A 72,089-nucleotide genomic window follows, 5' to 3' on the forward strand; every position below is an offset into this window, starting at 1 on the left:
AGAATGGGTCTATGGGTTTTCCATTGCACACTAATGGAAGCAAAAGTGTTTTGTTCTGCTTCTGAAGCTATGATGACTTATGTCAAATCTAATTCATGATGATAAAATAGTGTGGGTACAATGTTGAATGAACTATTTTGGGCTCATAATCAGTAAAACATGCTTGAGATCTAACCTTGTAGGCATCAATTTGAGATTAAAGGGTAAAGTGTTCTTGGTTTTACTTCATCCTAGGAAATGTTGCTCAAAGAGGGGCTTTCCATCCCTAGGTAATGAAAATTTCCACCTTTTTGGATGCTTGAAAAAAAGTCAGTGGTGAAGATGTGACCCCAACATAATGGAAAAAAAGTGTTAAATGCTTAGGGTAGAAAGTGAAAGAATGAATTGTCCAAGTTATTAAAGGATCAGCCCTTGCACTGCGATTCCAAATCTAAATAAAGTTGGCTTATGGAAAAGTTGAGTTTCTCTCTCTCCCCCACATATGTTAAGTTATCAAATATATTTGTGATTCAAATTTTGAAGTGAAACAAGGCACTAACCATGGGACTAAAGTACTTGTTTCGGTAAGTGATTTTTTTACTAATGTCACTTTACTTTAAGTAAAGTAACAAGGTCTTTGGGGTTATGATTTTCTATGTGCAAGAAAAAATAAAGTTTAAATAGTTGTTGATTATGGTATTAAATGAAAATCCTACCATTATAATCATTGGCCAAACTTAATTTTGTTCGCATGGTGCCAACATTCAGATCCCTATACCTATTTCATCATATCTGCTTAAATTTTTTTTCCCCAAGTATTTTTAAATGACTATTTATTGAAAATAGCATCATGTGCCATCATAGAAAATGGAAATCAAAGTTGTGGGTTATGATAATTTAATAGGCTTGGAGAGTGAATTGAAAGACTTAACATATATGTTATTCAAATTTTATGATCTGGGTGATCTCCATAGAAGATCGAATTCTCAGCCTATTCACCCAATCAATCAAAGGCTAAAAGAGAGCAAATTGGTAGAAGCAGGGAGTTTTCCAATGGTAGTACTTGCACCAGAGCTTGTAAAGAAATGTATCAAGAGAGACAACCATGAGACAGAAGATTTTGTTCCTTGGTCAATCCATCCTCATTTCAAAAAAAAAATCTTTAAAGTAGTATACGTTTGGCATCCCCATAAAAGAGGAGTATTGTGATATCAACTTCGGCTCTTCCATGCCAATGTTTAATGAAAATAAGACCCTTAGAAGGGAAGACATGCAAAGGACATGGCTTTAGACTCCTCGTCGAAGAAGAGAAAAATGCCCAAGACCTTGTTTGGCACTAATTTGAAGAGGGAGATCATAGATATCCTTTCTCTACTACTCAGACTAAAGGGAAAAGAGGAGATTGTTGAGCCCATCAAGCACCATTTCTTCTTGGTGCAAGTATATGTGTTGAAGGTATGCAAATTAACTAGGCACATATTATCTATGATGAGCTCGCCTCATGGATGAATTTGGCCAAAGGATTTAAATACTTTTACATGTCCTCCTATCTAATTTATGCCTTGGCTACTCACCACTTGTGGTACAACCTTCCTAGAATCTAGAAAGAGTGTACAAAGGTACATGAGTTCTACCCCCATCTATAGTTGCAAAGACACTTTGAGGAGTATGTGGTAGTAAATGACGCCTTCACAATGAGGTTATGTTGGGAATTGCAAGGATTCCATAAGAGGAGATTTTCACTAGAGGCAATTTTGGCTATTAGTTAGTTTGGATGCTCATTCATCCAATTTCTAAGCTTCTTTTACCTGCAAATAGGTACCTTTGATGGTTTTCCCAAGAGACTTCCTAGGTACCCAGAGGACAAGGTGGTTCTAGTCAAATTATGTTAAGACATTCTTGAAGTGAACACCTTGTGTTCAAACATGCAAAAAATAGATGGGATTTCCTCCCCCATAGTGGTTGGACCCTATTCCTGTGCTTCAAGATCCAATGCTCAAAATCTAGTGAAGAGTTTCAAGAGAAAAATCAAATTGGTTGATTATGAGGTACTCAGGCCTCAATATGATCCAGTGAACTTTATAAGGGCTAGGATATGCCTATAGACATGTTTCAAATATTGAAGATTACTAGGTAGGGTGTCTTAATGAATATCAAACTCAGGAGAATCTTTGGTCCCAATTAACTATTAATGAAATTAAGCTATATAATGATTTTTTTGATGTTTATGATCTTGCAGATGATGGCATGTACATGTATCCCTCATCGTATGAGAAGATCAAAGCCACTCCTATTGTGTCTACCCCACCTGTAGGTCCTAGCATAGATACCATGGAGGTCCTCATGCATTGAATAACTAAGAGAACATAAATATGGGTAGAGTGCACCCAAGTGAGGAAGAAGAGGATAGGAAGCATTGGTTCAACTAGTGGAATATCTTATGGAGCTGCCCAATCAATTACTACAGCTACCACCATGGCTGCTACTTCAACATCTACAAGCCCATCATTATCTATTGGTCAAGGTGGAGACCAACCTCCAGAGAATAATGTGCCAATTACTTCTACTTGCAGAGGTGGCTCTCTTTTGGAAACTAGAAAAGTTGGGGAGAAGGAAGGAGACAAGGAGAAAGAGAAAGAGAAATTAGTGGCAAAGCCAGCCTCCCTTGTTCAAGTCATCAATATGAATGGTGATATAAACCCCACGGATAGACAAGAAACATCTTAGAAAGGGGATACATTGGCCCTCTTAGTGACTAAGGTCATTGCATTCCTTGCTACTTTCTAGAGCAAGCAAACTCCCCTAGTTCCTAGGAAGTTGTTTGATCCTATTGCCCTGCAGTCTGCTATCAATGTACTCTCTACTAAGTCATGGCTTGAGGAGACCATTGATAGAAAGAAGAGAAGATATGAAGAAGCCACTACATCAAAATATTTGGTCACACAAGCCACCTCTTCTCAACCACCCTTCAAGAAGATGAAGAAGCAGAAATCAATTACATCATTGGCCACTGATCCCTCTATTTGCCACATGTCGATAGAGATTGTAGAGCCACAAAAGGAGGGAAAATTTCATGATCTTTCCATGGATGACTTCCAAATTAGAACAATGGATCTTGGTATCCCTATTTATGATTCCATGGTGAAAATATGGAAGTCCACCAACGAAAAGATTAAGGATAGACTAGAGGAGCTGAGAGTGGAGAAGGAGGGCCCAAAGGCCTCAAATAGAGAGTTGATGGAATATAGAACATATCTTCACCCAGGAGCACCTCAACTAGCCAATTTGACCCAAATGTTGAGGAGAACAAAAATTTACTTCTAAAGTTGCAACAAGAGAGGCAATTCAAGTAGATTGGCCAAACATGGGTAGATCAAGTTAAGGCTCAAGGTCCCCCACTAATTGAAAACTTGGGTGGTCTTCTATTGGACGCTCATAAGTTGAGGGAAGCCACTTCCAACAATCAGTTGACCATGCAAAAGGCAACAGATACCTTCACAGAGCAGATGTTCCTATTGCAAGAGGTCATCGACATGAATACTAATGTTGCCATCTCTCATGCGATCCTCAAAATGGGAAAAGAGCCATTGTTTCATTGGAAACAATCTTTGGAACTTATAGTGGAAAGCTCTATGAGGTCCATGGGTGAGTTAAAGGACATGAATGAACCAGTGCAGAAGGTCATTGAAAAGATATCTGAATATCTGAAGGTGTTGCATACAAAGCCATATGTGGACCTACTAATGGAAAACTAGTGGATTTAGAGAGGATGAAGATGAAGTTTCTATCATTTGTTGATGAAGCGGCTGATCTACTCAATTTCTAAATGTCAAAGATTCAAGAGCTCTCATTAATAGATTTGATCATAAGAAGGGCTTCAGAGAAGTTCTACTCAAGGTTGCTAGAATAGATGAGCTCATAGAAATGCACGACTATTGGATGATTCAAGTTGACAATATCATCATCCTAGGTGTCGAGGAGTTGGAAAAAGTAACTGATGCAATGAAAGCTTATAGAGCTAAGGCTTTTACTTCTAAGAAGGCATGATGCTCTGACATTCTTCTAGACATTTGTCATTATTTCTATCTCCTTTATTTTGTAGACATTTATGGCATTCTATCAATCTCTATAATGGACAATGATTCAATCATGTCCTATTTTTAGTTTATTTTGTTCAGATGTGTTCTATGATATTATCATCTATTCTAGTTGGCCATTCTAAGAAGGTGTGTGTACATGTAATCTTTTGAGAAGTTAATAAGATTGACAAAATTATTTTTGGGTGAACCCCTGTAGCTGGGACTACTGTGTGTGACTCTGAGTCCATTTTTAATTCTTTTTTTCCTTTAATTTTATTATAGTATGTGGAATGAATGTGCTATTGTTGAAAATTGAATGAATGAAAATAAACTTGGTTTTATTTCCTTCATTCAGTAGATTGTATGCCTTACTTTCTTTAGTATAAGTATCTTTGTGTTCTTTTTTCTATACGTCGTAGTTCATGTGTGTAGTGTAGTACATTTCATGAGAGGGCTAGAAACTAACTATTGAAGTAGCTAAAAGATAGACAATCTGGGTATTGTCAAAATATCAATTAAGTTTGTAATATGGGAATTACCCATTCTGTCATCCTTCCTACTCTCTTGTTGTCATAGTTAGTCATGCATGTTTCCATATCTTTCATTTAAATCAGAATAGATTACATTTCGTGAGTAAGTCCCCATTTTTAATTGCCTAGGTTGTTTAAAGTGTTGTGCAATATGGTATTTACCTCTTCTTCTCTCTAGTTAAGAGCATACCCCCAAAATCCAAAAAACAAAATTCATTGCAATTCTTGCATTCAAAAGGGAGTTGTACCTTTCAATTGAGGGGTCTTTGATAGACCACTAAACTAACCCATTCTTTTGTTAATTTCTTTAACATCGAAAAGCCTTTGGGTAGTTTAAGAGTCAAGCTATAAACCAAAAAGATAAAGGAGACAAACTGTTAACAAACATAGTTCTCATATGAATTCTAGAAACTTTTTCCAACATATAGATATTGGAATCCCTCTATGTACAGAGAGACATTGTGATGAACTGATGCCAAAAAATAAATAAAATATATCCTCCTCTTCAATCTATTATTTATGTTGCTACCAAAAATTCATGTTTCTTTAGTTTAGGTTTTTCATCATGTTTCTTTAGTTTATAAACTATTCATATTTTTCAGAAAAACATAGCATATTGTTTGACATGAACTTCAAAAAATATATAGCTATATTTAGAATTTTGAAAAATACTTTGGTAAAGAGATAGTTAACAGCAAGTAAAAGTAGTGCATCTTTTTGTAATTTTTATTAAGGACCTTTTTAATAATTTTTCAAAATAGGCACATCTTGAAAATCATATACATGTTCATGTGCTTCAAATAACTTGCACCATACTAATAAAAATTTGTGTTTTTAAAAGATCTAAAATAATAAAATGTAGACAATGTTATATCTATTATTTTACAATTTGACAAGTCGATATTAAACAAATGGTACAAGTGTGTCTCTAAGAAGTCTAGAGACATTATTAAAATAAATTAAATGTTAATATTTTAATTTTATTCAAATCTAAAAACTCGTATGGTTCTAAAAAGGCCAAGAGATTGTGAAATTATGCTGATAATTTTAGAAACACCCACCTAATAATGTGTATTTATCCAATAATGATGAAGTTGAGAAAGTGTTTTCAAGATCACAATAAGCTTTAAACTTTATTTTCAAGATTCGACCAAGCCTTCCATTCAAGTGGTTTTGGATAATCACAAAATTTACACACATAGTTTCAGCTAGCATTGAGCCTCTCAACAAGTGGTTTTGGATGACCATAATTCCTCATAACAGGGAAGCCATTATCATTTTTGGATATTTCTTGTTCTATACTTTTGCCAAAATTAATTATTGAGTCCATATTAAAAGAAACCATCTACTAAAATACATAGGTAACTAACTAATGTAATGACTAGTGTTATAGAAATCCTTTACAGATACATGGTTCTATTGGAAATGCAAGGTAGCCTAGGTGACTGAGAGGGGTGGGGTTGGGGGGGTGAATCAGGAACTAGTTAATTTTTTTTTCTCTTAATCCACTTTGTTATGTTATCTAATCTACTTGCATGCATTAAACATAAAGTAGTAAAGTAAGAACACCATAACACAACATTTGGTAACCCAAAAACCCTCCAAGTAGAATGTAAAACTAGGGTGGGGATGACACCCACAATTCTTAACTACTATGGTAATAAAGTTGGTCTATTAAGGCTTAAAATTGATCACTTCTATTGATCTACTCAGTTTGGATTAATAAGGACTATTAGGTCCACCTTGTGAAAGGATTTATACAATACAATTAAGCATGTACTCTGTTAGAAGTTTCTTTAAAGAACTGTTGGATCCAACCTATTAAAGTATTTTAGACTAATGCACCTATTGGGATGAATTAATGGATTGATCTTTGAAATGAAACTTGAATTGTTGATGAAGATCCTTTGAAGTAAACTGATCACTTGATTGTTATAGATGAGTTTCTTCCTTACCTTATGCTTCTTGTAGCCTTCTAGATATTCTACTTTTCCATATTCACTTGTATTCAATGTTCTTCAACTCATGGTAAAATCATATAGTTGGATGAAAAAATACTGCATACTTCTATCCAACCAAATAATTTCATCATAGGTCGGCTGCAACATAAATAGTTCCAAAAACAATTACCAAATCAAATCAATGCTGTAACTAGGGTCCAATGACTTACTTGGGTGATATTGAAGACACTCGGGCAATACTGTCACCTTGGCTAACTTTGTCACTCGGTTATTACTAGATGCTTGGTTCATATTGATCACTCGGTAAACACTTTTGACTTAGTTCACATTGTTCTGCAAGATTGATCATCATCTTGGAACAAGAATACTCTGTTGACTTAGTTCTCATTAGAGTTTAGTAGAACTGTCAACTCAGTTGACACTATAGCTCGATAAGAACTGTCAACTCAATTGACACTATAGACTGGTAACTCAGTTACCACTATCTTTCCATTATGACTAAGTGTTTTAACACTAATTGACAATATATCTTACCACAAGATTAATAGGCTCATTTATATATTAAACACAAATACTTTACAGTGTCAGGTGTAGGAGTTGATGAAATCCAACTCCACAACTCACCAAGATCACCTGCATGAAAATAACCTATCAAAGGAAAATCGAGAAGGAAGAGGTGGAGCTTGGAAAATCCCTAAATGGACATGAGAGAGAAATAATGAAAAATAATGAAATTGTATTTACAATGAAAATGAGTCAAGAAAATACAATGAGAGAGCCCGAATATAACGGCCTCATGGAAGCTTGTAGAACAAGTTGGAAGGTGGTAGAAGATAAGGCTGACAACTAAGCACACTTCCAAAAAAAGGAGAAATGTGCTAGAAGCGAACAAACTCCCGTGTTGTCAACAACTCATCACTACATTCATTAAATACTACATATTAAATAAATGCATTAACCTACATAAGCTTAAGTAATAGAATAAATAATTAATAATTAATTAATTATTTACTCTAACACCCCCCCTTAAGTGCAACTTAGGGGAATGCCTTAAGCTCACAAAACTAAGATGAAAATGTAGAATGGGTCCTAGCAATGAGGCCATGTTAGGTACCCATGTACAATGTAAAAAAATGCAACCTCTAAAAATGGGGAAATAGAGAAAACCATGTGGAAAAAACCCTCCCCCAAAAAGAGGTAAGAACCTAGTGAAGAACTGAAGAAGCCTCCAACTAGGGGAATGTCCCCTAAAATAGGAACAAAGAGTGATCATGAAGAGCATCATTGAAGCATGAAGAAGCAAAAAATATGCCATAAAAAAGAAATTTCTGATCTAAAGAACCTCCATGGAAGAAGAAGGCACAAACTGAGTGTGTCTATATGGTAGATGATCCATCTCATAGAAATGCATAGGTAGCTAGCCACTGCAATTTCCTCGTATATAGGATCAACCACTAAATACATAGTTCACACTATCGAACCATCGAACCAAGGATGCATTAGAACAATAGCATAACCTCCCCTTAATGCAGACGGGGTGAGATGACAGGCAACTGAGAAGGTGGGCCAAAATCTCCTGTAGATAGAACCAAGAATGATGAGAGAGAGGAAGAGGTACAAACACCTATAAAGACACGATCACAATGACATTTTATGGGGCTAATGTCGTGGAAGGGACACTTACTTGACAAAGGGAGAAGGCATAAAACATCAAACAATTATCCCCCCATGGTGCTTTATAAAAAGAGTGTAAGTACAACTGACTCAAAAACAACGTTCATGAATCTGAAATGCAAAAGTGGCACTTTATCTCAGTGCATATAAAAAAGAGCTCACAAATGATGTCTACAATGATCAAAATAGGAAAAAAGCTGACACAAAAGGTAGTACAGACCAAAACAAAAGAAACCATGCCACGAAAATGATCCTTAGACTTGAAACACCCAAGATATCCTCCATAGAGCAAAAATGCCAAAAACATGATAGAAAGAGCATGGGCTAGAATCTAAGGAAAAAGACTACAATTATGAAAAGATGAAAAAAAAAATTTCAAAAATATAACATTTTCAAAAAATTGGCATAATACCTGACCAATATCTCTATCTTAGAACCAGCTTTCCGACACTTCTTTCGGATTTAAAAAAAAACCTCTGTATGCTCAAGTTATGGCCAAAAAATTGAAGGTAGGTCCAAAATGACCCTGGAGAGGTGCAAGGGGCTAATGATGCAATGATATCATGCTGACATTAGTAGTCACCTAGCTTAAATTTGATGGCTTGCAGCCCGTCCCAGCAAAAAAAGGGTGCCACATGGCATCCCATGTGGTAGTCCACATGGCAGCCACGTGGCACATACTGATGTGGCAGGGATGACATGGTAGTCCACGTAGCAAAGTGCCACATGGCACCTATGCCACATGTCATCCCTACACTCAGCCAAGTGGCAAGTGACCTGCACTGACTGTGTTGTAACTCGTTGAGTTGGTGCGGTTAGTCTAGAGCAGCAGGAGGAGAAACCACCAATGAGTCCATTGGTTCAGGTGGTAGGTCAAAGAGATAGACGCTGGCAAAGTGGCAGAATAGGGACGTGCCGCTACAGAGGCAACTGTTGGGCACGAAGGAGGCGGTGGAAAGGCTAAGGCAGAGTTGGGAGCAACATTGCCTACTGCAGCTGCTACGGGCCATGTGTGGGTGGCGTGGTGGCAACAGTGCTTGCCTTATATTATTTTTTATTTTTTTCGACCTTGCACGTCTGTATAGTCCATATAGAAAGCCCTCCAAGCAAATTTTTCTTGCATCCCAAAGCTCTGTCTCCAAAATTGACAAATTTTATATGAATCATAACTGCAAACGGCCTTTTGGATCCAATGGCAACATTTGTTTGGTCCCAAAATACTCCAAAAAAATCACTACTACATAGAAGTGGGGTTAAAGACGATTATAGAGACAATTGTTGAGTCAATTGTCTTTATTTGAGATGAAATAAAAGTTGTTTATTGTCGTAAATATCATCTTTAATTCAATGTCTTTAATTATTGTCGTTAATTATTGTCTCTTAAAGACGATATAAAACATTTACTTATTGTCTTTAATTATTCTCTTAAAGACGATATAAAACCTTTACTTATCGTCTTTAATCAGTCCCTTAAAGACGATATAAAACCAGGCTATTTATTGTCTTGTAGAGACAATTTCACTTGTGTCTTTATTTAGAAAGATTAGTTAGAGAGGTGATTTTTTTTTTAATATCACCTTTATGAATGAATGTAATAAAAAATAAACAATTTAATTATATATAATTTTTAACATTTAATATTTACTATAATTATTTCCAATGTTTAATTCTTGCAAAGCACTAAACAAAATAGTAAAAAACTAACTTGAATAAAAAAATTATATTTATTTTTCATTTATTATCAATGTTGTCTTACAAAATAATGTGGGAGCTAATCCACAAAAGGAACACAGCATTAAACACTAGCAGTTGCACGTTTATGTACACGCAACAAAGAGCTGATAGGAACATATTCTTTTCTCTAATGAGAAAAAATAGTTGACAAGTGATTAAAGGACCATAGAGCCCACCACATTTTTGACAAGTGATTGAAGAACCATAAGAGTTTGAGGGCGAGTGGTCTAAATGGCTTTTGTCCTTGATGAGAGTAGTGAAAATCCAGCTACAGAATCTACAATGCTCATTCTACATACATCCTCAATGGAAGCCTCCCTTGATAGCATTTAAACTGTCAGGCTCATTGATGGTCGGGAAGAACTCATTCCTTGAGTGTACAGAGGGCCACTTGAATAATTCTTAAAACCTTATACACAATAATTATCTCCAAATTTTGGATCCACAAGATCCAAAAGCTTGCCTTCACTAAGCAATTCAAACACCTGCATTGCATAAATTGCATGTCAGCTATTTGTCATAATAATTTTTCACAAACCCTTTCATGGAGATGTAAAAAAAGTCTTTTAAAAGAAACCCTCATACCTAACAAATTAGAAGTAGAAAGATACCATACCAAGTCCTAGATCTATACTTCTGATACTCACTACAAAAAATCTAGTTAGATTAGTTCAAGATTTGAAGTATATTTTAAGTATACCTTATCATGCCACTAGCAACAAGTCTTCCTTTAGAATCTTGGACAACCTCATAAAGGTCTTCAATCATCTCTTGATGATGTGATTGAGCAAAAGCGAGACCCATATACTTTGTGACTTCTGGCCAATCTTGGGAAGTCATGACCTGGTTTGACATCCAGCACATCTAATTTAAATAAGATGTGACAAAGATTAAATGCAAATTGTACTTAAAGTGAGTCATTAGAAATCATGAGGAAATCCATTGATATCTCCCCTTTTTTCATCTCTATGGGAAGAAGCATACATGCCAATTGTAACACTTAAAATAAATTAAGTGAAAGAAAATTAAAAGATACAAAACATCCATGAACTAAATTAAAGAGGGTAGCATTATTTGTTTACAGCTTCTATGGAAGGACTCGTGTCATCTCCAAGGTGAGGGCAAGCTACATCTACTCAAAATATTATAGTTGGAACATCAGTGACAAGAGATATCCTCCTCTATAGAGCATCTACAAGAACAGTGTTCCTTCCACCCACCTATAACCAATCCCACCATATAAAATTGATTATGAAAAAATTATAACTTCCATGGGAATGAGTTCATGCAATATGAAAACATAGAATTTATTTTGCGTATCTGCAGTTCAAACAAACATCCATCAAATTTTACAACATATCACACTGTTCACCTTAACATTAATCTTGAGAGATACATTAGCCATGTGCTATTTTCTCTTCTTCTTTACATGTTTGGATAAACAACATTGAGAAACTATGGTGGGTTCGGTCTTGCATATCCTTTTCAGTTCTCCTCGAGAAAGCATAAGGACAAAAATCAAAATTCAACTTTCCATGTCTTCACCCCATATATCATGACCGCCTACTTGGAGCAATAGTAAAAGAATACATAGTTGATGACATATACCATAGAAAGGACCATTGTTATCAGGAAAAATTGTAATCAGAAGCTCCAATTCCTTTTCCCTAAGTCTATTTTTTATTGCTGTGTACACACATTTCAATGCAGACTCAACTTGATTAGGAGGTGATGTATATAGTGGAACTGGTGGCTGTAAATTTAACTCTTGAAGAGAAACATCAGAGAAACATTGTGTTAAAGTAATGCAAGATAATCTTACTCATATAATGTAGTTTTCATAGTAAGATACCATGTTTAAAATTAGTATGTTAAAGGTTCAAGTCTATTCACCTGCCCTTTTTCACAAATTCCAAGCATTACAATGCAAATCTTAAAATTCAAGGTTTCTTAACGGCTACAAGTTGCTCACCTACAAAAGGTAGGCACATGGAAAGAATTTGAGTAGCATTAAGGAACACCAATCTAGTGATGGTGCTAACATTGAAAGAGAAGAAAAAGTTGGCTGAGAAAAGACAGTGTGAAAAAGAAAAGTAAACGTAAGCATAAGGAAGTGCACAAGAAAATGTGATAAGAAGCAACAGATTGGTCAATATTAACAATCATGAAGTTATGAAATTGAAAGAGCCACAAGCCATGTATAGACCTAGAAGGGACTATTTCTAACCAAATGGCACTATTTTTCATACCATTTCTTATAAGAAAAATGGAGTACAAATAAGTAAATTGTAAAACGAGTCTTGTTTTCTGGTCTGTAGTACAACACTAAAAGTTTCAAAGATAGATGATGGAACTTGCAATTTCTTAGATAAATCAAAGATGAATGAATAAATGGAAACCATCTCACCTGAAATTCTCATTTGAATGAACCGGTTACCTAAGACAAAAAAAAAAAAATTGAATAAACTTATCATTAGTTTATCTCCCCTCCCGGAGTTGGTTAAAACTGGCAGGAAAATATATAAACACAAGTTTAGAAGAGCTGGTAGTATTCAATTACATATAATTTCACAGTTGTCACAAACTAAGTTTTCAAAGACAACTGGAAACAACATAAAAATGCTTCCTTGATATATGTTTCCTCCATATTGGATACTCGAGAAAGAAAATCGTGATACATAAAACTAGTTCAACTTCCACTATCGAATATGTGAATTACACTGTGTTGTAAGTATATAAATAAAAAAGAATTCAACAACAATAGAAATTCTACCTACATATGTTACAATTGATAAAATGTATGTCAAACAAAACAAAACAAAACAAAACAACCAATCAAACCATTGACAGACATATGCAGGCTCCACCTTCATCTGCCTTTAAATCAGCAGAACCAAAATGTTTTGAAAACCCAATGCCAAACTCACCATGTGTTTCAGCTTCATATTTATTGAGGTCTTCCTATGCATTCATCCCTGTGCTGATTGTTTTGGCTGCCACAGCTGCTGTGAGGCATCCTTTCATCCATTATGCAAAACCTAGAAAAGTGTCAAACTAATCTTACAAAAAAAAATGATAGGTTAAAACATTGTAGAAAGATGTTGTCCATAAATTCCCTTTATCAGGGAAATATAGTTTCAATTAATCAGAAACTATCAATTAAATATCATCACCTAGAAATGCATTAAAGAGTGTTCACGACAAACTCTCAATTCCATGCAACCAAATGGTTATCTTGCACGATATAGTTCTATAATACTAAGGATGCTCTAATGAATTGGAATAAATCTAATAAAATCATTGTACATGATAAACAAGCTGAAGAACATCTCATAGTAGATGAAGAACATGTAGAAACATAATTTGCAAGCACACAACACTACAATTTGTTAAGCTTCGCATCTTCAAGGAAAATTCTGCCCTACACAACTTTTTCTCCATATTTAGCACTCACTGGGGATATTGCGACACTGTTAAGAAACATGCCTATATCACAAAACCTAGCATTTTGTGCCTACGAGAATTGAGTGATGAAATACATTGGTGGGCTTTTCCAGAGCATGCTTGATTTAAAAAAAAAAGAAATGGAATAGATGATCACATAAGATATCTCAATGAAAATGCTTTTATTTGTGAGAGAAATATTTTTAGTCACACCCCTCAATAGTCCAATCATACGTCAAAGAATCAGTGTTTCATTTTTGTTTCATCATACTACGCAATTCCTATGGATTCTTACCAAATATAGTCTCCACAATCTATTTTATCTGTCATGATCTGTGGAATAGTCTGTTCTCTCACATTGGTAGTTGTGGAGGGCTCTGCCACCGTTTGAAATGCTAATGAGAATCACCCAAAATCATGTCTACTCAAATGTCCGTAGACAATCAGCAACCTGTGCATTAAGAACATTAGGAAAACTTGAATTAAGACAAATTGTTTTTATGCTCCATCCAACATATGTTATCTGAAAATGCCACCTGTTCAACCCTTCATAAAAAATGTAAGCGAACTGTTACTGTTTTTTGCCAAAATGGTGAGCCCGAGAAATTTATACTCGAGCCCTCCCTCAATATATGTGCGTCCTCTTGCATTGAAATTTGAAAGCTCTTTAGTTTAGCTAACAGAAAACTGCCAGCATCATACAGACTAGAATTCAAAAACTAAACACCAGGCTGAAAAGCTTGTCTAAATTTGGTTTAACAGTAATGTTAGCTAAGAAAGGGATTCATAGTAGGAATAAAATAGGGCAATGACAATTGACTAAGGTGGCATTCAGAAGCCTGGCTACAGCTACCACATCATAGATCTAGTAAGAAAGAAAACATTAATGAGTATGAAAGCGAATACAGAAACCTACCACATATTTTCTTTTTCTTTTAATTTGTTGATGTTGCCTGTGCTGTATTTGATTAAAGTCTCTGAATATGAAAGAAATTGAAGAAAGGCATCCTAAATGTTTCTACTTATAGTTTCAAGACAGTCTACATATTTTTATTTGATTAAAGATGAAATTATTACTGAAATTCTGATCTCTTGGAAGCCTCCTTGAATCTTCATCCAATATTGTGGCCGTGATGAAACCAGGGTGTCTACAGGCATGAAATCTGAAAAAGAGTTTGACAGTAACTTAGAAAAATGAAATTTCCTAACCCTCTTAGCATTTTTCTCACTACCTTCGTTTTCAGCTCTGGATGTTGCCCTTTCATCAAGTAATCCTGCTTGTATATATTAAATAGTACTATTTGCAATATCTTCAAAAAATTCTTGAGACCTACATAACACCAATATTTGCATTTTAGATGTACCAGTCTAAATAATAATGTAATAGGAAAATTGATACGATGTACCTGAACACTAGTTAGTGGTAGCAGCAAGTTGAAATGATTTCTCATTAAGGCCACTTTGCTAATAATGTTATTGTGCACAATTACATCAATAGAACATTGTACTAAATATACCCAATTGTTGAATTCATGAGTTCAATAGAGTAGATTATCTTACCCAATTCACCCACAAGTGTCTCAAAATTATATAAGAGAATGACAAATTAGAATAAGATAGTTTACCCTCTGTTCCAAGTGCAAAGTGAGGTAGTATTGCTTGAGCAAAATAAAATAGAACACCTAAATTGTCATGTTCCATCCGAAGAAAAATTCTAAAAAAGTGTGGTGGACCCAAAGTTATGTAGACAAAGAATAGAATTTTCAGAGAAACATCAGTAGCTGTAAATGAAATAAGAAACCATTGAGAACTAATCATTTATATTTAACATCAGATGCTTTCCAAAAATATAATCGTTTTTACTGTAAGTGGTGGAAATATGTATGTAAGCACGTAAGAGGCCATAACGATACATTCTAAAAAAGATGATAAAGAAAATCAATTGAAATTAAAGGTGAAATCTGAAATGCTTCGTTTTCAATGTGTTGAAGTTGTACTGTTCTTTTCATGCCATATCCAATTTAAGACCATATGCAGATGCATCTTAACTGAACAATAAGTAGATCATGTTCTTCATTTTCCTCTGAATGCCTGAAAAAAAAAAAAAAAAAAGATGTCTAAGAATATAATATAACTAATCAATTATAGTTTCTCATAAATGGAGAAGTCCATAAATATAATGCACAAATTATAAATAACAGTAGAACAAATAACTAGAAAGAAGATGAATGCTACAGTGTCAATTTTGAAAGGAGAAACAAAGAAACAAAGGGCCTTTATGGTGATCACAACACTATACACAATTATAATGTTTTTAGTACAATGAACATAATAAATAATGATGACGTACTTAAATAGACTAGTAAATAGATCAGTAACAATGACAAAAGAATGTTTGTACTACATACCTAGCTTTTAAATCTAGGTTATATCACATCCATCTTCTTTCTTTGTGTTCTCTTTTTACGAGGCACCATTCTAATTGTGGGTGCAATCTGTTCATGACATTGAGAACCCTCTTGATAATTATTGTTTGCAACATGCTGAGATTTACGCATAGTTTCTTGCTGAGATGGCGGAATGATATTTGAATTGTTCTTTGCAACAAATATTTCATCATGTTCCCCTACCTCATCTCCATTCTCACTCTGTGGTGAGTTAGATTGTTGGGTTCCCTACACACAACACAATTTAAGAGATTGATTTGACATAATACCTTTGATTGAACTATTCCGTAAGTTTTAAAATATTATAATAAACTTACCTCATTTTCATGACCACTGGCTAATATATCCCCTCGGTCTAGCATGTGTTTCCTCAGGCATTGGGAACCATTAAGCAAAGCAAATTTTAAGTCCTCTCGTGATGCTTCCTTTTGAAATTGGTGAACCTGCATTAACAAATATAACCAATTTTTTAATAACTTATTAGATATAATAAAATCAAAACTTTGACATGACTTTTCTATGGAATACAAAATAATAAACATGAAAATCTTCACTTACCAAGGCACCACGAATGCTATTGTACCCGCTAGATCCTAATTTATGAGATCCAATACTTGACACCTTGGCTTGGGTTACTTTTGTTGTATCTCGGAGATGTCTTTTAGAGCCTCCTACTAAAACTGGTATATCACTATGATTATCATGGTGCTTCCTCTTAAATTTTCCATCTTTAATGAGCTCATCCCATGTTGTTGGATCTGTAATCCAAGCTGGACGTGGATAACTGAGGTCATTTTTCAACTTGCACCTTAAATTATCTCTTTTAGAATGTATATATTTCCGGGAAATTTCCAAAATGTATTCCTCATCAAAGCCAGGGTCACCAAATGCCATTATCACATCATTACAAAGTTTAGCTTTCTTAAGTTTGCATTGGTTCCTCCAATCTCGTTGAACTGTATTGCCAAACAGTTGCTCTGAACGATGATATATAAAATGAAAGAATTTCATACCAATTTCATCCTTTAAGACTTCACCTTCCGAGGATAGCAAGAGTGTAACTTCCTGTGCCCCTTTTGTAGTGACTAAGGAAACATTTGAAGTCTGAGGAGTTGATGTCGATGCCACAATAGGTACATGAGTTTCATTTTCATTTGTTTCCTATATGTAAAAAGAGAATTTCGAATCATTAGAAACCCAGCCAAAATATAAAACTATTTCCAATTTAAAACTAATTATTTTGAACATCAAATATGGAACCAGATAACTAAATTAGTTACCCTTGCTATTCATTAACACAAGACATTCTGGACATTACAGTGGATAGTTTGAGATATTTTTGAAGGAAGAGTAGACAAAATGACTCCCTTTCCTTTTTAGCATATGAGTGAGTTTGCAGAGTACCAAATCATGGTTGTGTAACCAGTCATTTATAAGGAGATATAATATTGAAGGTGGCAGCAATAACAATTTCGAAATAGGTCTCTCAAAAAAGAGTGACAGACCAGTAGGTTGTTGTCAAAGAGAGGGAATAAGAGGGTGTTTGTAACCTCAAATTTTTATGTTCTTTTAGTTGTGATTTGCTCCAAGAATAGGCTATGAAAAAATAAAATCTGGTAGATTTGAGGAGGATCCGCATAAATTTTACAAATACAACATTGATTTTCAATGGGTTTGACTATAAGAAGTTCAATTACAACAACAAGCTGTAGAATCCCAAAACAAGGATTAGTTCTTTTGCACAATTCCAAAAGAGATGAAGGTGGGGATAATGCACTCCAATTATTTGCTATAATGTCACAAAAAATAAGCATGAAGTACATGATGTCTGAGTGAGGATTCTCTATAAATGAGCCTTGCATACATAATAACATGAGCTAGAATGTTACCAGTTAGGCCTATGGTTCTCATCGTGGCTATAAAAATAGTTGTGATCAAGCTATAGTTGCAATGGTAAGGCTATGGTTGTCATAGTGGCTGTAGAAAATACTTATATGTTAAACAACATGAAGAGCATCTCATAGAAGATAAACAACATGTAGAAGCACAATTTGCAAGCACACAACACTAAACAAGCTTGCTTGTTGCAATGATCAGAGTCTAAATACTTTACCCAATAATTTTGGTACTACTATTCCTTACTACTAGCAAGACTAAAAAGAAAAGTGACACTTGAAATCAGTCACAAAGTGAAACACAACTTGAAATGAAATCAGTTGATAGGAATACAGTATCACAATAATACTTATAAATAATTGTACCTGTTCATCTAAAGCAGTCCCTGCAGTCCCCAACAATGTCCTCTCCCACAACTTGATTTGCTTATGTATTTCCTTCCTATATTCAGCATTTTCAGGAGAGTCTGGTAGGAGCCTTAATGTTTTTGATTGTGATTCTATAAGATTCCTCAACGAAGCTTGTTCAGGTGTTTGTGGGAGAATTCTGATTGAATCCACACTTGATGGATTATTTAATGATTTTGGTATACTCCTAGCATGAGTTTGCATGTCAATTACAACAGGGATAGTAGGAGCACCCATGCTTGATCTCAAAGGCATGTTATGAGGCATTGTGCTTGATATCACTCTTGAGGTAGGTGTATCCAGTTGAGATGTTGAGGGCATGACACATCTACTTGACATATTCTGCAAATGTCAAAAATAAATATTTAAGTGGTATAATATGGTAAACAACATAATCAAACCCAAACAAACATATGACTGAGTCTTACCATTTGCATTATATTGGGTGTACCAGACGGCATAATTGGATCATGCAAGCTTGGGGGAGCTACTGTAGAAATGCCCTATGACAAAAGAAAAAATCACTTTTAAAAAGGTGAAATAAGATAATTAATTGCACAATAACATATATTAGATCTTACCATCGCCATAGTGTGAGAGGTACTCAAGGGCTTACTAGGGGTTGGAACAACTTTGGAGATGGCCTACATTCCATAAACATAAGTTAGCTCAACAGGTCACAAAAATTAAGATAATTGGACTTATAAAAGAAAACTTTCAAACTTACCTCCTGCACCATCCTAGTAATGTTTTCCCCTTGACCATTTCTTAGCATCTTAATAAGACCATTTAAGATCAATGGATCTCCCATAGTAGAGTCCGAAGCACCCATAGGCACATCCTTTAAGAAACACATAATGACATAAAATTACAAAATATTGATTAGACATGGAACAATCTTTTATTTCTTATAAACAATATACATTTTTTCTAATATATAATAATCTATATGTTGTCCATGATACAGAACTATAGCATCCATTCCTTAAACTCAAAAACATTATGTTAAAATTCTAGCTAGAAGGTTGGTAGTACCCGATGTGTAATTTGGAATATGTTATTTGGCTAGGTTTATGTTTGTCATTTTTGTACCCCCCTCATCGCAACAGTGGTAATGAGTCTACTCTGGCTTTATTTTGATCATTCATTTTATAGAATGAAGATTTGGCCTATTTCTTCTTGGTAAATCTTTTGTGATATTACTAACTATATTTAACATGTCTACTCTGGCTTTATTTTGATCGTTCATTTTATGGAATGAAGATTTGGCCTATTTCTTCTTGGTAAATCTTTGGTGATATTACTAACTATATTTAACATGGTGTGGGATAAGGTTGGAGAAAAGTCTTGTTATGGGTGCTCCGTTGTCTAATTTGTCACCCATATACTTTTTCTTAGTTTCATTGACTATTAATCGCCACTTGTGGATTAATGTCTAATTTTGCTTCTTAAAATCAATCAGCCGAACCTATAGTATATCCAATTAAATCTAAATCAAAACTTAGTGTAACTTCCCTGCTTTTCTATCAGATTAGATGTTCTTTTGAATATTTTAAATCTTGGCATTGGAAGTGGCAATGAACATTGTAAGCTAAATAGCCCATAGGTTATGTCCAGTACATTTATTTTTTTATTACTTGTCAAATTCAAAAGTTCTGCTTTAAACAATATTTACATATTCTTCATTTCAGTTATTTGCATTCCAACCCCCACATACCTGTTAGTTTGGAACATCGTAGTCTACCTTATGCAACATCGTCCATTTTTTGTGGTATAGATAAGGTTCTTAGCGTTTCATTTCAAAATGATAGAGGTTTCTTAACCAATTCCTAAGATACTAGTGCCCAATCCTTGACTAAATGGTTTATAAAACAATTTGGCCATTATTATAGTGTGGTCAGGATTTCTTCCATAACATTTTTCTAAACTTTTGCTTAACTATAACATCCTCCTGGGAAGTCCCATAGCTTCACCTATGTGAGCATCACCTAAATGAAATGAGTACTACCATTGGTTCTCAGAAGAGAAAGGCTTATTTGAACCATTGCTCATTAAACATGGGCACAATTTATTTGTCTCAAAAAACTACATAGTTGAATCTTGATAGAAATATCACAACATTAGATTTTACCCTATGTAGCTTCAAATTGTAGACTGTTGCTTTTGCAATGTGAATGCCCAGCAATTACTATCCAGTTATAACCGCAGAGGGCTATATTACATTTGTATTTTTATGGCTACTTCATTTTTTGAGCTGTCTGACAGCCTCATTTGTTCATTTGAAGGTACAGTGTAAAGTAGAGAGCAAGTGTGGACATGGTTGCTTCAATCAAAGTTTCCATTTTTCATTTCATTCCTCACAGCCTTGTTCTGGTTTCAGACAGAAGTTTCAGTTTTGTAGAAGAAGAAACAAAATGGAAAGCAAAGTCACTGCCCAAGGAATTTGAAAGTTATAGCTTTCGATGCTGCACAACCATTTGATTATGAATCGAAGATAAGTAATAAAATCAAGAAGAGTAGTAAGTTAAATATTGGCATAGTGGGCTTTGGCAATTTTGGTCAGTTTCTTGCTAAGACCATTGTCCGCCAAGGTCACACAGTATTGGCTTATTCTGGAACAGATCATAGTGAGGTTGCACGTAAGATGGGAGTTTCATTTTAGACAGATCAAGATGATTTTTGTGAAGAGCATCCAGAGGTGATATTGCCATGCATATCTATCATATCAACAGAGTCTGTGTTGAAATCATTTCCAAGTCAAAGATTGAAACGAAATACATTATTTGCAGATGTCCTTTGAGTCAAAGAGTTTCCACGCAATCTCTTTTTACAGGTGCTTCCCCCAGAATTTGATACATTGTGCACCCATCCTATGTTTGGGCCTGAGAATGGAAAAGCTGGGTGGAGAGGTCTTCCCTTGGTCTATGATAAGGTTAAGATTGGAGAAGGGTTAAGAGCTGAGCGCTGTGAATGGTTTTTGTAAATATTTGCAAAAGAAGGTTGTAGGATGGTTGAGATGTCCTGTGTGGAACATGATCACCATGCAGCTGAAACACAATTTATTACACACACTGTTGGGAGGATGTTAGGGAAATTGAATTTGGAATCCACCCCAATAAATACTAAAGAATATGAGTCATTACTTCGAATGGTTGAGAACACTTGTGGAGATAGCTTTGATCTTTATTATGGTTTGTTTATGTACAATATTAATTCAACAGAGCAATTGGAGAGGCTAGAAATGGCTTTTGATGCTCTAAAGAAACAACTTGTTGGCCAGTTGCACAAGATTTTAAGAACAGAGCTATTTGATGGGGTTGCCAGAGGAGGAGTGCCTGAGCAAAATTCAACTCTTGCAGATCCAAAAAACACGAGTCCTTCGGATGCTGCAGTTCCATTACAAACAAAATAAATGAATTATCTGTTCTCTAGAAACCCAGTAGAGCCATGCAATTTCCTTCTTATCTGTAGCCTAGCAGAGTGTGTTTGTTTAACATAGTTGGTAAAACTTTCTCCCTTTTTATTAGGAGACTTCTCTCGTAAAATTTCCTTTTTTCTATTTGCTTTTCATTGCATGTCCTTTGAAGTAGAAGAGTAGGAATAACATCTTCTCTATGTAATTTTTGGATTGTTTTGTCATCAGAATTAACTGACTTAGAAGTCAGTTGTGATATTCACTATGACCCCTGTCAATGCAAGACAAAATGAAAACAACTCCTTTTCTTTTCTCATGTCTTCCATAGAGTGGATGGAACGTTTTCAGTAGTGAAAGGCCACATCCTGCCAAAGAATGATGGTTTGGATAAGAGGGATGATGGTTTGGATAAGAGGGATCTAGAGAATCTACTTGCTTTCAAAAAGGGCATTACGGCTGACCCCATGAAATCACTCTCCAGTTGGGTTTCTTCTAATGCAGCAAACATATGCTCCTGGAATGGTCTTCTGTGCAGAAAGGGTTCCATAAAAGTTGTGGGCATAATTCTTCCTCACATGAAATTGGAAGGTACTATATTTCCCGCCATAGCAGCCATCTCGTCACTAAAGATTTTGAATCTCACCAATAAATTTTTCACCGAAAATATTCCAATTGAGCTTGGCCAATTGAAAGCCTTAAGCATTGTAAACCTTAGTCATAATGGACTGGAAGGGTTCATCCCTATATCTCTCTCCAATTGCTCGCACGTTCGGGGGATCAGACTTTCTGTGAACAACTTGACTGGGAGCATACCTGCAGAATATGGCAATTTGAGCAAGTTAGATCATCTAATTTTGTCCTTTAACCATCTAACTGGAAGCATTCCAATGTCTCTGACCAATTGCTCACATCTTCAAGTGATTTCATTTGGGGAAAACAATTTGAAGGGTACAATACCAGCAGGGTTTGGCCACCTGGATATGTTGGACAATCTCTTCTTGGAGAACAATTGTCTAAGTGAAAGCATCCAATTTCTCTGAGCAATTGCACCTCTTTCCTTCAATTGAGCATTGGCTACAACAATCTCACAGGTTCAATTCCCCTTGATTTGGGTTCGATAAAAAATCTGGCATATCTCTACTTTGAAGGCAATTCGGTCAGTGGTAATATCCCTTCTTCTTTCAATAATTGTTCTAAGTTGTACTATATTGCATTTTCTTACAATGGCTTGACCGGAGACATTCCCTCTGAGTTGGGTAGGCTGGACAAGTTACAAAGTGTTTACTTACATTTTAACAAGTTAAGGTAACAGATCCTAGCATCCCTAGCTATTTTTCTTCCCTTGAAGTATTGTTACTATCCAATAATGTGTTATCCGGCCCCATACCACCTGAATTAGGCAAGTTGAAACAGGTTAACCAAATATCATTATATATCACCATAAAAATCAGTGGCCATATTCCACAAGAATTAGGAAAATGTAGTAATCTTCAATGGATTGGCATTTCAGGAAACCGGATCAAGGGACCACTGCCCGTGAGTTTCTCCAAGCTTCCCCTAACAACCCTTGATATAACTCAAAATCTTTTTGAGGGCCGATTTCCAGAGGTTGTCTTGAATTGGACTCAATTAACTTCTTTAGAACTTGGTCTGAATGAGTTCAATGGAGCAATTCCAGAGGAGATAGGAATTCTGAACAAGCTCATCCATTTGAGTTTGGGTCCAAATGAGTTCAGTGGAGCCGTTCCAGAGGAGGTAGGAAATCTGAACAAGCTCATCTATTTGAATTTGGGTACAAATAATTGTAATAAAAAAATTGGTATTTGCATTAATTTTAATCACCACAGGCCAAACACATAGGGCTACAAAAGGTTCTAATTGTAATGCAAAAAGTCCATCCCTCCTGTGTGCAACCTTTGAAACCAGCCTCTTATCTCCTCAACATAATATTCTATTATTCTGGCCCAATTCATCATTTTTCCCTGCTACTTGTCAGTCTCCATTGTATCCACCATGACCAACAAACCTCATTTATGCATATAGTGTGACCACTACAAGCCATGAGAACACATTATTAAAAATGTTGTGGATGACTAAGAAAAAGGCTGGTTATAGTACGCAATCCTTGCATGCATCCTCAGTCACATACTCCCAAATCAAATTATTTTGGCTACTTAACAGTTCTGTAAATTGTGAAGGGGTCTTTCTCAATGTTTGTTTATAAATTAATTAGAATTAATACAATATAGGACCATATTTATGGAACTCAAACCATAGGTTGATTTCTACCTATATTATTCATTGATTAAGATTGCTTCATAACAGAAATGGCACTGATATTGCAAATGATAAAGACAGAAGCATATGCAGACACATCCAATACACCAAATATAGTTATTAAGACTAATCTTTGCCCAGTCCAGAAAATAAAGAGCTAAATTGAGTCAGATATAACAATAGAGAAAAGCATATAATATTAATTGGCCTGTCTATTATGGTAGACATGAATATTTATTTCTACTGATAACTTGGTTATTGTCTCTATATAGCTGTGTGAATAGCACATGTCCCCAAATAGTGGCACTTAATCACCCCTTATTTATTTTTGTGGTGTCTATAGGACACACAACAAAAGGAAACAATCTGGTTGCTTGTACATTTAATTGAAAAATGAAAATATATAATTATATTGTATGAATCCTCACAACAATCATAAAGTGAACATTGTGATCAAATAATGTCATCTTCACAAGAAATTTCCTGATCTGATGGAATATATATCCCATCATTAACAGAACCTAAATCTACAAATACATTGATATTATCATTTTCCTGCTCTTCAAATATAGGTAAATTCAAATTAATAAATTCATCATCTTCATGGACTTCAAGCCCATGTTCTTGCTCATGTCCTTCTGAATCTTCAGTAAACTCATCATGATATTCATCTTGGTCATTTGCGTCGTTGGCAATAAAAGTTTCATCATCTCCATCTTCTTCATCTATTTCTTCAAGGGGAACTTCTTCATCTTCAACTAAATCGTGGCCCTCTATGTCTTCAACAAATGTTACTCTTCGTCCTCTTGGATCATAATCAATCACAAATGACCATCCCTGCTATTCTAAATTAGGAATGAGGAATATTTGTTCACATTGATTTGGAAACACATAAGGTTCAGAAGTGGCTTCAAACCTAGATGTATTAATCATATAGAATCCATTATTGTGCTGAAATATAGTTTTTTCTTCACCCACTTTAATAAGCTTGTACCATTCAACACGAAAAATAACTTTCTTAAAAGAGACAAAATCAAGCTCTATAATATCCTCCACTTCTCCATAATATTGTAGTGTGTTGGTGACTGGTTGTCTATCATTTGCATGTGAATGACATTCTACCTCAAAAGATGCTGAAACTCCACAATCATAAGTTTGTCTCTTTTCATCAACTTTTTTGATGCGGAAATGATGCCCCAAATTCCACATTCCTTTGTAATATGTTACCTAAATTCAGATTAAAAATAACTAATTAGATTCAATGCTACCAAATAATAATACTATTAAACATTTTGAACATGTTAATAAATATGCATCACCTCCCCATTCTTCGATCCTTTAACGAAATTCAGTTGTTGCGGTGTGACTTTATTCCTCCCTTTTGATGCCTCATGTTCAATATTGCTCTTTAGCCAATTCCATGTGCATCTATCTGGCCATTTTCTTTTATGGCTTACAGGAAGTCCTCAAGAAGAGTTTTGACCATATTTATTATATATGTTGGCCAAAACCATTTCATCCTCCAATTTCTTTTGTTTAGCATACTTCTCCATCCATTCTGACATAAACTCAGAATTGTATGCAATATAAAAATGTAATGCCTCCCACTCCTTAGCATCTATAATTAAAAATAGAATTCATAATTATTTAAAACAAAAGTCATCTATTATACAATTAAGATAAAAACTACTTTCATTTTTGCATACCTTTTATCCTCTTTGAAGTCCCCTGACCCTCTAATTTTTCACCTTCAAATGATGGAGGTTGGTTATAATTCCATAATAGTGGTGCTTCAAGGTGCAATTGAGGTAAGTACTCACTCAAATGAACCATTGATTGGAATACCATGTAACCCTCAACCATGGACCCTTCTGGGTGAGCCTTTTGCCTCACAAATTGTTTTAAAACTTTCATGTATCTCTCCACAAGCCACATTGTTCGAATATGAATAGGCCCACACAACTCAATCTCTTCTACTAGGTGTACAAGGTAGTGCTCTTGAGAATTAAAAAAACTTGGAGGGAGGCATCTTTGAATATCACACATCAAAAGTGGAATATTCCTCTTCCAATACTTGAGGTCATCTTGATGTATCTCTTTAGATGAGACCCACCTACATGTATTAAAGGTATTACAAAAAATTAATTATACATTACAGTCTAAAAGTATAAAATCATATGAAGCCATAAGAGATGGTGCATTTGAAGTGAAAAGAGTCACCAAAATACTTCAAATATTTGGATAGTTTGTAAACAGCTAATGTCACATCATGGTCAAAACTACTCTGTATTGCTGCAAGCAATACATACTACACAACCATTTACAAATAACCACATTAAATATGTATTAACATATATTATCACTAAGATATACAATTTCATAAATGTACCTCCAAATAAATGCAATGTTCCCCAAACTTACCTTAATCCAATTGTGCCAATCATGTGTTTTTAGGCCTGAGAAGTCTGATCCATCTCTCGTGAATAATTTTTTTAATGTAGCACCAAAGCCAGAAGGAAATCTTATGTTTTTCATTGTATTAATGATGTTAAGCTTGTCCTTTGATGAAAAGGTCCACGGAGCATGAACAAATGAGTTGTCTCCATGCAACCACATGTTCGGCATGATATTGGCAATTTGCAAATCCTTTCGCAACTTTATTTGTGCTTCAAGGTTTGTTCCAGTAAGATGTTTCCACAAACACTCAGCCACATTTTTTCCAATATGCATACTATCAAATAAGTGCACTATTGGTAAGTTCTCATAATATTCTAATTTGTAAAAAATAGACAGTCTTTTCATTCCTAGTGGAAATCCCATGCCATTTCTTTTGTCATACGAGGACTTCCACCTAGCAGGGTTCATCCTTCTTGGCTTCCTCACTTCCAATTCCTTTCCATTGAAATCATTTTTCTCACGCACTCGATAGTGATGATTTTGTGGTAAGAATTGTCTATACTCATCATATACAATTTTATTAAGATCTTTTGAGTGTCTATACAACATTTTTGGCCCACATGACGGACAACCATGTTTCCCCTTTGTTTGCAGCCCTGAAATAAGAATGGATGCCATATTTAGAAAATGGTACAATGAACACGATAATATAAAATTCAAACAATAATTACAAATGTACTTTATATATATTACCACAACAAATAGAGAGCCCGGGGGCATCATGAATTGTCCAGATAAGAATTGCATGAAATACAAAGTTTCTATCATTGATGGGTCTTGATACATCATACATATTTACACCATCCCATAACTCTCGAAGCTCATCAATGAGGGGCTCCATGTAGACATCCATATCCTTTACTTGATATTTCCCTAAGTACAAAAAAAGTTAATTATGGTTTTATCTATAATAAAATATATAAATATATATGTAATCTTCAAAAAATAATTGTATTCATGTTTTATAGTACCTGGTATGATAAGAGTTAGCATTGCATGCTCCTTCTTCATTGCCATCCAAGGGGGTAGATTGTTGTTAATAATTAAAACCGGCCAAACAGAATATGTTGTTCTGAGATCTCCAAAAGGATTGACACCATCCATTGCTAGAGAAATTCTTGCATTCCTTGGCTCACTATTAAAATGTGGCCATCTTTCGTCAATATCTTTCCAATATTTGCTATCTGCAGCCATACGCATGACACCATCATGGCTCCTCCCTTGTGCATGATAATCCATATTATTTGCCAACTCCTTACATTTGAACATCCTCTCAAACCTTGGCTTTAGTGGAATGTGTCGTAGTACTTTATAAGGAACCTTCTTCGATACTTGATCTTGACGATACCTCCTTGTATGACATACTGGGCACTATTGCAAATTTGCATTCTTTCCATAGTATAGTATATGGTCATTGGGGCATGCATCATATGTTTTGTACTCCATTCCAATATCTTTCATTATTAAAGATAGTTCTCTATGAGAACGAGGTAACTGATTATCCTTTGGAAGTATTTTGTTTGACAAAAGTCTACATGATGCATCAAATGATTCTTATGACTATACAAGATATTCAAAAACTTAAAAACATCTAGAGAAAATTAGATTGTGGGAATATTAAATCAAACCTTAATATATCTGTAAAGCATGTGTTTGTCAATCCATGTGTAACCTTCAAGTTCAACAACAACATAATTGTTGCCAATATAGATGTATCAGCATTTGGGAAAAGAGGCATCCTAGCCAACTGAGATAGGGGTGAATCAATAACTTCTTCTGCAGATGTGTAGAAGTCTTGGATGAATTCATTGATACCAGCCTCATGTATGTGCGAAGTGGTTTCATTCATAAATGTGTCTTTGTCTTCATCTTGAGCGTGGCTATCTTCAATGGCATTCATTGGTCCTTCAACAATATTACGAATTGGAAGTGGCTTTTCATCATTACAGCCATTGAAATGATCAATATAATATTATAATGTATTAAATAATATGTGTATTTGTTTATCTTTAGGAGTACCAATTTGTTAATTATAATTTACCTCTTCTATGTAAACTCCATACTTCAATTTGTGGATATGAACCATTCGCCGCTTCTTTAGTTTCCTATTTTGGCACCTCTTGCAAGTATAATATATCTTTTCATTGAAGTATTCTTTTGTCCCTGGTTTAGGTCTTGCTACTCGTTCATCTGAATATTCAGATGTTGATGTACTATTTCCCTGAATGCACAATGTACTATCAACAGTAAGGCCAATTCTCGCTAATATATGTAATAAGGCTATATCAGGGCCATAGTTAGTATGTTTATATTTTTTTTAATCATGTTTTCCTATTTGGTGTTCAATATAAGGCCATTAGTGCGACATACATTTCCTAGTTAGAAATTTGGTCAACAATGGTCAAATAGGTCAAAATAGATTGAAAAGGCATTTAACTGGTGAAATGTTCTTAAGTTGCGAGGAGTTGTTGTGAGAAGGGTGTGCACACGCATGCATGTGTAACTAGTGTGTAACACTGAGGAAGCTTGGAATAGGAACCATGTCTCTATGTGGATTGTATTCCTATGAGTATAATGGGTACTATTCTATCACAAGGCAATGACCTTACTCATCTAACAAACGGTAATATTTTTAATGCTCTGGTTGGGTAACAGATGATCATACCTTGGAGATGAATGTTAGTAATGTCAACACCCATGGTTTTTAAAATATAGAAGAGGCCTCGTAGGAAGAGAATTAGCAATCTACCAACAAGAAATTAGAAAACAATTATAAATATATCAATTGCTACATATGCTACCTAGTCAAGCTTAGGTTAATGTTTTATATCATGAAAAATGATAATGTAGGAACAAAAAGAAACAAAAAGTACCTGGTCTGCCATGTCGTATGGATGCCAAGAATATATCTAAATAGAAGGCTACAAAGAAAAGTGCATGGATGCCAATTAGGATCATTATATAAAAAGGCATTGAAATATATGAAAATACATAATCCATTTCGATATAGCACTTACCCAAAATATTGGAAGAGGTACTTTTATATGCAAAATTTGCAATTTCAGCTTTCTAACAACCCTGCGGAAACTAGGCACTAGTCAGCGAGAGGGTATAAGTCTCGGTCTTAAAATTATTGCTTAATTTTTGGATTCAAAACATAAAAAATATTGTACCTACTCAAAAAAATTGTCATTTTATGTAATGGCGAAGCATTATCTGCTTTCTATGTCGGAAAGTAGATATCCAACTCAGTAGATCAGATTAAAAAAATGAAGCATGTAGGGAAAATAAATTTACATTAACTATGGCTTCAGACTAGTTTCCAATTACACCGTAGCTTGCAATTCGTAAATAACTTATTAAATCAGCTCCTTCGCTGACACATGCTCAACTAGAAGATTATCATACATGGGAAACAAGGTTGCCATGCAAAACCAGACCCAACCCTTTCAATTTACCCATCAGAACGGAGTAATGGGCAAGGACAATAGGTAAATTGGTATTAGATATAGAGGATTATAATATATACAAGGCACGACTCTCACCTGTTAGACATGATTTGAAGTGTGCAAAAATGTCAGGATCAATAAGGTGGTCAAATCTCTTTCTGATCTGATTTTCTGCAATAATAACAATAACTGGGTTAAATTTTATGTAATTATACCACTTACTAACCCACAAAATCGTGCAAGAGCTGACTTTCCACATATTTTCTGAACTGAATGTTGGGTATCAAAACCATGATTTCCATAGCCTTCATCATCACCATGGTGGTGTATATTAAAATGGTAATTAGTGTCCGACGCAGAATCATCTCTACATAAATAAAGGGCATTGTTCACTTTTCTTGGCCTCCACTGTGACGCACACCTAAGGTTAGAGACACACCTCCATGGCTTCCTATTTGTCTAGGAGTTAAATCTTTGTGGGAATAATTGCCACCCATTCCAGCAGATTCATGGTTGTAAGTTAAATTAATTGTATTATCATATTCTTGAAAGCTGTTGCCATCCAAATCAGGTCTAAATCTCTTCATGCCTTGTTCAAAATTAATGCACCCATGTGTTTCATCAAGCAGTTTTCTGTCAACCCCAATGGTTGGTCCTGTATTTACAGAAGATAGGGAATCAACATTAATTCTCCTTTTATTCATGCTCATATCTAATTCTCTTGTGCCATCAACTTATCCCCTGAACGAAACTGTGATTCTAGAGGTATGCTCAGGGCTGTACCACTACTTTCCTAACCAGTCTGTGACGTGCTTCCACCATCATCAACTTTGGAACCTTCACATTCAGAAGAAGATTTCTTATCATATACACCCCTCAATCCAACATCATCTTTCCATTTTTGTTCATTTTCTTTTCATCTCCCACTGGACTTTCAATTTTTTTCCTTGACTCATTTTCTTTCTCTTTTTGGTAGAGGCATTCATATAAGATGTCTCCTTTAATTCCTGTATGTACATATCTTCTACAATTGGCTTCCATAGCCTAACTCTAGCATTTATAAATCAATTTGAAACCTGAAACAAGTTGTGCCAATATTTTTATAGATTAATTATTCCAACTGGTAATCTTTAGCATGTTCTCTTATAAGTTTCAATAACATTAAATGCCGGCAAAAACTTCAAGTAGTGCCTAATAATATACAATTCCTAACAGTATACCCTCAATGGCCTCTCTAGAAGAACAACTTCCATGAATCTTTCAGCAAGTATAATAACAATTTGTGCAAAAATGGTTGATACAGTGAGTGGCTGGGTTCTATAGGAAAATAAAGTGTTGAACAACATGAGAAAAATACAAGGAAGGATTCCAAGGTCCACATTGGAAAAGTCGTGATAGGCAAAGAAGAATCATCACTTACAGAACTGTCAAGGCAACCTCCTCAACTGGGGACTGCTCCTCCACTATTTTTGCATGTCCATTACCGTTATGCTCCACTGTCAAAGCAATTATTAGACCTCAAGCTATTACAACCATGTACTGGCATTTTTTCACAAAATCTTCTGTTCATTCATTACACCCATATACCAGCATTTTTTCACAGAATCCTCTGTTCAGTCATTACACCCATATACCAGCGTTTTTTCACATAATCCTCTATTCAGTCAAAGCTTTTGAGTTGGTTTCTTATGCAATGGTTTAAAGTGCTGCAAAACTTGACAGTGTTTTGATGTGTCTGGCATTCAGTCAACTAACACAAAATTCTCCAAATCTTGGTTGATAACCATTATAAAGAATGAAATTCTGCTCTACAATGAGGTCCTAAATTTTTGTACTGTTGTGGTTTTTGTCCTTTTTTTGAGCTACTTTTAAACTTGATTCCATTAGCAATATTTTAAAATGGTATGATGTAAGTCATTTATGAAAATTTTATATAAATGTATTCAAGAATTGTGTAGTGAAAGGTACAGGCCCATACAACATGCTTCCAGTTAGATTGAGGTGGTAAATGTGAGAAAGATTTCCTACACTAGGAGGAATGCAGCCAGAGATCATGTCATTCTCCAAAGACACAGAGCTAAGATTAAAAAATTTTCCATAACTCACAAAGATCGGACCACTATACCCTGAATTAGCAAGCCTCAGCTCTTGACGCCTTCTGAGGCTCCCAAACTCAGCTGGTAAAGGATTGTTTTCTTTTGTAAAGTATTGGAGGGTTTATAAGGTAACCAAAGAAGGGGGAAGCCTACAAGTAAATTTCTGGTTGCTAATAGCAATAAAATCCATGCTTGTCAGGTTTCCTAGAGCTACAGGAATGTGTCCTGTGAGAAAATTGGAGGTCAAATCTACTTATAAACTTTATGCTTTAAACATATTCATAAGCCATTACGCATATTAGCATACAGATGTAAGCAACAGTTCATCATTTTCTCTAGAATTAAAATACTATGATGAAATCAATTTAAGGAAAAGAACCAGGGAAGCCTTCAACAAACTTTTTGACACCTAAATGTTTTCAATCGAATGACCAATTATTCTTCCATTGTAACAACGACAGTGAATGATAAATTAAAAAATACTCAACAACAAATTTTGTCAAAGAAAATTAAAATACAGCTAATAACTTTGACCTTGCTGCCCATAGTTGAAGTATGTTCTTTAAGGTCTGATTCATCTTTGATATTGAGCTTCTTGAGTGGGTTTTTGTCAGACAGAAATGCACTTTAGTTCAATGCTTCAAAGGTGTCATTCAGATTTCAAATGTTGTGTTTGCCATGGATGTACAGAACAATTCTGTACAACACAGTTTTAAAAGGAACCCATCTCTTCACTTTTTGATAGATCTAATTCCTGGAAAGTATGTTTGTGGAGCAATGAAACATTAGGCGAGATACATTAACCTTGACTAAGTCTTGCAAAAATGTGGTCTCATGAGGTGTTTAGATTGAAGGACAAATTATAAACAAAAATGTTGAGATACACTATAATGTTGAGAGAAAATGTAGCCTGTGCTAGTATTTCTCAATCATATACGGTGACCACTAGTTATGCACAAAATTCATCTTTGCCAGCATACTCACTTCCTATGCCTAGAAAAAAAATTTAGTCTATGGAAGAGGCATGAGAAGGGTAGGAACACCTATCAAAGAATAGAAGTAAGGAGTTTTAGATGTTGTGATTGGTAAATGCCTTATAAGATGTCAATGTCAATGATGGAAGTCATAGTGTCGTTCAGATTTCAAATGTTGTGCTTGCCATGGATGTACAGAACAATTTTGTACAACACAGTTTTAAAAGGAACCCATCTCTTCACTTTTTGATAGATCTGATTCCTGGCAAGTATGTTTGTGGAGCAATGAAACATTAGGCGAGATACATTAAACTTGACTAAGTCTTGCAAAAATGTGGTCTCATGAGGTGTTTAGATTGAAGGATAAATTATAAACAAAAATGTTGAGATGCACTGTAATGTTGAGAGAAAATGCAGCCTATGCTAGTATTTCTCAATCAGATACAGTGATCACTAGTTAAGCACAAAATTCATCTTTGCCAGCATACTCACTTCCTGTGCCTAGAAAAAAAATTTAGTCTATGGAAGAGCAATGAGAAGGGTAGGAACACCTATCAAAGAATAGAAGTAAGGAGTTTTTAGATGTTGTGATTGGTAAATGCCTTATAAGATGTCAATGTCAATGATGGAAGTCATAACATAGTATGAGTATATTGGTTAACAAATTCCTAGATCAAACTTAGTTTTATGGGATTTTTCAATAGGAATTATGTTTGTAGGATGTGATCAATTAAAGGATTGACAAAACACGTTGAATAAATATGAAGAATGGACTTTGTTGAAAATGACATTTGGAAATGTTCTCATCTTTGTAGATAAATATTGATAATTTAAACTCAATAATTTCTAGCTGTTTGAATCCAATTATACTGCTCCAACAAGGAGCCCTGTTTATAGGCGCCAATATCTTGCATACTATTGGGACCTACCAAATATAAGAGCTCAGCTAAAATGGGAGGTTCCTTACTATTACAGAGAACCTAGACCCAAGGTATGGGAATATGGTAACTTGGAAGGTCATTATTGGCATTATCCTTAGCCTATGAAAGATTACCATACCTATTACATTTAAAGTCCTATCGTCCCATGCATTCACCCTTCTACTGAGACAGAACTGCTCCAATCCTAGCATTGCTAAAACTCCTTGATTCAGGACATATACCTGATGATATTCATGGGAAGAGATGGTAGTGTGGGAACCCACAAATGGGTATGGAAGTGATGAAAGGCTACATAGAATCCTCCAGAGGGACCCGAAACAATGACTAAACCAAGAGAAAGATGGAGAGAAGCCCTACCATTTTCTTCTTTCTTTTTGTCATCGAGGACCCTTTCTAGAGCGATTTGCATCAGTAACAAATATTTCGTCCAAAGGAGGAGCCAATTTAGATAGGGAGCCAATATGGGCCTTGGGCAACCATTCATATGTCGCCTTTGCAAATTCATGGAGTTCTCTATAAACAATCCATAGAAGAGAACAGTGATGAAAATGCTAAAACCAAACCTTTTCTCACAATGGAAATTTTTCTTCTCCTTGCATATGAAGTCCAGAAATTGATTTATTTCACATCCACTTTCAATTACCTTACCATGACTTCAAAAACATTTTTACATCGATGCCAAATCCCTGAGATTCAATTAATAGAAATAAAAGTTATGCTATGAGAGAGATATTATTTGAGTAGAAATTGATTTCATCAAAAAAAGGAAGGGATTGAGCACATTTGAAGGCATGAAGCATGACAAATTTTGTAGGTTGTAGTCCAACTAGCCAGTCTCACTAAATAGATATGGCGCATGATAGGAGATTTCAAATTTGTGACCTTTATTTAAAGTAGTTCTAAGAATCGATGACAATAATTGTTGTATTTCACTTCTGCACATATTAGATGTTAATGTCTTGAAAACCATTTTCTTTTAGTTGGAAACCATTTTTTGATAAAAAAAAATCTGATGTGAGACAACTTCTAGCTAGAGGTAACTCCAGAAGGAAAGCCTATCGGCTAATTAATTTTTCACTTTAAATTTGTCAAAAAAGTTTATGCAAAATATTGCTTAATTATTATTATTATTATGAGGATTCTGTTATCATTTAGCTATTTGGAAATTAAAATATTTTTAATAATGAGGTTATTTATGATTTGAAGTATTTTATAAAAACTAGTTATAGAAAATATGACAATTTCAATACAAACTACAATTATTTTGGTTATTAATATTTCTTTTGATTGGTAATGATAGTAATTCTGTTAATTTAAAAAATATTATAAGAGGTTGACTACCATAGAAGGTCTGATCATGTTGGAAACATAACCTCTTAAGAACCTAAACACTCTGATTACAAGTTAACTTTTGGTTTTACATCATGATCACTACCCTACTAGGCCAACGTGTGATTAGAAAAACAACAATCCATCAAACTATAGAAGAAATAACACAAACCCACATGACCCACTTGGAACCATTTCACTACAGGATAAATTTGGAATAACTTCACCTAATGAAGCCATAGGCACTCTCCTTTAGATAACAAAACCTCTAGATGACCTTTCTCGATCCCCCATTAGCAAAATATCCTCTCTTGCTAGATGCACCTGATCTTGCTCTACCACAGCTGAGGAGCCTGAGGCCTTACCCCTCTTGCTAGCCTACTAGAATCTGAAAATGAACCAGTGAGTGATCCATGTCATGAATAGGGAAACATCACCTTCCCTTTCCTTGGCTTGGGATCAATATGAAATGTGGAAGCCAACATGTGAGATCATAAGAACAAGATAAGCTTCCACACGAAAATTCTTGAAGAGTCCAAACCCGTAGGAGGATCCATGGCGTTCAGAGTTAAAAGGTAACAGACCATGTCACAAAGGGAAAAACAATGTAAAAAATACAATGTTAATGAAAACACTGAATGGTCAGGATAGCCTACGACAGGGCATAAAAATTTAAAAAACCAACTTAAGAGTTTAAGTAGCCATGAAAACTAGCTGTGTCTTACCTCAACAAAATGCGTTTGAGCCAAAAAATTGCATTTGAGATCGTCCAGGCTCTGAGCAGTCGATGATTTCCAGCCCACACGTTCTTTTTCTGTTAGATTGAAAACCCAAAATCCAGAAGTGCAGATTAATTACAAACCAGAAAACTCTAATGCAAATAGAGAGGAAAACGAGCCCAATATATTAAACAAACAAGAGATCTTTAGGGTTTTTAAATACATGTTTATTGTGTAGATCGTTCCCATTGAAGACGCCGATGACTAGGGCATGATAGATGAGAATACAAAACGTGACATAAATCACGCATAACTCGTCTTGAGTTGCAGCCATATCCATCCCGTCCTCTAGCCTCTGTGCGAAGAGCTCCTGATCCCCTGTTCGGAATGTCGATGAAGCCCTTTTGACAACGCCGAAACTGAGTCGAGTGCCCAGAGTTTTGGAAAGATAACGATCAGTCATATTAGGAAAACTCTCACTTTACCTATTGTCTTTATTTAAAACAATTAAAAAATAAAAAAATTATTTAAATATAAAAAATATGTTAAAGACATTATTTATATTTTGTCTTTAACTATCGTCTTTAATGCTGTTGTATGTAGTAGTGAATGCTCTTCCCCCAGATTGAAGAAAAATGCACAAACAAACCAGGGTTTGTGTCTCCAAATCACAACTTCAAAAAAACCTTCAACAAAGCAGCAGTAGGGAGGCTCTGATACTATGTAGGAGTTGATGAAATCCAACTCCATAGCTCACCAAGGTCACCTGCATGCAAATAACCTGTTGAAGGGAAATCAAGAAGGAGGAGGTGGAGCTTGGAAAAACCCTAAATGGATATGAGAGAGAAATAATGCAAAACAATAAAATTGTATTTACAATGAAAATGAGTTGAGAAAATACAATGAGAGAACCTGAATATAAAGGCCTCATGGAAGCTTGTAGAATAAGTTGGAAGGTGGTAGAAGATAAGGTTGACAACTAAGCACACTTCCACAAAAAGGTGGAAAATGCTAGAAGGGAACAAACTCCCATGTTGTCAACAACTCATCACTACATGCATTAAATATTAAATATTAAATAAATGCATTAACCTAAGTAAGCTTACGTAATAGAATAAATAATTAATAATTATTTATTTATTTACTCTAGCATCAGGTACAATCATTAATGCACCCATTACAATAACTTTGGCATGATATATTTTTAAGTTTTGCCTTTCAAGAAAGGTGACTTGAACTCAAATATTTTCCCAAAATACATATGCCCATTAATAACTACCATTGAATTAATCTTACATTTTTTTACCACATTATTAGGGATTGACACATTTTTAGTAAACAGATAGATACTATAAAAAAATTGACAAGATCAAATCACCAATCTTCTAAAGCATATCATCTAAATCTCTTCTTAAATTACATGACCACTTTTGATAACAATAAAACCTTCACATTTTGATGGATAAATTCTTTCATCACCAACACAAATACTTTGCACCTGATGCCATTACAATTAACTCCTACATTAATAGATAACTTTAGAGACACGCACAATCCATTCATACCCCTAGGATCAAGCCAAAAACTCACAAGTTGCTAGTCACTAGATTCTTGTTTGATTGAAAGTTCCTCTTTAATTGCTAGTCATCATATTTTTTTATTAATAACAACATAATCCTTTAGATAACTAAACGCCATTATCCTAGCTAATCTCCTTCACACAATTTTTTCTAGTCTCAATTAGTAATCAACTTTGCTAGCTCAATTAAGTTAGACCCTACAACTCCCCAAATCACAAAAAACTATCATTTATTCTTTCTATTTTCTAAAGTATCCATCTCCACATATGATGAGATTGATGTCAACAACCTCAGCAGTGATTTTAACCAATGAAATCCTTTCACCTATGTGCCAAAAATTAGCTTTCACATTGTTTGACTAGCATGATCAACAACCTCTTTTGAGAAATTTATTCGAATCTCCCCTCTCTTCAATTGTGGCTCCACTTTGTCTTGTTTGCAACATTGTATCACCTACAATAGACCACATAATTTTGCAAGCACTTTCACAAAAAACTAGTTGATTACTTATGACAATTATATGAATGCTCCCTCAAGATCTTATAGCTTACACTTCATGGATGAGATTTATCATCTCATGAGCACAAATGTAGTAGAATTCTTCACAAAACTTGAGTGCTTCACATCTATTTTTCTCATCTTTGCATACTTACTAGATAGTGCTCACTACTTCTCACCATATCTTTGATACCAAGTTAAATACTATGGCAAAAAGGAGAAACTCCATGACAGTGCACTTTGTCAAACATAGGCCCTTAGCATGTAATTTATAGAAGACTACATCATTAATGTTACAAGTAGCATACATAAGAGTTAGTTGTAGCTTTAATGGTGGTTTAGTGAGATAATGAGAACATGAATTATGCAAATGGATGATGATGGTTTGAAGCAGCTAGGTTGGCAATGGATGGTTATACAATGTTTGATCTGTTTCAACCATTTGAACATGATCAATTTGTTTTAACACCCCCATAAATTAATTATCAAATTATCTTAAAGATACACCCTTCATCCCCTTACCCATAATTTAGAACCATTAGGTCTTTGCTTGAAGCTTTCTAAGGTACCCATTTACAATCACTTATCAATTTTTTGATATGACTTCCCCTCATCATAATCGCTTTTGATTTTTATGGCTTACCCTCGTCTAATTTAATTCTAAATTAATTTAGTTATCATAACAATCTAAAGATTTTCAATACACACCAAAAAGATAATGATTATTCATTATTATTTTTATAAATTAATAAATTAAATATAAATTGAAAAAATAAACAATTAATATAAATGAGAAATTTATTTAAAAGAGAAATAAAACAATTGCTTGAAATTGATATGATAATAGATATAACACACAAGATATCAAAACACTTTAATATTATTAAAAAATAAAAGATAAAGAAAGTCAACACTTCTTTATTGACATTATATAGAGGTTTGAAAGTGATTGAAAACACTTAACAAGAAACATAACGTTTAGTTATTCATATTATACATAGGTTTGAAATTGATTGAAAACACTTTAAAAAAACAAGTTTACGTTGTTATAAATAAAAGGTTAAAAAGTCAATACTTAGTAATTTATATTACATAAAGATTTGAAGGTGATGGAAAACACTTATAAAGAAGTAAAACACAAGACTTATACAACATACAAGCTATCAAAATGTTGTTAAAAATTCAGAACAAAAAAGTCAAAACATTTATTTATTTATGTAAATATAGATTTAAGACATTTGTCACGGTTGGCAACGTAAATGGACACTATGACATCCTCTGCAATTTTATAATTATTTTTCTCTGGTCTGCACAATTCATCTAAATCGGCCCAAAATACTACATGAAATCGACGTCTGAAAACTATGGTGTAAATGATTCTTTTGTACACAGCATTGGCCGGCTGAATGAATATATATTTTTCTTGAAAATCTCCTTTATTTGTGGAAACTGTTGTGTGCATAAGCTACACCAATATTGGTTGCTTATTTGTGGAAAACAATGTACACTTTTACCAGCTGACAGCTACGTGTCACTGAAAATAAACAAAATCCCTTTTTTAGGGTGTAGCAGTGACGGATGCAACAGTTCCTCTTCCAGTTCCATATATCGCTTTATATCGCTGCTTCATTATTTTAGTTTTTAGTTTTTATTTTCTTTGTGTTTCATTATTTTTGTTCTTATATTTTATTTTTTCTTATTATAATTTATTATAAAACGAGTTCTACAGTTTAAACTCTTAAGAAATTTTTGAACTACCTGCACATTTTCACCCTAACAATTGAGGAGAATTGAAATTCCTTCAAATGTAACTTTGCTGTTACTAAAACGTAATCCAAGTTTGTCACCTTTTTTTTACAAAATAATATCATAACCTTAATTCAAAACTAATTCATTTTAATTTTTTATTTTAAAAATATAATAATTCTTAATTAATATAAATTAAAAAAAATAATATAAAGTTCTCATGTTTGAAAAGAAACATAAAATTAGATAATAATTAAAAATAATAATATATAAAAATATCAAGCTTATTATAAGCTTATGAATTTTATTTTGAATGTAGTCATTATTTTATTTGGGTAAATAATTAGAATAATGAACATTTAAGGAGAAACATATGAATCTTATGAATTTGAATTTACATTTGTTATAATAAATTGATTTGATCTTATAATAGGTATAGGTTACATTGTTATTGTTTAAAAATGATTAAAGAAGTGATTTTATTAATTCAATAGTGTATCTATTTGTTTGTAGTTTTAATTTAGTTTCAAAGTTTAATTATTGAATTTTATTATATAGAATAAATATATATTTTTATAACACTGATCATTCTCCACTTTGAAATGAATAATATGAAGATAAAAGAGAGATAGAAAGATAAAAAGATTGATATTGAAAAAAAAAAAAAAAAAAATAGGAAGAAAAAATTGAAGAGAGGGAGGATGTGTATATGGGAGAGGAAACACCAAAACACCAGTTGAAATCGACGTCTGAAAACTATTCCCTGACAAAAAAATTTTGTCCATTGCCTTCGCCGGCTGAAACTCTCTATATTTTATTATCTCCTCTATTAGTTGAAACTGTTCTGCAGATGCTACAAGTCTACAACCAAGTTCAGCCAACTAATATTGCAGGAGGCAATGCAAGCGATGGGAAATCAACCTGTTGAGAGTACAGATGATTTTTTATCTAGTCAGGTATGAAAGAAGGAACGTAAGTTTCATACAATTGTATTTTGTCATGTCTCATTTTACTTTGGAATTAATTGCAGGAGAGAAAAGATGAAGGATGTTTTAATCATGCTCCAGATATGTCATATGACTTTCATGGGAAAGTGGCTGACATGAAGAAAACGGGGAGATGGAAAGCGTCATATTTCCTTTTAGGTATACTTCATATTTTCTACTTTCACCTGGGTCCAGATAAGTAGTTTTCTATTAAAAGAAGATAATTGCTCTACATGCTGCCATGCCTTGATTTATACAATTTGTAAGATTTGGTATCTTCTGTCTCTTTTGTCAACCATTTGACTTCACCGAAGAATCATATAACAATTCATTTTCCTTTTGTTTTACTGACTGAGAAGATCTAGCCAGTGTTGTTAGCAATGTGAAATTCAATGTTTACTGACAATTTTTCTTTCTGGTTTCTAGTTTATTTATATAATCTGTAAGAAGAATCACATAACAACCAATTTTCCTTTTTCTTTCTAACTGAGATATCTACTAGTCTGTGTTGTTGACAACATGAAATTCAATGGTCACTGATCGTTTTATTTCTCTCTGTTTTTTATGTGCTTGCTGCTGTTTCTTTATATTCCAAAAGTTAAATATTTATATAAATGATGAGTATAAACTGAGCTCTTATGCATTAACCCACGTTCAAATCTTCCATAGTACTTCGAATGTGTTGTGGGATTAACCGCCACATATCTAGCATTTATGAGTTGATAGATAAAATTTGTATAATATTTTTGCAGCGAACAAGGTGGCGGAGAGGCTTGCATTCTATTCTATTACAGTCAACGTGGTCTCCTACTTGGTATATGAGATGAATGAGAGCAGAGCCCATGCTGCTAATTTTGTAACCAACTGGATAGCTGCTTCCTTTGTCTTTACATTTCTCGGAGCCTTCGCTGCTGATGCATACTTGGGACATTTCAAAACCATTTTCGTCTTCTCTGCCATCTATGCTGTGGTAAACAATAGTTCTCGCCAACTATATATTGAAATCAATGATATTTTTAAAGTAATACCCACATAATATTGAATAAGAACAATCTGTTTTATTGTATTCGTCGTGAATGAGAGATTAGATGCATCTGGTCGAAACATAACCTCATCAGGTTGTTTTAATAAACATCTACTGGGGTGTATTTCTGGAACCATCTCAATGATAGAACTGAAACAGAGGAGTACAAGACAGAACAGAGCAAATACATACTTCATATCTTAAACACAAAATATACAAATAATTATTTTGGCACAGCTCTGCTACAGCAGAGAATAAATTCTTTTATTCTACTACGAATCAGATTTCTAATTACATTTATTTATGGAGATTTTCTCTCCATTTATGGAAGTTTCTAGAGTTCATAGACTTCTACCTGGACTTGGACAAATAGACATCCGTTTGCATACAAATCTGAGTATATGCATGCAACATTGTTAACTACAGTTGAACCAGTTATATCTACGTATGGACAGCAGATCAATCTTATCTAAACCAGGCATGTCATCCTAACTACAGCTTAACTGGAGGAGAGAATTAGATAACTGTTCCATGTGCAGTTCTAACCGATCGCATGATCACAATAGTAGGTAAATGGTGGAAATTGTTTCTCATGATCAAATAGATTCGGGAGAAATTACATCTTCCAACGAATCCAAATTGCCAAATTGTATGTTTCAAAAGAAACAAGAAGAACGTGCTGTAATTATGTTAATTTGAATCCACTAAGTGGGTCCCTAAATTTGACAGGGTACGGTTCTGCTGCTGTTAACTGCATCCATAAGCTCTTTCAGGCCACCTGAATGCACTGCCCAATGTGAGCCAGCCTCCAAAACTCAGAGTGCAGTCTTGTACTTTGCTCTGTATATCATTGCAATCGGCACAGGGGGAATCAAACCATGTGTTTCCTCCTTTGGAGCAAATCAGTTTGATGAAAACGATGCCAAGGAAAGAAGAGGAAGATATTCTTTCTTCAACTGGTTTTACTTTAGCATTAACATGGGTCAACTGATAGGCATAACTGTGATGGTGTATATTGAGAACAAGTATGGCTGGGTGTGGGGATTTGGTATTCCAGTAGGAGCCACTTTGGTTTCTATACTTGTCTTTGTGTGCGGAGCTCCATACTACAGATTCAGGAAGGCTACTGGGAGTCCTTTCACAAGATTTGCTCAGGTGTTAGTTGCTTCTTTAAGGAAGGGGACAATGAAGGTTGTTGATCATACTACTTTGTATGAAGTGATGGGCACTGCATCTGCTATCCCAGGAGTTCGAAAGCTTCCTTAAACTCATGAGTACAGGTATAATGTTCTCAAAAGATATGATTTTATAAATAGAATGTATTGTAATGATCTTGTGTCTTGCTAGTATGTTTGTAGAATCGAGCATTTCTTTAACATCAACATTTTAGATCATATTCTATGATTCATCATCAGAATGAGAATGTTCAAAGAATCAGTCTCAAAAACATGCTAGCATGATCATGGATTGTGGAAACTTGCTGCGTCTGATCTTGTGTTTAAAAGTTGAATTTCATTTATATATTGTCCATAGTGGGTCAGCATCCCATGCTGGATTCCCCACATGATTTAACAGCCTCTAGTGATTAAGTCAAATAGTTATAGATGATCTTTTGAATAATAGAAACCCAAATGATTAACCTAAATAACTATTGCTCATATGGGCATTGTAGAATACCTCTTCATCAACATGTTTAAAGATTCAACTCTATTGGCTAGTAGGTTTACTAATTGTATCTGGAATGGTGCAGATTTCTTGACAAAGCAGCCATACTCACAGACTATGACTACATACAACTGGAAAAGAGTCGATGGAGTTTGTGTAGTGTTACACAAGTTGAAGAATTGAAGTCACTACTGAGAGTGTTGCCAGTGTGGGCATCCACCATTGCTTTGACTATCTCATTCACACAACTGTCAACTTATTTTGTTGCCCAAGGAAAGAAATTGAGGCGAGAGCTCTCCTCCGATTTCAGCATCCCACCACCTTCATTACCACTTTTTTCCACTCTGAGTGCCATTCTTATCATTCCTTTCTATGACCGAATCTTTGTTCCCATACTCAGGAAGGTCACGAGAGTTGAACATGGGATCACGTCCTTGCAAAGAATTGGCTTTGGCCTGTTTATTTCGATCATTGCTATGGTATAAACCCTAATCCATCTTGTCTTTTACTATCTATATTAGTTGAAATAGTTTTATGATTTTTATTATTATTTATGTTAGTTTGGATTTTGAGTAATTATGATTATGATATTATTGTTATTAATTGTGTAGTTTTCCAGTTCAATTTATTGATTTATGTCTTATAAGTAGTATTTAAAAAGAACCCATCTTTCATGTAAAAGAATAGTATATAATCATAGGTTTTACAAATGGTAGCTAATTAAGTGGGATTATTCTTGGAAGAAACTCTATTGATAGATTATGAGTTGGATTGAAATAAATGATCTTTTGAGAAGATGCAATACTTTAGACGTCATGAGTACTGAATGTACTATTCATTCTCACTAACTTTTGTGAAACATACTCATGATGAAATCCACATCAATAAATTCCTTTTATATGCATCACTAAAATAAAATAAATAATAAGTAGGCCATTCATTTTCATGAAAATGAAATCTGATAATCCACTATCCATTAAATATGAAATAATTAAAAAACTATAATAGCAATATTATAATAATTCTGAAATATTTCTAGAAAAATCACTGTTGCTAATATACAAATTTTACAGACTTGTGCAGCAATCATTGAAAAAAAGCGGCTAGAAAAGGCAGAAGATATTAGCAAAGGCACATTGCCCATGTCTGCAATGTGGCTTGTGCCACAGTTTTTTCTGATGGGGAGTGCTGAAGTGTTTACTTACGTAGGGCAAATGGAGTACTTCTTCGACGAAGCCACAGATGGGACAAGGAGCTTGAGCAGGACACTTTTTCTAAGCGCATTTGGTATTGGAAGCTGGACGAGCACATTAATTGTAAATATCATTGAGAATTGTACAGGTGGAAAGGAAAACGGCTGGCTTAGAAATGATTTAAATAGGAGCCGTCTGGATTTATTTTACTGGGTCTTGGCAGGAATAAATATGGTTAACTTTTTCATATTTCTGCTGGTTGCTAAATACCAGGGGTACTCTCGTTCTTCCTCCAATCCAGGGGCAGATGACGTGAGAAGTTCTCATTTATAAAAATTTGAAAAATTATTCCATATCAGTATTGACCATAATAGAGTAGTCTGTAATTTTTGAATGAACTGTTATTTATTCCCGCCTCCAGAGAGACATAGGAACCATGTTATTTTTGTCTTGTACTTGATCTATAAAGTTACCGACTAATGAAAAGATATATCTTTCTATTGTTTAATCTGCGATATTTCTTTTCCACATAATATCTAAAGGTTTTTGATTTTCCAAAGTGAGAAATAAAGCTGACAAGTGAAACCAACAAGAAGTACCAACGGGATGAGAAGCATGTTTAAAACATGGAATAGAAGAGATATTCACAAAGGAGAATTGAGGAACACATCTTCAATCTATTTGTTGTATAGTCAATTAGGTAATAAATGTTGGTCATGAAGTTCGTTGTAATATTTATGACAGATGGCTTAAACATCACAAACTAAGCTTGATTTCTAGACTAAAAGTATTAAATAGTCAAAGTTGACTTATTTTTTGTGAGCTTAATTTTTCCCTTAGTTTGTGATGTTTAACGATGGCCTCTAAGTTAGAGATAAGGTTGGATTGATCAAAAAGATAAGACTAAGTTGGAGGTGGACCTTCTTGACTAGTTGGTTGGTCTTTGCTAACAACATTGACAAATAATAAATTTACTATTCTAACACCCAAATTAATTATCAAAATGGCTTAGATATCCCCCCCATAATTTAAAAAATCTGTCTCTTTGCTAGTAGCCTTGTTAGGTACCCATTTACAATTCGTTAACAAAATCTTATGTACTGCTTCCCCTCATCATAATCACTTTGGGTTTTCACGGCTTACCCCTAACTAATGAACTTCTCAAGTGGTTTCTTGCTAACAACAAATTCTCTACACAAATGGTTGCTAGCTGACCATAAACATTGCACTTGAGTGGTTTCAACTAACCACAAACCTCACATACTAGTGGTTACTGCTGACCAAAAAACTTAACAATTGGTTTCAAATTATCATAAACCTCAAAAGATGGGGAAACTAGTTTATAATGCACACACATCTTGATTATCACTCTAGGATTTCTTAACTAATTTTTGTGCTTCTTCTTGTACCTTCATGAACTATTGAGCCCATATAAAAAGTGAACCATCTACCAAAATACATGGGTACCCTACTAATGTACTCACTAGTTCTATAGTAATCCTTTTCACCTATATGGTCCTCAATATGTTAATCTAAAAGTCTTTGAAATGTTGGGTACAACCAATCATGCATCCCTTATAATGACTCAGATACAATAAATACCCTCCCATTGAGATACTACTATGTTCAAGGGTCCTAGCTTCTATAAGCTATATTGGCCTCATACAATTCTGACACAAACTTAGAAACAAAATGCTACAACTTCCAAAAATATCTCTTTTAATTTCTTTGTAGAAAAATGTAATTCTATTACTTAAACACATTTACTCAATACTATAGGGAATCTTTGCATTGATTTCAACAATATTTTGGCAATATAAGACATATCTAAAATAGATCTACACAAGTTCAATCTCTTTCACAATTTTTGTTTGGACTTAAACACAAATGGTTAATTTCTTTCTGACTCTAATCCAATACTTCAATGATCTCAATCAAGAATTTCCCTCCTCTCTTTTTCTTCTTAAACCTAACAACTTTTCTTCATTGATGATCATTTTTTGTTCTTTAATTCTTCTAAAACACATTCTCCTTCATTTGTGTTGCAATGGACTATTATTCTCCTCTATTCCCCCAACATGCCTCTCCACACAGATTACACATCAATTTGTAATTTATTCAATGAACACTTTAATCCATGATCTACTTTATTGATCATGATTTAGTTTTGATAGAATAAAACTCATCAATTATACAAGCCGCAAATAGTGACTTTGACTACAACAACATATTTATCTCTTGTAGACTAGGGGCTTCAACTTCTTCATATAACTAGTGGTAGAACTATTTAGTATGGCAACAAATCCACACTTTGGAAACTTCTTTCCATTGTTTAGAAAGCAATGATATATGCATACGTTAAGGTCTATAATCAATAGCTTCAACAGTGACTTGAAACAATGGTTTCCTTTGATTTATGAGCAACTTTCAGATTACTCGATTGACCTCCTTTCTGACACATTAACAACAAAAAAAAAATTCAACTCCTATCTTCATAGGGCTTCATGTTGGTAGACCTATTTCCATGCGTATCATTTGTTACACCCAAACTACACTTAACTCCACATCTCACCCACATTTCCTACAAATCTGCATAGAGATGAGATTACTTATCAGTGTTGTTAAATATGATACGATGGACTCCTTCCACCCATAACCTTCCTTTTGCCACATAGAATGTAGTTAAGAGTTAGTTCTAGTATGAATTTTGGGAACTTCTGCCAACATATGGATATTGGAAGCCCTCAATATATAGAGAGGCATTGGAATGCTTTGATGCAAGCAAAACAATAAAATATATCCTCCTCTTCTATTTGTTGTTTATTGTTTACGCTGCTACCATATATTCACATTTGTTTAGTTTTTTTTTCTCATCGTGTTTCTTTAGTTTATAAACTATTCTTATTTATCAACAAAACTTAGCATAGTGTTTCACATGAACTTCAAAAAAAAATATAGTTGCATTTAGAATTTTGAAAAATCTTTTGGTAGAGAAATAGTTAAGAGTGAGTAAAAGAAGTAGTGCATCTTTTGTAATTTTTATCAAGTACCTTTTTTAATGATTTTTCAAAATAGACACATCTTGAAAATCATATATATGTTCATGTGCTTCAAACAACTTGTAGTGTTCCGCTATACTAATAAAAAAATGATTTTTTTAAAATCTTAAATAATAAAATGTAGACAATATTTTTATATTCTTTATTTTATAGTTTGACAAGTGGATATTAAACAAATGGTACAAGTGTGTCTCTAAAAAGTCTAGAGTGTTGGTTTAAAGAATAAATTTGACAGCTGAGTGTCAATACACTTAACCATTTTTCACTATACATACCGAGCAAAGAGTAGGTGCTGAGAAATAACAAGTGCTGAGTAATAACAAATGCCAAGTAATATAAGGTGCCGAGTAATAACAAGTGTCGAGTAATGACAAGTGCCGAGCAACATAAGGTGCCGAGTGTTAATAAGTGCCAAGTAGCATAAAGTGCCGAGTGATACAGTTTTGTTAAGGTGCCGAGCTATCCAGGAAACAACATGTGCTGAGTATCAGTAATGCTTCAGGAGCCGAGTAACTCAGGATATCAGCATAAGAGTTTGTGATTGCACAAACTATGATGTAAACCATTTTTGTAGCCAACATAAGATAAATCTCGAAAGATATAGAGATAAGAACGAATCTTTTACATTTTCTATGCAATCTGCATGCAGCCAATTGGAAAATTGGAAAGGCATGTAACCAATTAGCAAAAGACAAGTATTGAGTGGGAAATTAAGAATCAATGTGGATCGTAGATTCATATCAAACCCTAAGTCTTCGAAGTCTTTTTTAAGGAAGATGAAAGTTTCATTGAAAAAAAGAGATGAGAGAAGCAGAGTAGTGTTAAAGGAAAAACATAATAGAATTCAGTGAAAGGAGACATAGAAAATAAGAGCAGCAATTTAATAATCAGTTGATAAGAACAAAGCAAAGAAGAAAATCAAAAATCAGATCTCAGAGGATCAAAATTAGAGAAAGAGCCAGAACAAGTACCTGCATTCAGCAAACAAGGATTGCAAACAATCAGGTTTATAATATCTAATACTCTCTTACCATTGTATTAGAAAGGAAATCCTATGTAGATAGGTTGGCTTAATAGCTATCTGTAGATCCTTATCAAAAGGTGAATAAATCCTTTAACAGGGTGACACTTCATGTTGAGTGTTTGAAATCCTTTAACCAGGTCACTATTGACACAGTGTAAAGCCTTTAACAAGGCAGGCCTTTAACATGGCAGACCATCATAAGTGGTTGAAAAATATTGCTGCAGTAATTTTTGTGGGTATCATCCCCACCCCGGTTTTACCTTCTTATTCCTAGAGGGTTTCTGGGTTACCAAATCCCAGTGTTATGTGTTGTGTATGCATGTTTTAGTTTCATATTTTCTTGATGTATTTACATGCATGCAATTTACTTTCAGTTAAAAGGTTTTATTGGTTAAAGTACAACACTTCTGATTCACCCCCCCCCTCTCATAAGTATTCTTTTCATATTTGAATATTCCAACAATTGGTATCAGAGCCTAGTTAGGTTCTCACAAGAAAAAGTCTAACAGCTTGGAGGAAAAGATCTAAAGATGGAAGCTTTCAAACTTGGAAAGATCATTGAAAATCAGGTGATAAATGTGCAACTTGCTCTGCATAGCTTGGAGGAATTTAGAAACAAGTTGAGAAATTCATTAAAAAAGAGGAAGGATCTAGCCATAGCCAAAAATGAGATAAACTACAAGGAGATTGATACCAAAAATATATTTTCCAATGGAGATACTAAAGAGTTTGATGCAGCAATTGCAGAACTGATGGAGAAAAAAAAAAGTTCAAGCAGATGAGATAAGATCTCTTAGAATGGAACATGAATCACAGGCTATAATGTTATGTGAAATCACTGAACAAAAGAAAAGAGCAATTGAAGATATAGTCATGATGGAAAATGACAAAAGGAATCTTGCAAATAGGCTTGAAGAAAAATGTACTGAATTGACAAAGATCTCAAACATGCAGATGGATACACTTGCTCAAATGATGAACCTTCATCATGAACTTAATGTGAAAGACATTGAGATCTCTACACTGAAGATGCAGAATGAACAATTGCAGAATGACCTAAGAAGAGAGAAAGAAGTTTCAGAAAATTTTAATTAACCCAATGAAGCCATCAAGTATTTTGAGCAATTACTGAAATCCCCAAGATCAACCCATGATACATCAGGACTTGGATACAACAACACTGAAGTTGGAGAATCATCAAAGAGTGCAGAACAAAGAAGCGACAAAGGTAAAAATGTCAAACCTACATGTCATTTCTATGGAAAGAAAGGTCATACATCTAATGTATGTAGAAGCAAGAATGCCCATCAGCATGATAAACCTAAAAGTATGAACCATTGTCATAAGTGTAAGAAGCAAGGTCATCAAGCATATGAATGCAGAATCAAGACTATTAAGACATCAAGATTTGAGGGTCACTATCATAATTGCAAGAAATATGGACATAGAGCTTTTGAATGTAGATCAAAGACTATGTGGACATCAAATCAACCAGCAAGGACATCAAACCATGAATTTTGGGATTACAACACCAGGTATAGTTGTCACTATTGTCAAGATTATGGACATACACCCCAGAATTGCATAAGAACCCATTTCAAGGGAAACTATTAAAGATGGTTGAGTCAAACTAAATGTTTTAGTTGCTTAAAAATTGGTCATGTTAGCAGAAATTGCCCAACAAGGTCAAAGGCACCAAGTTCTGAGTTCAGCAATAGAAAGGCAAAGACAAATGTTGAACACATCAGAAGTGAAATGAATAAGACATGGAAGAAGAAAGATGAAAGTAGCACATCAAGTGCAGAGATCACTTCACCTAATAGGTCAAGTGATCACACGTCATCAAATTAAGCAAGCATAGGTGTGTGGGATTGATAAAATAAGGTACATCAAAAATCAGTCCCAAAAGATTGAGTAACTGCAAAGAAGAAATCAGTATAAGCAGAGATGCCAAGTCAAAATTGAGAGTCTTGCAAAATTTGTCAAAATTGTCTTCAGATGCCGAGTTGCTAAGAGCGACCGAGTTGATAGATGATGCCGAGCTGTGAAATACTAATGGGAGCTGAGCAAAGTGAAAATACAATAAGTGCTGAGTAGACAGTTGTCAGCGCACTAAGCATTAATTACTCTATTTTGAAGGGTACATAATTCAATTTTTGATCATTTCCCACCATTCAAATGCGAAGCAAAGCCAAGAAGAGCGGAGAAGATCAAGGTTAGCTCAAAAGCCATTTGTGAAGATTTCAATAGCGATTCAGCACAAGTTTCATCGATTTGAGGTATTTTACTTAAGTGCCAAGCTACGTAGAGTTTATAAACTTGTTTAAATTGTAAACCCTAGTTTGGAAAACAATGGCATCTGGGTCAAGAACCACTAAGGGTAAAGAGAGTCATGAAATACAGCTGGTCAGTAATGAAGTAAAACAACCTGAATTCAAACCCTTTCCAGAAGTAGCATACAAGAATGATCCTGCAGGTGCATTATCAGTTATTCCTGATAAAGTTGTTATGGTCCAAGATGTTCGCAGATGTTATAACTGCAAAATTGGAGCCATAGGGGATTTAGAGATTTACAATGCATATGACAAGCTATGTGAGAACAAGATACTGAAAGATGAGTTCTCAATAGTAGAAAGAAAAGGATTAACCAAAATCGTAGAATTTTTTATTGTTTTCAAAATTGAATGGGTACAGATAGTTTTGAGCAGAATACATGATGGAGCCTTTTGGTTAGAGTCAAGGCCAGTAAAATTCACAAAGAAAACTGTCCATAGGGTTACTAGTATTCCAACCCTAGATCGGCCAAAGAACCTGCGAAGTGACAAAAGGGAAATAATAGAGAAAAACACAAGTGCTAAATGGAATAATAGAGGAATGACTATTGATGCAGTCATAGATCCTCTACTAGATTTTGCTGTGAGAATCATTTCACACAAATACTATCAATCAAGCAGATTGAATAGTGTGCCTTATATAGCAGTTGATGTTGCATATAAGATAATTAAAAAGGATCATACCTATGATCTAGCAGAGCTCATGTTTCAACAAATTAATGAAAACTTGGGAGCTATAAGGAAAAGCAAGGGAGCTCAGTGCAAATTCGGATTAGTTTTGGTATGCATATTTTTATATCTGATAAAAGAATTCCATTCAGTAGGTAAGGTAAGATGCAGTCCAGACAAAACAATTGTTGAACAAATCAATGGATATATTGAACAGATGGGTGAAAATTTTGATGCCCAAATGACTAGTTACTTTGAGGACTTTAAACAGTCCATGAAACAAAGAATGAGGATTCCAGTCTCATTGACTAAGAAATATGAAAAAGATATTTGTTTTCTTGTAGATATTGATTATACCTATATACAAGCAGTCATACCTAGAGTAAGATGGCTTAGGCCACTAGGTTATGAACTTGATATTGATCAAGCTTCTGCAGCAATAATAGCCCGTCTTGCAGAAGAAGTTGATAAGAATGCAAAAGCTTTTGGAACTTATGATGTTGTTAAATCAAGGGTGATAATAGATTTGAAGACTGCCTCAGTAGTAAAGAAGAAAGAAAAGATGGTGAGACAAATCAAGAGAAAATTTGGTGTTGAAGGTGAAGGAACAACAGAAGAGGAAGAAGAAGACATTGAAGATAAGGGAGATGAACCACAAGGTTTGACTCAAGGGTTAGGAGAAGACAAAGAGGAAAGTGCTAAGGAAGAAGAAGTCGAGGAAGCACAAGCTAAACCCAAGGTCATAAAAAGAAAGGCCACAACTCCTCCTGCTCCTCAACCCAAAGGAAAGAAAGTACCTGCTCCTGCACAAAAGAGACCGACTACAAGGGTTGCAGCACAAAAAGCCTAAGAGGAGGCAAAAGAGAAGAAGAAAACTCCAAAGAAGACTGCCGCCGAGTCCAAGAAGAAAAGAAAATTTGTTGCCCAGCCTAAAACAAATAAGGAGAAGACAGAGTCAGAGGACAATAGCCAATTTCAAGTGGTAAGACACAAACCTCAGACTACTGTTGATAAATTATGTTCAAAAACTAGGAATGATGATTTGAAAGGTTTAAAGAACCTAAATTTTTCTAAGCTCACCAAAGAAGAGCAAAATAAATTAGAGGAATCTATGTATGCTATGATGGCTGAATATAAGCACACACCTCTTGAATTAGATGAATCAATGCCTAAAGAATTGTACAAAATTGTAGAGGATAAATGGCTTTTTTGTTTACAAATGGAAAGGGAGATAAGGGAGTCAACATTAGCTAGATTGTTGCCTGATTTTAGATCAAGTAGAAAATGCAGTAAAAAGGCATAACAATAGATTCACTCCCAAGCATAGAGCATTCAGCATTCTACAAAACAAAATTGAAGAGGTAGTTACAAAATCCACAAGATTGTGGAAAATAGTTTACAAGAAAATAGATGATGTTTATAATGAAGAATATAAGGCAGAGGCAAGTGCCAAGATAAAGGAAAAGAAGGCATCAGGCATCAAAGAAAAAGAGAAGGAACAAGTGGAGAAGAAGGTTGAAGAAGAAAAGAAAGAAAAGGCACATACTGAGGAGAAAGAGTAAGAGAAAGATACAGCTGAGCCACAAGATCAAAGTGTGCAAGACACACAGGTATCCCCTCCTAGTCCTCCTCATGCCACCATGACATCTGCAGAGATTATAAAAATCAAGGATGTTACAGACACTTCAAACCCAAACATCAATCCATTAACTGCAGAGGATTTATAAATCCTTGACCAGTCATCACTAGTAGTAAAATTAAGTTCAAATCCTGTATTGGTCAGTGTTGATGAATTACGGAATCTAGAAGTTAAAAAAAAGACAGTCAAGGTGAAAACACAAGTGTCACCTTCGACCATACAAACTACTGGTATTCTATTTCTTCCACCACCACCTCCACCAAGTGTAGTCTCCTATACACTTAAAATGCTGAGTACACTAGCAGGGGAAATAAAAGAAACATATGAACAACCATCAAGTTCAACCCCACCTTGTCATCATCAAAAGGATACACAAGCTGAAGAAAAAGATGAGACAAAGAAGAAGGAGGAGTTTGCAATGTAAACACTGGTTGCATTACCAAAATCTAGTACTCCAACACAAACTCTTCAGTAGCCGAGCACTGATGGGTTGCAATTACAAATTAGGACACCAGGCTCAAGCTCATCAAAGGCAGTCAGGAAACTTCACTATGGAGTTCCTGAACTTGATGAAGAAATAAAGATTCCATATTATGAATCTAGCACTCTCACTGAAGAGAAGATCAATGAAATTCATAGTGCATTGGATAGAAGAAGGAGACAAGAAGCACTAAGAAGAGAACACCTTGAATGAAATCAAAGACATATTCACAGAAGCTTTCTGCTTACAGTCTCCAGATGAGTCAAGACCAATTATAGAGTAACTATCTGATATAGTTGACCAGGTGACTAGTGAAGACCAGGAAACAAATGCCAGATTGCTAGAATGGTCAGAAAGAAAGTTCCAAGGAAAGGTAAATAATAAAATATCTGGTGATATAGCACTATCACAAGTGGAACTGGCAAAGAAAATTGAAACAGTTAAAACTGTACTAGGAAACATCTTTTCCCTGTACAACAAGTTGTGTGATTTTTCCCCATTCACACAGGACACTAGCCAGAAGATACTGAGCTTGGAGAAAAATTTGAAGATTTCTAGCATGCAACTCCCCACAAATCTAGCTTAGAGTGAGAAGCATTTTGCCCAATCACTTCACACACAAAGAGAGTTAGTTGTCTTAGCAGCAGAGGAGGCAACCACAAAAGCTAAATTGATGCAAATTCAATCTTCAATTACTCCTCATTTGGAATTACTTCATAAGGAGCAGATAAATGTAGAGACAGTCCTCAAGAAAGACCCCAATCTCTCTACATATGATGTACTTGTACACCTAGCAGCAGAGATTGCCATCCAGTATAAGTCATTGGATGTTGCACTAGCAAATTGGGATGTAGCTCTGAAGGTACTCCTTGAAGTAAATAGTACATTTTTGGCTAAGTATGGCATTTCCCTCTAGAACCTTTGATGTAAGTGTCAAAAAGGGGGAGAATAAGTATGGGGGAGTGATAAGAAAAGATTAAGTATGGGTGAGTTAAGTACAGGAATGAAATGATAAGTATGATAAAAGGGGGAGATAGCAAATTTAATGATAAGTATGATAAAAGGGGGAGATAGAAAATGTTTGAAAAAATTTTGATTAGTCAGAATGTAGAAACAGGATAGAAATCACCGAGTGTACATACAGGATCAACTAACAAGGAGTCATAAGGTATATTGTTATTTGCTCCTAAAACTTTTGTAGCAAATAAAAAGATACATGCAATAATGACAAAGATACCAAGATCTTAGTTAAGTGTTTTTGCCACTCATGTCAAAGGGGGAGATTGTTGGTTTAAAGAATAAATTTGACAGCTAAGTGTCAATACACTTAACCATTTTTCACTATACATGCCGAACAAAGAGTAGGTGCCGAGTAATAAAAAGTGCTAAGTAACATGAGGTGCCAAGTAATAACAAGTGTCGAGTAACATGAGGTGCCGAGTAATAACAAGTGCTGAGTAATATAAGGTGCCAAGTAATAACAAGTGTCGAGTAACATAAGGTGCTGAGTAATGACAAGTGTCGAGCAACATAAGGTGCCAAGTGTTAATAAGTGCCGAGTAGCATAAAGTGCTGAGTGATACAGTTTTGTTAAGGTGCCTAGCTATCCAGGAAACAACATGTACCGAGTATCAGTAATGCTTCAGGAGCTGAGTAACTCAGGATATCAGCATAAGAGTTTGTGATTGCAAAAACTATGATGTAAACCATTTTTGTAGACGACATAAGATAAATCTCAAAAGATATAGAGATAAGAACGAATCTTTTACATTTTCTATGCAATCTGCATGCAACCAATTAGAAAATTGGAAAGGCATGCAACCAATCAGTAAAAGGCAAGTATTGTGCGGAAAATTAAGAATCAATGTGGATCGTAGATTCATATCAAACCCTAAGTCTTTGAAGTCTTTTTAAGGAAGACAAAAGTTTCATTGAAAAAAAGAGATGAGAGAAGCAGAGAAGTGTTAAAGGAAAAACATAATGGAATTCAGTGAAAGGAGACATAGAAAATAAGAGCAGCAATTTAATAATCAGTTGATTAGAACAAAGCAAAGAAGAAAACCAGAAATCAGATCTCAGAGGATCAAAATCAGAGAAAGAGCCAGAACAAGTACCTGCATTCAGCAAACAAGGATTGCAAACAATCAGGTTTATAATATCTAATACTCTGTTACCATTATATTAGAAAGGAAATCCTATGTAGATAGGTTGACTTAACAGTTATCTGTAGATCCTTATCAAAAGGTGAATAAATCCTTTAACAAGGTGACACTTCATGTTGAGTGTTTGAAATCCTTTAACCAGGTCACTATTGACACAGTGTAAAGCCTTTAACAGGGCAGACCATCAGAAGTGGTTGAACAATATTGCTGCAGTAATTTTTGTGGGTATCATCCCCACCCCAATTTTACCTTCTTATTCCTAGAGGGTTTCTAGGCTACCAAATCCCAGTGTTATGTGTTGTGTATGCATGTTTTAGTTTCATATTTTTTTGATGTATTTACATGCATGCAATTTACTTTCAGTTAAAAGGTTAAAGTACAATACTTCTGATTCACCCCGTCCCCCTCCCCCCCCCCTCATAAGTATTCTTTCCATATTTGAATATTCCAACATAGAGACATTAATATTAGATAATTTTATTCACCTAAAAACTAGTATGGTTAGAAAGGCCAAGAGATGCGTGAAATTATGTCGATAATTTTAGAAACACCCACTTAATAATGCACATTTATCCAATAATGATGAAGTTGAGAAAGTGGTTTCAAGATCACAGACTTGACTCAAAAATGGTTTCAAGATCACCATAAAGTTTAAACTTTAAGTTTCAAGATTAGCACAAGCCTTGCATTTAAGTGGTTTTGGCTAATCACAAACTTCACACACATGATTTTAGCTAGCATTGAACCTCTCAACAAGTGGTTTTGGATGACCATAATTTGTCACTATAGGGAAACCATTATCAGTTTGAATTTTTCTTGTTCTATACTTTCATCAAAATTGATTATTGAGTCAATATTAAAAGAAATCCATCTACCAAGATATATAGGTATCTAACTAATGTAATGACTAGTGTTGTAGGAATCCTTTGCAGATACATGGTTCATCACTATGTTAAACACAAATACCTTAGGGTGTCTGGTATAATCAATAATGCACCTATTACAATAACTCTGGTATGATATATAATTTTAGGTTTTTCCTTTCAAGAAAGGTGGTTTAGACTCAAATATTTTCCCAAAATACATATGCCCATTAATAACCACCACTAATTTAATCTTAATGATTTTTACTACAATATTAGGGATTGACATATTCTTAACAAACACATAAATACTGTAAAATACTAATGAGATCAAAACATCAATCTTCTGAAGGATATCATCTAGTAATCTTCTTAAATTACATTTTCACTTTTGATAACAACAAAACCTTCTTCTTTTGATAGAAATTTTTTTTCATCACTAACCCAAACACTTTGCAACTAATGTGATTACAATTAACTCCTACATTAATAGATAACTTTAGAGACACACATGATCCATTAATACACTTAGTAGCAAGCCAAAAACTCACAAACTATTAGTCACTAGATTCTTATTTTATTGAAAGTCCCTCTCTAATTACCAGTCATCATAATTTTTTTATAGATAACACCCTAATCCTTTAGATAACTAAACACCATTATCCTTGCCAACCCCCCTCACACAATGCTTTCTTGTCTCTACTGGTAGTCAACTTTTCTATCTCCATCAAGTTAGAACCCTACAACTCCCCAAATCACAAAAAACTATAATTTCTTCTTTCTATTTTCTAGATTATCCATCTCCACATATGATGAGATTGATGTCAACATTGTGCCAGAAATTAGCAAATTTCACATTGTTTGACTGGTATGATCAATAGGGTTCACTTTAGTGGAAATTATTTGCTATTTGGAAAATTTCACCCATCGATCAACATCAATTTGGCAAATTTTTTCTACATATGTGGTATGGCTTGTCACCCCAAGTTTACCAAAAATAAGTCAAACGCCCGAGCCCATTGCCATAGGATTTATGCCATAGGATCTCCTTTCAAAATGAAACAACTAACTAATTTATTTTTTTGCACACAAAAAATTAAACACATTCACCTATGGTTTCCAAAATGAAACTTTTTGGATGGCCTCTATTCACCCTCAGCTTTAAAAAATGGTTTAGGAGAGGGATGACAATCGACCACCAAATATACAAACGTGTGTCATGCATGTTAATTCAATTTTGCCAACTATATTATGCATGGTTCTATAATGAACAAACCATATTCAATTTGAAAATTCTAGAATATATATTTTTATTATGCAAGCTTTGCCAAATATTTTGTATTGCTATAATATTCTTGCAAAAAAAAGAGTGGTATAAATACATTAATATATTAATAGGCTTTACCGATTCCAATCAATAGTGAAGTCCCAATTTCTCATACCATCGAGATCATTGCTAGCTGAGTCATAAGTATGACCACTACATTTTAACCAAAGGTGAGTAACTCTGACCCCTAACTATCCATTCTCTGTAATTTTAGTTCATTCTTATGTAGTAGATAGAAGTTAGACCATTAGTGGTCAATTATCAACTGGGACAAGTGACTAGTACCACCATGTCATACAATAACTAGGGAGACCTAAAACATCTATATTTTATAATGTAGGTTGTACAACCAATGAATACTATTTAGATAAAATATATGTAATAGACTATAGTCAAGTGCCACTTTTTGAACAACTTCAATTTTATCTAGCATATATTTCTTGGAAGATGTTGAACATGAAGAAGGGTAAGAGTCTTACATGTCATCACTTTGTCATCACTTTTTATTGGCCAAAATCAAGAAGCTACAACATCACAAGTACATTTACAAGATTCCCAAAAATTGTCATTGCTAGTTCCACTGGCACATATTGAAGAAGTTGGCAAACCTGATATCTTTGTTCATGATGAACTTGAAGAAGATATTCAGGTAAATACTCAGAGTAGCCAAGATCTTTAGGTCAATGCCCAAAGTAGCCAGAATAATATAATAGACTTGGATGATAATTCCAAATATGATGATGGTGTACAAACATGAAAAGGAAAAAGGAAATACAATGCAAAAAATGATGTGAAATCCAAAAAAGATCAGATTTTGGATCTATAGATTATGAATTTAAAAATAGAATGAGCCTCAAAGTATCCATTCATTGAACCAGTACACAATCCAAAAGAAGGTGAACCTCTAGTAGAATGTAGGTGTACGATATGCACAAGGATAAATAAAAAGGAAAAGAGGTTGTAGCTAAAAATTGATACTATAGAAAAGCATACAAGTAAAGTTTATCAAAAAAAAATCATAGATGGAGTGGAAAAATTAGTTGCAAAAGATGGAAAACCAAGCTGGAATGTCAACATGTTAAGAATGAAGAAATATTAGAATTTTAAAAGAAAATACAGAAAAAGCCTACCGAAGTAAAAGGCTCCATTTAGACCTCTTCTTGAAAAAGCAATGAAAGTTCAAGAAATGGGTAAAGTTCTTTAGTTAAGTGTCAAGTCTTCTATATTTTGGCTAAAGGGTGTGCCATGAAAAAATACCCATCATTGACTGGTTTATTACATTTTGTGAAAGTTTGTTATTATCCAAGGAGTTATTGGTGAGTAAATATGGAATGGGAATGGGAAAGTTGTCTTGCTTCTTTTGAAAAGGAAAATATAAAAGAAAAAATCAAAGCTTTAGATGAGGTGACAACAATAGACAATACTTCCGAGGTATTCATGCATGTCTATATTGTACACAATTTTGTCCGCTAACCTAATCTACTAACTATTGTTAAAATGAAGGATAATTTAACAATGGAAAACATATTTGAACTAGTAAAGAGTTCTCTAATTGAATATGGAGGTATAGATGAAATGATGACTATCCAAAAAAATTTATGTGTTGGAGCAGATGGAGCTTCAATAATGCAAGGCCACAAGGATGGTCTTGTCACAAAGTTCAAATATTTTCTTGCACCTTACATTGTTGGCATTCATTGTATGGCCCACAAAATGAATCTAGCTTTTGAAATTGTCAGCAACTCTCTAGAAATATACAGAGTTGAAGTTTTAATCAAAGAGATCTATAGGAACTTTTGTCAAAGTCCTAAATGATTCAAGGAATCTCGATAGTTTGCTGAAGGAATAACTAATGGGAAAAAGTTGCTTAAGGATAACGATACCAAATGGATACCTTTTGATGGACCAGCTCATCGAGTTTTTTCTAAATATCCATCTTTTCTTGGTACAATGGAGTCAACTCACGATGATAAGGGTGGTCAATGGAAATATGATGAGCTACTTGAAAGGTTAATTAATGTAGAGACACTCTTAACATTAGCAACCATTCTCCCCATGGTAGAGGAAATGAGAAATATAATGAAGAAGATCAAACATTTAGATTTATTTATATTACAAAATGTAATATGCTGCATAAAATGACATGCATGACCCTCTATAATATCTATAGAAATCCAAATTCATTTTCTATAGATGAAAAACTTTTAGGGTGGATGAGAATCAGAGATTTCAATAATCTTGATAACATTTTAAAGATTGATGCAAAAGGGGAATTATGTACCAATATATGGGAAGTTGAGATACCAATGTACTATTGTGGAAGGCCTGTGTCTATGAGAAAAGGAAAGAAACCAATGCAACCCAAATTAACAATTAAGATACTAATGTACTATTGGGGAAGGCCCGTGTCTATGAGAAAAGGAAAGAAACCAATGTAACCCAAATTAACAATTAAGATACTAATGTATTGTTGGGGAAGGCCCGTGTCTATGAGAAAAGGAAAGAAACCAATGAAACCCAAATTAACAATTACAAAGAAAGTGTTTAAATAGACTATTGAGTCTATAATGAATTTTGTGAAGGATATTTCTTATAATCTTTTCTCAAAAATTAGAGAAAGATTACCTAAACATGAACTACTTGAATGTGTATTGTGTTTCCCCATTATTGGAATGGGGTAACTGTAGATGAAGTTTTAGATTAATCTTGTTTGTGAGACTAGTTCGTTCATTTTTTTAGGATAGTGAAGGAACAATATGATCTTATGTGGAACCATAGACAAGAAGGATCAATAACCAAACTTTGGAGAAATCTAGCTTAGAGAAAAGTGTTGTAAGATTCAATATCAAAAAACTTCAAGCTTGCTACATTATGTTTGACATTGATATTGGGGTTTGTGGAGGATGAGTGGTTTTTTAGTGCTTTGGGGTTCCTAAAGCAAAGGTAATAAATAAACTAGACAAGAATTTGGAAAATTGTTTGAGGGTGCATACATCCATATATGAAGTCAATACTTTTCCTTATGAAAGGGCACTAAAATTGTGGATGAAGAAATGCAAAAAGAGAGGTTTGGGAAACATTTCAAACAATGAGATCACTAACTCAATTAGTGGTATTGGTACTGGTAGCATTGATGTTGAAGCTGACAATCACTGTCAAGTAAGTGAAGGTATGCAGATTGGAGAAAATATGGAGCATGATGGACTATTTGAACTTAATGGTGAGGAATCTGAAGATCCAGATAATAAGATGTTATGGCAAGTTTAAAAGTTACAATATGATGTGTCAATTCTAACTTTATTACTTATTAGTAATTATTATAGTCTACAGTCTAGATTTTGGACAGTATTTGAGCTGAATCTAATCTTGATTCATCTATCATGCATAATAAGTTATATCATTTTGTAAATGTCTAATGTCAAAAAAACATGCACATTTTATGTTAGATGATGCCATGAATCAAGATTCATTCAAATTTTACCATTACTATTATTTTTATTTGCAATATTATGCTCATATGATACATTGTTATGGTACAATCCTTGATGATTTTTATGAAAATATAGCAATTCAAATGATAAAATTCATATTCATTCTCATTAAGTTTTTTTTAAACATGATAATATTTTGATAAAATTCAATGAATTCAATTTGCAAAATTTAAATTTGAATACCCAATTTCAAAATCATGAGTTAAAAGTACTAAATTTACTACCATTACATTTACTAAATGACTCTGAATTCCCTTCTATATAAATATAGAAATAAGGGAGCAACAACAACTTTAGGTTGTTTTGCCTCATTGGAAGGGTCTTAAAGTAGCATCAAATTTAGTATCAAAAACATTTTTTTCCTTTTCATTTGATAGTCCTATTAAGAAAAATATCATTTAGATTCTACTACATTTAACCTGTTCAAGAAACAAAGTTCAAACTTTAAAATCATATCAAAATTACAAATAGAAGTCAAGTAAACACTACAAATATGATTAAAATCACTTTCCAAGTTTCACATACTCTAATGCCTGATGGATGTCTTATGATATGATTGAAGATTTGGTCATTTTTTTAGGATGTTGAATTCATCTTCATTTAGAGTTTGAACATTTTTTCTGTTGTGGCAAATGACCTTTAACTTCATCAGACTTCTATATTTGGAAGATTTACTTGAAAGAAATGCTACATCCAATAGTACATTCAGATTCTCCAATGGGTTGATGCAATTCAAAAATGCCTTCAAAAGTTGAATCTTGGGGAAACTTGAGTACTTTAGACATCATTTTGACCTCCAACTCTTTTTGGTAAGCTTCCCTTCCAATTAATGTCATTTATGAATTACTAGAGAAATAATTAGGCAAACCAAGACTTATTATTAATTTTTCTCTATCATCCATCTTGGTGATCTTTCTCCCAATTAAGTTCAAATACTCCTTGTCTACCCTTATAGTCTAGCATTTTTGAATGATAGTTGATGACAAGTTACTAGTGTAAAAACGTAGTCATGAACTCCTTGGTTGGCTATATACCTATTGCTATGTGTGTTGATTATGTGCATAATCTATCTTGTAGTATTTTTGAGATTAAAAAGGTCTTTGTTCTTCTTAATCTGCTCTTTGATACTTGCACAAACAACTCAAAAACTTTAATGCAATTCACACCAATCACATAACCTATTGATATTTTCCATAATTTTCACCCACATTTTTTCTTTAATTAACTTGATTGAATTCTTGATTTTTTCATTTTACTCAAACAAGTTGTTCTCGTAGGTTGTGATTATTTTATTTGTCTTTTGTACCTCTTGCACCATTTGTGACAATTGATTTTTATTTTGTTTATTTATTTCCTCAGCTTTGTCTTCCCACTGTTTTCATTTTTCCCTCTCATTGTCCAATTCCTTATTTATGTTACTGATTGTATGTCCACTAGACTCCAACTTTTTGAAAATATCTACTGCAGATGCTCTTTCATCCTCAAGTTGTTTATTTGATTCTTGCAATTTTTCCTTGAGCTCTTAGAATTTTATGTATACATCCATATTAACATGTTTCAAAGTATCATTGAGTTTCTTGTTGCTTTGTTCCAACTGTTCCTTCAACATCTTGAGTTCTACTTCTCTCTAGATACATTTATATCCCATAGCTTTTTATTGCTTTCTTCCAATTGCTCCTTCAAAATTGTCATTCCTGCATCCATATTTTTTGGCTTAGGCTATGTACTTTCTTCTAGAAAGGAAGCACTTGTAATCCTTTTCTCTATCTTTTTACACCTACTTTCTCCTTTTCCTTTGTATTTTCTATGTCTTCTTTTAAATTTTAAATTTCCTTCTTGAACCTCCCCCCCCCCCAACTCTCTTCACTTGAATGGTAAAATGTAGGCCACATAATCAATATTTTTTGCCACACTGACTTTGTCCACATTTTTTACTTTGGAGAAATCCATAGATAATGTGCTAACATGAAAATCTATTGGATTTATCTCACTCTCTGGTGGTTTATTATCTAGATGTGGGGGAGAAATAATCATAAACTCCATCATTTCTTTATTTATGTTATATGTTAGAAATATCCTAATCGATGTAGGTTCTTGAGAATGAGCCACCTCAAGTATATCCTTCTTGAATGTGTTATTGTATTTTCTATTTATTTTTGTAGTTTCTTGAAAATTTGTTACAAAACCATTGAATTGAAAACTTGGGTCTGTTGATACAATACAATGTTTGAAAAGAGAAAGAGCACTTGCAACATTGTACTTGTCTCCACCAATGCCTAAGGTTGTAATGATTGCATTTTGAGGATTACCAATGGCATCACTCTTTCCTAATCCTGCCCCACAACCACTAACAAGTGGAGTTTTTGGATTGTTTTGAAGGTTTTTTCCCTAGGGAACTATGACTAGCACTCTATTAGTATGAGTATCCAAAACTTTTTGCTTCTTTGCATACTAACCTTCAACTATAATATTTTTCTCAATTTTTAATCACATCATACTTTTTGAAGATGAAATAACATGGGAGGTTATCTTTCCACTATGTATGAATAATGACATGGGTTCACCTTGTTTTGAAGAACATGATGGGTCATTTGACTCATCTCCAATGATTGGTTTATGACCATGTTTCAGTGGCTCTAGTATTCAGAGTGGATATCAATTTCCTTGACTTGTTATGCCCAGCCAACCATCACTTGGATAACCCATTTTTTCTATCATATTTTTCCCTATTGCATACTTTTCCCTTGTCTATCAATTAAGTACAATGTATTGTCCAGTTGAATCAAATGCACTATAACTAGTAGTAGCTAAAGCAATGGATTCCATAGAACCAGTGGTAGTGCCTATGGTGGCATATGAAGGATCCTTAAAAACCTCATACTTATTTTCTTCATCATTTGCATCAGGGTGTGCCACTGCTGCATTTGGATTCTCATTATCTCATAATTTTCTAAATATTTCATCCTCATGCAAGTCTTCAAAATTTGCAGAGGTCTTAGGTTTGTTGAGATTCTTCCTCATTCCACAAAATGTATTAATTTTTTATAGATACCAATGTGAAACTACACAATCTTTATTTATGGTGTTTGGAAGATGTTTTTTGCTTGGATGATCAACTATTTGGTAGAAATTGTAGGATATCATGGGCTACACTTTTTCTTTTTGTTTGTTTATTTCTTTTATTTGTGTTGACAATTCTTGTATTGAAATATTATTTTCACTAGAGCATTTCTCCATCTCTATTTTGATCTCTTCCCATGATTCCATGTTTTTAATCTTTTAATCAATGACAGACTCACATGTTAACATTTTATTACGAATTTCTCATTCTATACAAGCTTTGTACTAATTATGTTTAGTAGATCATACTGCCAATGCCTGACAACATAAAATTTAAAATCTGCAAGAAATTCTTGTACCACATTGAATGCTCTTCTCTCAAATTTGAACCCTCCGCATCCGAGAGGCAAGGAAGGTAAAATGGTTTTATTTTGCTAACCATGAAAGAGTGCATCTATGCTTTCCATCTATCATACATGTTCCAATGAAAATACCCTCTCTGTCACATGTATTGGAAGTTTGTAGGGTTATATAGCTTAATCATAAAATCTTAATGCAATGTACTCTTCTATATAGTACTAGTCAACCAACAAAATTCAACTTTCTAGTTAAATTAATCATTTACAAGACAAAGACAATCTAGGCATTTAAGTTCCTGTAATTTCATGATAAAGTGGTGCCTAAAAAAGTCAACAAAGTGGTTATAGTTCCCTTGGGGATCACCCATCCTAATCAAAGATGTCCATTCAAATATTGGTTTATCAAAATTAAGTTGAAGCTTGTTTGTTTCAAAAATTTGATGATGCTTTGATAACAAATGATAGTGCACAAGTAGGTTGTGCATCTAAATGTCCTCAGTGATAGTGGGTTTGACCCTCTTTTAATCATTAACATTTTTTCATGCATGTGATATGCAATGTGACCAATATAATTATATCTTACCAGTTGTTTTAGACAATGAAGATCAAAAATCATTTCCAAAATGTTGGCACCCACTTTCTCATTACTTTCCAATCTAAAACACATTGATAGTAGAGATACATTATCCGAAACCTATTGCAAAAAAAAATCCAATTCATAAGGTCGTTTACGATCACGACGTAGATTGAATCCATCTAATAACCCTCTAATATAACTTTTTTTTTAATCTAGTCATAAGTTTTCATATGTTGAATTGCTAGTTTTTCTAGGTAAATGTGGGTTCGGTTTTGTTCTTCATACCCTAGGTCCAATAGTCTACTAAATTCACTCTGTGTGATCAACAAATTACCTCCTGTATATTTTGATTGATAATTTCCTTTCAGTTTTCATCATAGTTTTTAGCACAAACCATTACAAATTATCGACAAGGGAACCCCAAGCAGGCAATTCCCCTAATCCACACTGCAAATTTATTTACAATGCACCTTATCATGTTGTTTGATTTAATTTATATTTTCACTCATTTTGTGGATTATTCCAGTTATCTTCAATTTCATATTTGATTGCCTTAATACTCCTTCCATAGATAACAAGATCCCAAATATAGTGGAATTCATCAATAAAACTTGGCATTTTAACCAGTTTGTGCATGTCAAAATTGTTGGTCTTAGAATGGTTTTGACATTTGAGTGTCAACACACTTAACCACTTTCTACATTGAAGCTAAATACACTATGTATGCCGAGCCACAATATGTGCCGAGTCAAAATTCAAACAAGTGTCGAGCATCATTCAGGTGTCGAGTGACATATAGGTGCTGAGTCACAGTTGATGCTGGGCAAGTTAGAACACTACATATGTCAAGTGAGCTAGAGTCATACATGTGCCAAGCAAGACAGAATGCAATAGGTGCCGAGAAAAGTAGGATTATATATGTGTCAAACAACAATAGTCTAGTATATGCCAAGTAACATAGAATCAACATATGAGTTTGTGCTCTCACAAACTCAGATGTAAACCATTTTTGGAGCCAACATAGAAATATCTCAAAGGAGAATAAGGATAAGAACAAATCTTTTGTATTTCCCATGCAATCAACATGCAACCAATCAGAAAAATAAAGAAGGCATGCATCCAATGAGATAAATGCAAGGAATGAGAGAGAATTCAAGATTTAATATGGATCATAGATCCATACCTAACCCTAAGTCTATGAAGTCTTTATAAGGAGGCTTAGACCCCATGATTTTAAGTTATTGAATAGAAGTCAAGGAAGCTGCTAAGCAGATAGAAAATTGCATAACAGAGCAAACAACAAGGGCATCATAGACTTAGTGAATTGAGAAGCAATTACACATCCAGTTGATTAGAACAAAGAAAGGGATAAAAATAGATATCAGATCAAGCAAGGATCACATCAGAGTGAGTAGATCAAGTGCCTAAAATTAGCAATTGAAGATTGTAATAAATCAGGTCAAAGGTTTCTAATACTCTCTAGCAATTGTATTAGATAGTGAAAACCTTATGTTGATAGGTTAGCTTAATAGCTATTATGTAGATCCTTTAAAGAGGTGACTAAATCCTTTAATAGGGTGACATTTCATGTAAAGTGTTTGTAAATCCTTTAACTAGGTCACTATTGACACAATGTAAATCTTTTAATAGGGTAGACCATTAGAAGTGGATAAACAATTATTGTTGTAGTGATTTTTTGGGTATCATCCCCACCCTAGTTTTACCTTCTCATTCCTAGAGGGTTTCTGGGTTACCAAATCTAGTGTTATGTGTATTGATGCATGTGTTTACTTTATGTTTATTTAATATGTTTACATATACCCAATATTCTTTCAGTTATTTTTTTTAAAGGAGTTGAAAAGGTTAAAATGTGGTACTTTTGATTCACCCCTCCCTTAGAAGTACTCTTCCCATTTGAATATTCCAAGAATTGATATCATAGTGAAGGTTCTCACAAGGAGAAGCCTTATAGCTTAGAGAAAAGATCTGAAGATGGAAGTCTTCAAACTTGGGAAGATCATAAACAATTAGGTGATTGATTGCTCTACACAAATTGGAGGAAGCCAGAGAAGAATTGAGAGAGTCCTTAAAAAGAAGGAAGGATATAACCATAGCTGAACATGGCATACACTAGAAGGAGATTGATACCACACAAGTGTTTGCCAATGGAGATTCCAAGGAATTTGATGCAGCAATAGTTGAACTGATGGAGAAAAATAGAGCACAAGCTGAAGAAATCAAAATACTCAAACTTGAACAAGAATCACAAGCGATTAAAGACAAGGCCATGATAGAAGATGACAAGAGAAATCTTACCAATAGACTAGAGGAGAAGACAATTCAATTTGAAAGAATCTCAAACATGTAGCTTGACACCTTAAGTCAGATGATGAGTGCTCATTATGAGCTAAACATGAAGGACATTGAGATCTCCACCTTGAGAATGTAAAATGAACAATTGAAAAATGACCTGAAAAGAGAAAAGGAGATAGAAAAAAGCTTCAATAAACCCAATGAGGCTATCAAGTACTTTGAGCAACAATTGAAATCACCAAGGTCTAGTAATGATACTTTAGAACTTGGTTACACTGGCACTAAGCAAGGAGAATCATCCAAGACTACAGAAGAAAGGATCAACAAAGGTAAGAATACTAAACCTACTTGTCATTTATGTAGTAAAAAGGGACATACCTCTAATGTATGTAGGAGAAAGAATGGTCATCAACATGATAAGCCTAAGAAATCAAGCTACTGTCATAAGTGCAAGAAGCAAGGACATCAAGCACATGAATGTATAACCAAGACCATAAGGACACCAAGATTTGAGGGTCACTGCTATAACTACAAAAATTATGGACATAGAGTATTTGAATGTAGATCAAAGCCTATGTGGACACCTAATCAACCTACAAAGGGAAACAACCATGGTCATCACTATAACTGGGATTACAACACCAGGTATAGCTATCACTATTGTCAAGAGTATGAACACATTCTTGAAAATTGCATAAGGACACGTTTTAGAGGGAATTATAGTAGATAGTTAAATCAAACCAGATGTTTAGTTGCTTGAAAACTGGTCATATCAGCAGGAATTTCCCAACAAAGTCAAAAGCACCCAAGACAAAAGTCAACAAAGGAAAAGAGAAGGTTGATGTTGAAAAAATCAAAGGGCAAATGAACAAGACTTGGACGAAGAAAGATGAGTGCAACACATCAAATGGAGGGATCACTTCACCCAAAAGGTGGAGGGATCACTTCACCCAAAAGGTCAAGTGATCACATTTCATCCAACTAAGAAAGAATAAGTGTATGGGATTGATATACAAAGTTATATCATACATTAGTCCCAAGACAAAGAAGTACTGCAAGGAAGAAATTTGCATAAGCAAAGATGCCAAGTCAAAATTTGAAGTTTTTGCAAATACTGCCAAACTATCCTTAGATGTCGAGTAAAGCTCCAATGGATGCCAAGTTGCTAATAGCGACAAAGTTAATAGTTGATGCCAAGTGAAGTAAAAATCTAGTGGAAGCCAAGTAAATAAAATACAATGGGAATTGAGTCATGGTGGAATCTTCAAGTGTCGAGTTTATAGCTATATGTACTAAGCATTTAATGCTAGGTTTTGACAAATATAAGGTCAAATTTTGATCATTTTCATGCCATTCAAACACAAAGAAAAGATGAGAAGAGTGTAGAAGTGATCATAAAACAACCTTGAAGTAATTTGCATTGATCTCAATAGTGATTCAACATGCATTTCGACAATCTAAGGTATTTATCAAGTGTCGAGCTATGCAGTATTGGAGTTTTTAATACATTAAAACCCTAGTTTAGTATAATGGCCTATAGTTCAAGAAACCCCAAAGGAAAGGAAGGTCATGAGGTCCTGTTAGTTAGTAATGAGGTAAAACAACCTAAGTTTAGGCCAATCCCTAAAGTTGCCTACAGAAATGATCCAGCTAGCACATTGTCCATCATTCCACCAAAAGTTGTCATGGTACAAGACATGAGAAAGTGTTATAACTACAAGATAGGAGCAATAGGTGATCTTGAGATATTTCAAGCCTATGAAAAACTGTGTGAAAACAAAATTCTAAAGGATGACTTCCAAGTAGTCAAGAAAAAGGGTTTGACCAATGCCCTAGTTTACCCTATAGGTTTCAAAATTGAATGGATGCAGATTGTCCTTAGAAAAATTCACAATGGATGTTTATGGTTGGAAACAAGACCAGTAAAGATTACAAAAAGAATAGTACATAGGGTTATAGGTTTTCCAACCCTAGATCAACCTAAGACCCTATGCAGTGATTCCAAAGAGATCATTGAAAGGAATACAAGAGCCAAATGGAATAAGAGGGGTATGACTATTAACACTATAACTAATCCCCTTCTAGATTTTGCAGTGAGAGTGATATCTCACAAATTCTACCAATCTAGTAGATTGAATAGTGTGCCATGTATACTTGTTGATGTAGCTTACAAACTAGTGAAGAAAAATCATACATATGATCTGGAAAAACTAATGTTGCAGCAAATAAATGAAAACCTAGGAGCAATAAGGAGATAAAAAGGTGCTCAATGTAAATTTGGTTCAGTTCTTATGTGCATATTTTTTTATGTTATAGAAGAGTTTCCTTCTATTGGAAAGGTGAATTGGAACACAAACAAAACTACAATCATACAAATCAATGAGTTCATTGATCGGATGGGTGATAATTTTGAGGCCCAAATGACAAGCTATTTTGAGGATTTTAAGAAATCCATGAAGCAAAGGGTAAGAATACCAATTTCCCTAGTGGAAAAACACATCAATGATATATGCTTATTAGTTGACATTGATACCTATATCCATGCAACAATTCTAAGAGTAAGATGGCTAAGGCCATTGGGATATGAACTTGATGTAGATGAAGCCTTAATAGCAATAACAACATTGCTTGCAGAATAGATACATAAGGAAGCTCCTCATTTTGGCACATATGATGTTGTTAAATCCAAGGTTGAAACATAATTGAAGACAACCTCTGTTATTAAGAGGAAAGATAAATTAGTAAAGAAGATAAAGAATAAATTTGGTACAAATATTGAAGGAGAAGTAGGTGCTAAAGAAGAAGAAGAAGAGCAAGGGCAAGGCCCAATGGATTTGACACAAGGCTTAGGAGAAGACAAGGAAGAAGGTTTCGAGGAAGAAGAAGCCAAGGAAGCACCTACACTAGCTGAGAAAAAGAAAAGAAATGCTAAAACTTAGCCTCCAACTTAGCCCAATCCTAAGAAGGTGACCAAGCTTGCACAAGCCAAGCCAGCACCATCAACAAGAGATAGCATAAGGGCATCCACAAAAAAGGCCAAAGAGGCAACAAAAGAGAAGAAGGCTACTGAATAGCCTAATGAAGTGCCAAAGAAGAGAAGAAAATATGTGGCATAGCCAGACATAGATGATAAGGAAAGAACAGAGTCAGAGGACATCAACCAATTCAGAGTGGTAAGCCATCCTCCCAAATCTGCCATAGACAAAATTTGTGAAAATGTTAGAAATGAAAATTTGAATGATTTGAAAAGTCTTGATTTCAACAAGTTAAGTAGAGAAGAGAAAAATAGAATAGAGGAATTAGTATACGCCATGATGGATGAATTTAAGAATACACCTCTAGAACTAGACAATACCATGCCTAGAGAGCTATATGAGATAATTGAAAACAAATGGCATTAGTGTTTGAAAATGGAAAAGGAGATTAGAGAATTTACCTTAGCACAAGTGAAGCCTGACCTGACAAGAGGTCAAATAACAAAGGCTAATAGGAAACATGGTGGAAAATTTGTACCTAAGTATAGAGCCTTCAACATCTTACAAAATAAGATTGAGGGTGTAGTAAATAAATCCACACAATTTTGGAAAACAATTTACAAAATAACTAATGAAAAGGAAGAGGAAGCAAATAAGGTAGAGGTCGATACCAAGGAAAAGAAAATAGAAGAGAAGAAAGGAGAGGAAGAGAAGCAACAAGAAGAGAAGGAGAAGGAAGCAACAACAAAAGTAGATGAAGAAAAGAAGAAAGAAGATGAAGATAAGAAAGATAAGGAGGAAGAAACACAAAGGGGAGAAGATATGGCAATAGTTGAATAGCAGCAAGAAGAGGAACAGAGTGTGCAAGACACACAAATGCCACTTCCTAGCCCTCCTCATGTAACCATCACACCTGCAGATACAATAATTATTAAGGATGTTCCTGACAATTTAGCTCAGAACATCAATCCCCTAACTATAGAGGATCTCTCCAAGATCCTTCACCAATCCACTCTATAGGCACAGTTATGCACAAACCCTATATTGGTGAGTGTAGATGAGCTACAAAAAGTAGTAGCATAACCAAAATGAGACAAAGTGAAACCACAAGAACCACCTTTCACCTGTACAGCTACTTGCACTAAAATTTTAATGCTTCCACCACCTATAGTAGAAAGTGATACCTCAAAAAAACCAAGCACAAAAGAATGGAAGTCTGATAAGAAGGAAGAAACATCAAAAGAAAAGGAGTAGGCC

General features: G+C 34.3%; 3 protein-coding genes and 2 pseudogenes across 4 annotated transcripts; 2 read left to right on the top strand and 3 right to left on the bottom strand.

Moving 5' to 3' along the window:
• Positions 1 to 10,232: 10,232 nt before the first annotated feature.
• On the bottom strand, positions 10,233 to 14,674 carry LOC149541415 (protein argonaute 1C-like). Of its 2 annotated transcripts, XM_089796058.1 has the most exons (7): positions 14,479 to 14,669; positions 13,697 to 13,852; positions 12,885 to 12,974; positions 12,365 to 12,394; positions 11,040 to 11,177; positions 10,658 to 10,800; positions 10,233 to 10,442 (listed from the first exon to the last, which is right to left on the bottom strand). In XM_089796058.1, exons 6-7 carry the CDS (start codon positions 10,795 to 10,797, stop codon positions 10,322 to 10,324), a joined length of 261 nt encoding a protein of 86 aa, XP_089652184.1. In that variant the 5' UTR covers positions 10,798 to 10,800; positions 11,040 to 11,177; positions 12,365 to 12,394; positions 12,885 to 12,974; positions 13,697 to 13,852; positions 14,479 to 14,669; the 3' UTR covers positions 10,233 to 10,321. The 2 variants fall into 2 exon arrangements, with proteins under 2 accessions (XP_089652184.1, XP_089652185.1); XM_089796059.1 differs by lacking the exon at positions 11,040 to 11,177 and having other exon boundaries at positions 14,479 to 14,674.
• Positions 14,675 to 15,827: 1,153 nt separating this feature from the next.
• On the bottom strand, positions 15,828 to 29,389 carry LOC149541416 (uncharacterized). Its single transcript, XM_089795608.1, has 9 exons — positions 29,318 to 29,389; positions 29,174 to 29,221; positions 18,879 to 18,992; positions 18,733 to 18,795; positions 18,580 to 18,654; positions 18,110 to 18,493; positions 16,407 to 17,009; positions 16,166 to 16,291; positions 15,828 to 16,076 (listed from the first exon to the last, which is right to left on the bottom strand). Exons 2-9 carry the CDS (start codon positions 29,183 to 29,185, stop codon positions 15,828 to 15,830), a joined length of 1,626 nt encoding a protein of 541 aa, XP_089651734.1. The 5' UTR covers positions 29,186 to 29,221; positions 29,318 to 29,389.
• On the top strand, positions 20,468 to 21,563 carry LOC149541417 (arogenate dehydrogenase 2, chloroplastic pseudogene; annotated as a pseudogene).
• Positions 29,390 to 35,786: 6,397 nt separating the features above from the next.
• LOC149541418 (uncharacterized) lies at positions 35,787 to 36,362 on the bottom strand. The gene is made up of 2 exons (XM_089796060.1): positions 36,032 to 36,362; positions 35,787 to 35,903 (listed from the first exon to the last, which is right to left on the bottom strand). The coding sequence occupies exons 1-2, from the start codon at positions 36,269 to 36,271 to the stop codon at positions 35,811 to 35,813; spliced, it is 333 nt and encodes a 110-aa protein (XP_089652186.1). The 5' UTR covers positions 36,272 to 36,362; the 3' UTR covers positions 35,787 to 35,810.
• A 4,178-nt stretch (positions 36,363 to 40,540) lies between these two features.
• Positions 40,541 to 44,833, top strand: LOC149541419 (protein NRT1/ PTR FAMILY 8.2-like; annotated as a pseudogene).
• The last annotated feature ends 27,256 nt before the right edge of the window (positions 44,834 to 72,089 follow it).

Source organism: Cupressus sempervirens, chromosome 8 (genome assembly GCF_028749045.1).
Source record: "Cupressus sempervirens isolate cs-2001-9-10 chromosome 8, ASM2874904v1, whole genome shotgun sequence".
In the NCBI taxonomy this organism is placed as follows: Eukaryota; Viridiplantae; Streptophyta; class Pinopsida; order Cupressales; family Cupressaceae; genus Cupressus; species Cupressus sempervirens.

Bases quoted from the DNA above. Each gene is read 5' to 3' on its own strand.
- LOC149541415 (XM_089796059.1), bottom strand. From the start codon at position 10,797: ATGACTTCCCAAGATTGGCCAGAAGTCACAAAGTATATGGGTCTCGCT. The intron at 10,443-10,657 runs GTATACTTAAAA...TATGCAATGCAG, and splicing joins GTTGCTAGTGGCATGATAAG to GTGTTTGAATTGCTTAGTGA.
- LOC149541416 (XM_089795608.1), bottom strand. The intron at 18,655-18,732 runs GTAAGATCTAAT...CTTTTGTCATAG, and splicing joins CCTCTCACACTATGGCGATG to GGCATTTCTACAGTAGCTCC. The intron at 16,292-16,406 runs GTAAGTGAAGAT...TTGTTAATGCAG, and splicing joins ATAGCATTCGTGGTGCCTTG to GTTCACCAATTTCAAAAGGA.
- LOC149541418 (XM_089796060.1), bottom strand. From the start codon at position 36,271: ATGACTGATCGTTATCTTTCCAAAACTCTGGGCACTCGACTCAGTTTC. The intron at 35,904-36,031 runs GTATTTAAAAAC...TCAATCTAACAG, and splicing joins ACGATCTACACAATAAACAT to AAAAAGAACGTGTGGGCTGG.